Source organism: Lathyrus oleraceus, chromosome 3 (genome assembly GCF_024323335.1).
Source record: "Lathyrus oleraceus cultivar Zhongwan6 chromosome 3, CAAS_Psat_ZW6_1.0, whole genome shotgun sequence".
In the NCBI taxonomy this organism is placed as follows: domain Eukaryota; kingdom Viridiplantae; phylum Streptophyta; class Magnoliopsida; order Fabales; family Fabaceae; genus Lathyrus; species Lathyrus oleraceus.
In genome coordinates this window covers 22571677-22643765 of record NC_066581.1, presented here as the reverse complement: position 1 = coordinate 22643765, position 72089 = coordinate 22571677, and the positions used below count along the sequence as shown (strand labels likewise).

At 38.2% G+C, this 72089-nt stretch overlaps 5 protein-coding genes across 7 annotated transcripts; 3 read left to right on the top strand and 2 right to left on the bottom strand.

Annotated features, from left to right (window-relative positions):
* Nucleotides 1-13243: 13243 nt before the first annotated feature.
* On the top strand, nucleotides 13244-21304 carry LOC127132209 (cell division cycle 5-like protein). Its single transcript, XM_051061111.1, has 4 exons — nucleotides 13244-13465; nucleotides 13600-15568; nucleotides 16323-16604; nucleotides 20058-21304. Exons 2-4 carry the CDS (start codon nucleotides 13676-13678, stop codon nucleotides 20922-20924), a joined length of 3042 nt encoding a protein of 1013 aa, XP_050917068.1. The 5' UTR covers nucleotides 13244-13465; nucleotides 13600-13675; the 3' UTR covers nucleotides 20925-21304.
* A 1380-nt stretch (nucleotides 21305-22684) lies between these two features.
* On the bottom strand, nucleotides 22685-24073 carry LOC127132208 (uncharacterized). The gene is made up of 2 exons (XM_051061110.1): nucleotides 22994-24073; nucleotides 22685-22894 (listed from the first exon to the last, which is right to left on the bottom strand). Exons 1-2 carry the CDS (start codon nucleotides 23939-23941, stop codon nucleotides 22817-22819), a joined length of 1026 nt encoding a protein of 341 aa, XP_050917067.1. The 5' UTR covers nucleotides 23942-24073; the 3' UTR covers nucleotides 22685-22816.
* Nucleotides 24074-41025: 16952 nt separating this feature from the next.
* LOC127129447 (uncharacterized) lies at nucleotides 41026-44691 on the top strand. Its single transcript, XM_051058631.1, has one exon. It carries the CDS (start codon nucleotides 41026-41028, stop codon nucleotides 44689-44691), a length of 3666 nt encoding a protein of 1221 aa, XP_050914588.1.
* Nucleotides 44692-53371: 8680 nt separating this feature from the next.
* LOC127132207 (uncharacterized) lies at nucleotides 53372-57038 on the top strand. 3 transcript variants are annotated; one of them, XM_051061108.1, is made up of 9 exons: nucleotides 53372-53559; nucleotides 53835-54081; nucleotides 54728-55065; nucleotides 55132-55381; nucleotides 55466-55631; nucleotides 55724-55826; nucleotides 55927-56055; nucleotides 56268-56486; nucleotides 56600-57038. In XM_051061108.1, exons 2-9 carry the CDS (start codon nucleotides 53853-53855, stop codon nucleotides 56882-56884), a joined length of 1719 nt encoding a protein of 572 aa, XP_050917065.1. In that variant the 5' UTR covers nucleotides 53372-53559; nucleotides 53835-53852; the 3' UTR covers nucleotides 56885-57038. The 3 variants fall into 3 exon arrangements, with proteins under 3 accessions (XP_050917065.1, XP_050917064.1, XP_050917066.1); XM_051061107.1 differs by having other exon boundaries at nucleotides 53831-54081; XM_051061109.1 differs by having other exon boundaries at nucleotides 53372-53563.
* A 4184-nt stretch (nucleotides 57039-61222) lies between these two features.
* On the bottom strand, nucleotides 61223-65199 carry LOC127132206 (uncharacterized). The gene is made up of 3 exons (XM_051061105.1): nucleotides 64933-65199; nucleotides 62737-64727; nucleotides 61223-61969 (listed from the first exon to the last, which is right to left on the bottom strand). The coding sequence occupies exons 2-3, from the start codon at nucleotides 64405-64407 to the stop codon at nucleotides 61586-61588; spliced, it is 2055 nt and encodes a 684-aa protein (XP_050917062.1). The 5' UTR covers nucleotides 64408-64727; nucleotides 64933-65199; the 3' UTR covers nucleotides 61223-61585.
* Nucleotides 65200-72089: the final 6890 nt, after the last annotated feature.

Here is a 72089-nt window from a genome sequence, read left to right as displayed (position 1 = left end):
ATCCAATTCCTTAACCATTAACATAGACATATGCAATGATTTCCGACTCAATGCATCAGCCACTACGTTTGCTTTACCCGGGTGGTAATTCAAACCAAAGTCATAATCCTTCAGAAATTCTAACCATCTCCTCTGTCTCATATTCAGCTCTTTCTGATCAAACAAATACTTTAAACTTTTATGGTCACTGAAAACCTCAAATCTTGACCCGTACAAGTAATGCCTCCATAACTTCAGAACAAATACCACGGCTGCCAACTCTAAATCGTGTGTCGGATAGTTCCTCTCATGAACCCTCAGTTGTCTCGAAGCATAAGCTATAACCTGCTTATTCTGCATCAACACACCACCCAAACCCAACAATGAAGCATCACAGTAAACCTCAAATGATTCCGACGAACTCGGTAATATCAGAATAGGAGCAGTAGTCAACCTTTTCTTTAACTCTTGGAAACCTTCTTCACATTTTGAGTCCCAAACAAACGCTTGCCCCTTTCTAGTCAACATCGTCAACGGTAACGCCAACTTAGAAAATCCCTCAATAAATTTCCTATAATAACCTGCAAGTCCAAGAAAACTCCTTATCTCAGAAACTGACTTCGGAGCTTCCCACTTAGATACCGCTTCTATCTTAGAAGGATCAACAGCAACACCATCTCTTGAAATCACATGACCAAGAAAACTAACCTCTTCTAACCAAAATTCACACTTAGACAGTTTAGCAAATAACTTCTTTTCTCGTAGAACTCCTAAAACCACTCTCAAATGCTCAGCATGCTCTTCTTCAGATTTCGAATACACCAAAATATCGTCAATAAACACCACAACAAACTGATCTAGGTACGGATGGAAAATCCTATTCATATATTCCATAAACACTCCAGGCGCATTAGTCACACCAAAAGGCATTACAGAATACTCATAATGTCCATACCTCGTTCTGAAAGCAGTCTTCTGAATATCCTCAGTTTTCACACGTATCTGATGATAACCCGATCTCAAATCTATTTTGCTGAACACACTCGCACCAACTAACTGATCCATCAAATCATCAATCCTCGGCAAAGGATACCGATTCTTGATCGTCACTTTATTCAGTTACCTGTAGTCCACGCATAACCTCATAGTACCTTCTTTCTTCTTAACCAATAACACTGGTGCACCCCACGGTGACACACTCGGACGAATAAATTTCTTATCCAACAAATCTTCCAACTGACTCTTCAATTCAGTTAACTCAACAGCAGACATACGGTACGGAGCCATCGACACCGACCTAGTACCAGGTACCAAATCAATCGAGAACTCAACTTCACGCTCTGGCGGTAATTCATTCACTTCTTCCGGAAACACATCAGGAAAATCACACACCACAGCTAGATCGCAAATCACCAGTTTATCTTTAGCCTCCAAAGTCGCTAACAGCATAAACAACTCTGCCACATCTGCTACTTCCTCATTCACCTGCCTTGCAGATAGAAACAAACTCTTCCCTTCCTCAACCTCAGGAAAGATCACAGTCTTATCAAAACAATTGATATAGACTCGGTTAAACACTAACCAGTTCATACCCAGAATAACGTCAACCTGCACTAGTGGAAGACACACTAGGTCCATCCCAAAGTCTCTACCAAAAATACTCAAAGGACAATTCAAACAAACTGAAGTAGTAGTCACTGAACCCTTCGCAGGAGTATCAATCACCATACTTCCATGCATGTTAGATATCTCTAACTTAAGTTTCACAGCACAATCCAAAGATATAAAGGAATGAGTAGCACCGGTGTCAATAATAGCTACAAGAGGAAAGCCATTAATATAACACGTACCTCGGATCAAACGATCATCTGCAAAAGTCTCAGAACCCGATAAAGCAAAGACCTTGCCTCCCGACTGGTTCTCTTTCTTCGGCTTAGGACACTGTGGACTGATATGACCCACCTCTCCACAGTTGAAACAAGTCACAGTCTTCAACCGGCACTCTGCAGCCAAGTGACCACCTTTGCCACACTTAAAACACTTCTTCTCATTACTGGTACACTCATGGATACGATGTCCAGCCTGACCACATCTGTAACACTTAGCAGGGGCACTGGAGTCTCCCCCACTAGGTCTCTTCATCCCACTTTGTCTCTGGAAACCTTTGCCAGCTGCGTACGGTTTCCCACGATCATTCTGATTCTTGCCTTTCCTATCAACCCTCTGCTGATAGCTCTCTGCTCTGGCTTTGGTATCCTGTTCAAAAATCCTGCAACAGTCAACCAAATCAAAAAACACTCTAATCCGTTGATACCCAATAGCCTGCTTGATCTCGGGACGTAGCCCGTTCTCAAACTTCACACATTTTGAAAATTCCCCAGTAGCCTCATCATAGGGAGTGTAATACTTCGACAGCTCTGTGAACTTAGCAGCATACTCAGTAACAGACCGATTGCCCTGCTTCAATTCTAAAAACTCTATCTCTTTCTTTCCTCTGACATCCTCTGGAAAGTACTTCCTCAGGAATCTCTCTCTGAACACAGCCCAAGTGATCTCAGCATTCCCAGCAGATTCCAACTCAGTGCGGGTAGCAACCCACCAATCATCTGCTTCTTCTGACAGCATATGCATACCGAACCTGACCTTCTGGTTATCGGCACACTCAGTCACTCGGAAGATCCTCTCGATCTCCTTCAACCATTTCTGAGCACCATCTGGATCGTATGCTCCCTTGAACATTGGAGGATTGTTCTTCTGGAACTCACTCAGTTGACGAGCAGCTCCCATTCCCACAACATTCGGATTCCCTCAAAGTACTCCAACTAGCATACCCAGAGCCTCAGCAATCGCAGCATCGTCTCTACCTCTTCCAGCCATCTCTATTCTGAAACCCAACAAGCTAAAACAATAAGTACTGATAGGGGTATAAAACACCTATCCCGTACAGGGGAAACAGAATAATTACGACTCGACTCGACCGACTATGCTCTGATACCACTAATGTAACACCCTTCTAAAATACCCCAAATATTTAATTAAAATAGCAATATATCAATCAGAGTAAATATGCAATTAAGGGTGTCACACAATTACTTCACACCATTCACCATAATATTTAGTCATGCTCATTATTTAATTCAAAACATAAAGCATCGCACAATACGCAGCGGATAGAGATCAAATCAATCATTCAAAACATGTAGCATATTACATGTAAACTGGTTCACAACCAACAATAAACATTTAAAACATCCCATCCCGATGTTACATCTACCAGAGCATGACCCACTAAGGAACTACACTAGACTCCAAGCACTAGCTCCTACTCAATCACTGCCCGTTACCTGAAAAACAGTTGTAAGGGTGAGTTCCTCAATCGATATAATAAGCATTATAGAATATCATGCAATGTTAAGTAATTTAACACATTTCATCACCCAAATCAGATTACACATTCAGCAATGACAATATCAACTCAATCATACTCAACATCAACACAACACACAACACACAACACACGTATAATACTGGAATACATCCATTCATATCATACGCCATACATACATTATGCAATGAGACTCCATGCATGCGGTACCGACTATTCGTGAACATATAGTTCAACCTCACCGATCAAATCCAGATACGGCTACCAAGCCCACTAGTCCCACTCATTTGAGACCTAGTGACTCACTCACTAATTCCTCACCATGGGAATTAGCTACCACCCCAAGGGCCATGCTATGCACGCTAATCACCTAGCATGCAAACATCAACAACAATCCACAATGATTTACTCACTAATTCCTCACCATGGGAATTAGCTACCACCATAAAGGCCACAATATGCATGCTAATTCACCTAGCAATACAACATCATTAACAACAATCCACATTGGACATATGCTCACACTCTAAGCCATAAAACAGTCCATTCACCAACACATGCATAATATATACATTCACAACATCATGCATATTTTCACACATCATCAGCATATTTATCACATAATTATATCATGTCATGCCAAATGATTCAATCACAGTATTAACACACTCTACTAATACCTATCCTACTCAAAACAACGGGAAATAATCCCTACTATATCACACACCGATATAGGCCAATCACCAATTATGTTCACGACATTAAAATATCAATTTTTCCAATTTATAACAGTGTTAACCGGTTAACACCCTGGGTTAACCGGTTAACGCAGGACAGAACACGCTTCCTGGCCAATTTTAACAGTGTTAACCGGTTAACGCCCTGGGTTAACCGGTTAACGCAGACAGAACAACAATTTCTCAGAAATCACAACAGTGTTAACCGGTTAACGCCCTGGGTTAACCGGTTAACGCAGACAAAACAACAATTTTTCCCAATTTATAACAGTGTTAACCGGTTAACGCCCTGGGTTAACCGGTTAACGCAAGACAGAAAGCTGTTCCTGCGCTAACACGAAGCAGAATGCAGAATTCTCCGCATTTTCCGCCGTTGGAGGACTTCCGGACCTCCGATTCCGATTCCGTAAACAGCTATACGTTCGGGAATTCACAAATCACACAACTACATATTCAATTACAGCTTTAACACAACTTATCAAACACAATTTCTTGGCATTCAACATCCCAATTAGGGTCAATTCAACGGTTTATCACTACCCATTACATGTTAACCCATAATACTCATTAAACGACGATAAACCCCCCTTACCTGAGTTAATCCGGCGAATCTTTAAGCTTCAAGCTTTTCTCTTCTCCAACCTTCTTCCTCTTGCTCTGCCTCTTTGCCCTTTTTCTCTTTTTGAGTCGCTTCTCTGTTTTCACGTGAAAACTCTTTTTACCAAAAATGGAACTCTTTTTCCTTATTTCCAACTTATATATATTTTCCAATAATTATTATTCCAATAATAATAATAATAATAATAATAATAATAATAATAATAATAATAATCCAATAATTCCAATTATTTAATTAAATTAATAAATATAATATTAACTTAAATTAAATAATTATCTTATTTTTATCGGGGTGTTACACTATAGGCTTGCATTTATGATAAGAGGGGAAATACTCTCTAAGCTTGCTAGAATCAGTGTCTAAATAAGTTAAAGGCCCAGATAATGCATGATTTTTTCCAGAAACAGAAACAAGAATAAGTACCTGAGAAGCATAGATTTTGTATTAGTCCCCCGTTTTGGGTTCTGGGATATATTGTTGATTACCCACCGTTACTAGATTAGACAATGTAGTGAAATGAGGAAGCTCCAAAATCTTCTTGGGAGATTTTGATTTAACAGTTGTGGTCTTGATAGCTACACTAACTTCTTTAGGGGCTTTACTTAAGGTTGCTATTTCTATTGAAAGTTGAAAGAAGGGAAATTTGGGTTTTGGTTGAAGATTGTTTGAAGTTGAATAGCTAGACCGTTTGGAAGTTCAGAAAGCGTAAAGTGTGAAATTGGTGAATTTGTGGTTTTTATAGGCGTGCTTGGAAGAAAAAACGCTTCAAATAACATTAATGGTTGACAAGTTAGTGGGACACGTGTCTTCCTTGGACATTGTGATTGAGAGGTGGTAATGAATGTTTGAACCCACGATTTCCTATAGTCTAGGAAGCGTGATGATTGAAAAGATTCAGTTGTGGGCTGAAGAGACATGATTAGGAAAAATGTAATGATGACTCTGACGTCACCAGACAGCTGGAGAAACTGAAAAGTTTTGCAACATTGGAACATTTGGCAAGATGTCAAAGTTGTTCAAGGCGTCGAAGCATGTTCTCAAAAAATGTATTTTTCTCTTATATGTTGAAAATAACATTTTTGGGGGGCAATTTGTTAGCTCATTATTTCGACGCTCACATTAGAATTACCAAAATGGAAATCCCATGTGACGATGTTTAGACCAATGAAGATGTTTAGACCGAATATGGTATTAGGGAGATCCTGTTGAAAGTCCCTGGGTGACAGGGGCCAGCGTGTAGTCAGGACTTAGAAATGTTTCTTCAAATATTTTGAAGACGGTTTTGATTGGAGATTCAAAATTCAAATAAAGGAGGGAACTTTGCTCTTATCTGAAACTGCTGAAGGTACACGTGGAGCATAATGGATTGTTGCATCCATGCAAAGTGCCATGTGTCTCGACGCGATTGAAGGGCCGTTAGAAATGGTTATTTCGATTGAGTATAAATAGAGAGTCTTAGTGTTAGGATCGAGGTGTGTCAAAGTATGTACAGAGTCTGTAAAATTTACCAAGTACCCGTGTGAAGAGGAACCGTAAAATAAAAAATGTATGTTTGTTTACACCATTATCAGTTATTTTGAAGTAATATAATTTATCTTTACTTCTTCATTTCAAATAGTCTTAATACTTCTTCAGTATAAATAGTCTTAATACTTCTTTATTTCAAACATTTTCCTTTGCTATTTGGTTATCATCAGTTCTTTTACAATCTTTCTATTTAATTCATATCAGTCTTTTACTGTCTAAGTTTTAATCGTCATTGCCTTAAACAATGTCAAAGTGTTCATTTTTACTAGAATTTACTTTAAAACAATTAGCACATGTCATAGGATCAATCTGATCGATCATGTAAGTAACCAAATTTAGTAATTTGGAAGATCAACGGTTGTTTACCAGTTTTCACGCTAACACAGTGATGCAGACATTAACATATTAACAAAATACAAGATCCTTCAAGATCTTGATCCAATAACCTCGATATCCATAATAATTTGTTCTAAGTATTCGGTGTGGCGATCCCCCTGATCCCATGGATTTCTTGTCTTAGCGATTGCCATTAATTGAGCATATATTGGACAACTTCTAACTTTGTTTGCAAACAATCTTTCTCCAACGCCACCAAAGAAGGACAACTTCCTACTCCGCCTTACGAACCGTTGATACTTGATCTTGCCAAAGTCTTCCTTGGAGTATAATGGAAACTATCATCCTGTAGGATAATAACTTAATGCCAAACCGCATTTAAGAAACAATACATGCACTAGTTACAATAAAAAACCAACTACACACAAAAACATTAGATACCCTAAGGTACTATTAGTCTCCCTTGCACTTAATCTTTAGAGGAGGGTCCATAAACAAGGAAAAAAGATTAAGAATGATGTCATACCTCGAAAAATGAGAACACGACTACGTGAGACATAATTGCACGCTCCCGGGATGGACTGAACAGAGTCGCCACCGAAATTTATTTATTCCTAAATAGGAAAAGGGGAAATATCGAACCCCTAAAAGGAAGGATAAAATATGGTCATCGCAATCAATATCAGGGTTCGGGAGTCGGTTACACAGGGGGGAGATATTAGCACCCCTCACGTCCGTTGTACTCAACGAGAACCATTTAGTTAGTTTCATTTTGAATGTTAGCTTATGTTATTTTGTGATCTTCTAGTTAATTGGGATAGATAAAGAGAAAAGAGAAATGTTTTAGAATTTTATTAATGAGAGAGGACCTAAAAAGGTTTTATTATTAGGGGGCCAAGAAGAAGGGAACTAAACCTATTTTTTTATTAATGGGTCTGACAAGATTTCGCAATCCTGCTCCTACGTATCTCGAGGTGCAATAGAGAATTCAAGGCTTACGTAGTTCTGGGTAAAAATATTTGTTTATTAGTCGATTTTAGCAAAAACTATCTTGTATTAATCAATGAGAAACATTGTTTTACCCAAAACAGATGAGGAGCGGACGTATACATCACATCGAATGGATTTACAAATCAACATTAAAAAAAATATCACTTATCTCAACTCAATAGTTGTGGATGAAACATTGTTTTGCATCATCTTAAGACAAAACATCTTTCATTTTGAAAAGGTTTTTTGAGATCGCACAACAAATAGAAAAAAGAGTTTGGTTGGTTGAATGTATTTTAAATGAATGACGAACGCTCGATGAGAACGAGACCTAAGTCTCGAGATTAATCAATCGGGGTTCCACCGGAATGCTAGATTTCAATGGTCCTTTTTCATTGAAGGTTAATTGAGAAAATTGATGGATAATGAACGTTTGATAATAATCAATTGTTCAAAGAGTTACGCTGGGATGCTTGATCCCAACAACCCTTATTTTGTCCAAGCTGATTTAAATAGAAAGAAAAGAATGAACGGTTAACCCAAAACGCGTGGCCCGGGACCGATCATTCGAGGGCTCCCTTCGGATTGTTAGATTCCAACAGTCCTCTTCTTTCGTGTTTATTTAAGAAAATATTTGATATTGCATTTGATTTTAAGAAAAATCACTCGATGTTGTTCGAGGTTTGATATAAATGATTTGAGAAATGGTTTTGAAAATACTTTGAGTTTGTGAGATTTTGAAAACTAACTTGATGTTGATCAAGTGTTTGTTCTTGATTGAAAGGTTGATTTTATTTTTGTGACCGATTATTTATTTAGTTGTTTAACACACCATCTATGGCAAAATAAAAAGCGCAAAAATAAAATACAAATTACAAACAAAAGGGTGAGGGGTACCTTGACATTTGGGGGAATATGAAAAAATACAATAAAGCAAATAATAATAATAATAATAATAATAATAATAATAATAATAATAATAATAATAAAAAAATTAGACAACTAACATAAATAAATATAAACAAAATAAAAAAAGATAAAAAAAATCACAAATATAAAGATAAAATGCTTACTATATATTTTTTTAATTTCTTTGTTATTTTGTTTATTTATTTATATTAAAAATGAATTTTAAAAAATGGTTTGAATCAAAGTTAATGCAGATGATTTATATATTAAAAAAAAAGATTTACTAAAGTGAAAATTCTTTAACAAATACTAGTTACTTCTTAAAAATCAATTATAAAATATGACATATATCAATTCTCATTAAGTAAAAGAAAAAAAAAAGTTTTATTCTACATCATTTTTATTTGAACTATAGTTTAACTTCTATAAAATTAATAAATAAATATAATGATAAAAGAATAAAAGATGACATTAAATATCTAAAGCAAAAGTGTCGTAGCACTTTTGTAACGTTAAATTCTAAAATATATAGTAAATAAGAGATATTAATTAACTAAGTTAAGAAATAGAAGTGTGGTAGATAACTTTCAGTTTTCAAATGTAACTAAAATAAATGAAAGGTTTCCTTCATAGTAGTAATATTAATTAATGTTTTGACTTTTCAAATAACACCATATTCACTTTTCCATTTTTTTAATAATGTGAGAGTTAAACCAACACAACACCAAACTTCAACTTTTCATTTTTTTAAGAAAGAAACAAAACATATAAGAACAACACAAAACAAACTTTCATATTTTAACGAAAACACAAAACAAACTTTCATATTTTAACGAAAACAAACTTTCATATTTTAACGAAAACACAAAACAAAGCTTCACACTTAAAGTATAAAGGTTAGTGTAGTTTATTTTGAAAGAGTGATTTACATGTGGAGGAAGTTAGTGTGTAAACTGTAAATGTGATCTTAATTGCGGCCAAATACTGTGTGTAACATTCAAGAAAGAACAAGGCAACACATGTGAGGAGGGAGGCATTGGATTATGGTGTTGGTGGTGAGTGAAGACTGTTAGAGTGAGTAGCAATGGAGTTTGGATTTTTCTTCAATTTGGTCATTGAGAAGAAAACATGTTTCTTGCTCATGCGTATTTTCTAACCCTTTTTTTTAAATAAAAAAAAATTGGGAGACTTATGATAGGCAAGGGGCGTCGTCGTTTTTAGTGTGGGATTGATCTAGGTTAATTGTTCTTTCAATACACTTGTATGATTATATAGTGGACACATTAGGGTTACTAACTTATCTAATACCAATAATGTCTTTTGGAGTGTTGTTAGTATAAAAATAGTTGTAAACAAATTAGATTAAATAAAAATGATAATAATATATATAAATAAAATTAAATCGGAACCAAAACATAAAATATAATTAATTATTATGAGCTTTTTTGACAAAGAAATAAAAGTAAAATCACTGAAGTTGAATGAAATTTAGGCACGAAAATGTTCGAAAAATTAAACTGATTACACCAAAATGATCAACGCGAAATGAATCTCTCGGAAATATACAACGTTTGAGCCAATTTTGAAATAAAATTTGACCGGTTAAAAGGCTCAGACTGACTGAAATGCGACCGAAAAATTAGTCGAATCGTAGATTAAAAAAATTGACATTTGCAAAATTGATCTTGAAAATTTCCGTCCGCTAATTTTACGTACATTTGAGGATCAGTTCGATCGGTCTATCTGTAAATCCCAAAAATTAATTCTGATTGACGTTTCAGGCATTATGCAATATGAAATGCAATATACAAAGTGTAGATGATGCGAAGCTCATGATGAGTGTATCGATTTACTGAATGAGGGGCAAAATTGGGGTATGACAGATGAATATAGTGAACAATGTAAGATAATCTAAACCACCACCGACATTACGAGTGGTTACTTAAGTAATTCAGTTTTGATGAATGATGAACACACACACAAGATTCAATCAAGTTTCTAGATGTGTGGGTCTTGGTTCTTGATTGTTATCAAGAGCTTGATCAATTTTCAACAAGATTGATCAACTCATTCTCAAATTCACACAAGAACAACAATCAATTACACAAAACAAAATGTAACAAAAAAGATAAAGAATTTACATGTGTTCAATATCAAAAGGTTGGTGTTTGGAGAAGAAGAGAGAAGAATGGTGTAAAGATGAGCACACTAAGAAAAAAAGACAAAAATCATAATTTTTGTCTCTATGGATCACCATAGGTTTCCCACAATTGTTATTTTCACCATAAAAAAGAATAATTTAAATAAGTGATAGGAAATTTGATTTTTTTAATGTTTGATTCAAATCAAGAAGGATTTTTTATTCGAATCAATCTGGACAGTGCCAAAAGGGGCATTTTTTTAAAGCTAATGATTCAAATCATTATTTTCACTTGATTCGAATCAAATGAGGTTATGATTCGAATCATGTTCAATTTTTAATCCAGATCATTTGATCCATAATGGTTCTCCAATTTTCAACAGATGATTGACTCGAATCAAATATAACACTTGATTCAAATCAAATACCAAATCATCAAAATTCAAATGTTTTAACTTGTGATTCAAAGCTACTCATGTGGAAATGACAAAATAATAATTTTCACAAAAATAATAATAAAAAATACTAACAAAGATCAAATAAATATAACATGAAATGTAGATGGTTCTTAGTAGTACAATATAGTAACCGAAGCAATTACAAACAAATGGAAAGAATGGTACAATCACACATATGAATTGAGATATCATACAAAATTACAAATACGCAATGAAATAATAATTTAATTGTAAAACATAAAAACCCAAATTGATACTAAAGCATGTAAGCAATATCAACTAATACTATGTGCTCCTAGTCTCCCCCTTTTTTATGTTTGACGAATTTGTGAGATTATTGTTGATGATTTAATCCAAAGCGATATTTGAAACTTGATGACTATCATACAATATTTCCTTTGAGTCGTAAAAGCTGTAAAGCTCCCTCCTACATTAAATACTTAATGCGCATAAATATAAACAATATCTCAGCTACTTCTCCCCCTTTGTCAAATATAAAAAGGAGAGAATCGGATAAAAAACACACAAGTAAACTTCAAGTTACTGCAAAAGTCAATACTCAATGTCATACTTAGTGAATCATGAACGCAAACCATACAAATCACATATAAGAGATAACAAAAATACGCAATTTGAAAAAGATAACAAGATAAAAATAACAACATAATGAATATCAGAGATATCAAAATAACGTGAATTAAAATCATAACATCCACATGATACTACAAAGTTGTTCAAACCAAAATACGATCAACAAATCACAACATAGTTGTCCAAACCATACAAAACCAAAATAACATAATTATAAGTGAAAATACTAAATGAGATGCATGCAAAATAATATCATGAAAAGCATCAGAAAAGAAATCAGAAGAAGGTGGAGGAGGTACAGTAGCAACGTCTTCCATAACTAGAATGCTTGTTGCAGCAGTGTCGTGATGAAAAATGAAATTATTACTATCGAGATAATCAACTGAGCTCTTTAATGCTTCAATCTGAGTAACCAAACGTCCTTCCGAGCTGAAATCTCTTCCTTTACCTCAACCTTTAACTCAGTCTTCATCCTTAATCTGCTTTCCTCACTAACATGTGCAAGCGCATCAATGCGTGCCATGATTTCATCCTCCATGACTTGATTATCTGCAAGTAATTTCTGAAGCATGTCATCAATGAGAGTTTTCACATCAGGTGATAAAGAAAAGGCAACACCAACACCAACAACAGATGGACCAGCCGCCTCAACAGTTTCTTTCACATGCTCAACAATCTTATCATCATAAACCTGTCTACTCGAGTCCTCAAGATAGTAGTAATAACCATTTAAATCCTTGTAGTATCTCATATTGGCCACAACACCATAATAAAGAATCTTAGGAGATTTAGTGAGATCTTCATCTTTGCACTCAATACCATTCAACCGTAGTATCATTTGAGTAAAAGATGAAAAGAAGACAAGTCTCTTACGATTATCTCTGTAATGGATCATCCTATCAATGATGAATCTAACCCAGTTGTTTTTGGTTTTGTGTGTGAGACTCCACATAAAAAAGAGACCATTATCGTCATTCCTGCTTGAATTTGTCGGTTTCCTAGCAAGAATCTTCACAACAATCCAATGCAACAATCTCATACCAAACTTAATCTCACTAATCCTTAAATTTGACATCTACATGTGCTCATAAACATATTTGGAGATAGACAAAACAAACAAAACAAACAAAACTTTATCATAATCAAACTCCTTTGAATTAGACATGTTAGAACCACCATACGATAAATCAAAATATTTGTCAAAATCAGAGTAATCAAATCTGATGATATTATTCTTGAACCTACTCTCAAGACTTACAGAAGAAAGTTCCAAATTACAGGAGAAAACTTTAATATAATTTGGAATGTATTTCTTTTTCATGTCAATAAACTTCAATAGAGATTATTGTCGATAAATAGTTTAAAATTGTGATTGTAAAAAAACTTTTAAAGTGACCGTGTATATAGATTAAAACAATTTTTGAATATAAAAAATATAAAAGAGTCTCAAGAATTATGTTAAGATGATTGAATGAGAATAATATTGAATTTTTTCAATTTTTTTTTTTACAAATTCCACTTCAACAAAAAAATCTATCAGAATCTATATATTTTAAAATTTTAGAAAAGCAATTATAGATTCAATCAACAAGCCACTCAGAGATTATAGTTTTTTTGGTCTTTTCACTAGTGTTTTCCCTCACTCATCTTTTCCGCTTAATTTCTTCCCAAAACAAACACACGCTTCGCTACTCTCCGAAAGAACCCTAGCTACATCGCTCTCACCTCCTCATTCAGCACCGCACCGCCACCACCGTCGTCTGCAGATCTCTCGCCTCCCTATCCCAACCGCAGGTAAATCTCTCGCTGCTCTCAATTTCCATCTCCATTTTCTATCTTCTCTGCTTTCTACGCATTTCACAATTTTCAGCTGTTAGAATTGATTGCTGTTTATATTTTTCTGCTCCTTTTTTCTTCTTTTGTTGCAGTAATCGAGTCCGCTCTACCGGAGTTCATCCGGTTCAATCAATTTCGTGAGAGGAATTTAAACTAAGTGTTGCGAAAATGAGGATTATGATTAAGGGAGGTGTTTGGAAAAACACCGAGGATGAAATTCTGAAAGCTGCTGTTATGAAATATGGTAAAAATCAGTGGGCTCGTATTTCTTCATTGCTTGTTCGTAAATCTGCCAAACAGTGTAAAGCTCGTTGGTATGAGTGGTTAGATCCTTCCATTAAGAAGACTGAATGGACTAGAGAAGAGGATGAGAAGTTGCTTCATCTTGCTAAGCTTATGCCTACTCAGTGGAGAACTATTGCTCCCATTGTTGGTCGTACTCCTTCGCAGTGTCTTGAACGATATGAGAAGCTTCTTGATGCTGCTTGTGTTAAGGATGATAATTATGAACCTGGGGATGATCCTAGGAAATTGCGTCCGGGGGAGATTGATCCGAATCCTGAGTCGAAGCCTGCACGACCTGATCCTGTTGATATGGATGAGGATGAGAAGGAGATGCTTTCCGAAGCACGTGCTCGGTTGGCTAACACGAAAGGTAAGAAAGCGAAAAGGAAAGCCAGGGAGAAACAGCTTGAGGAAGCGAGGAGGCTTGCTTCTCTGCAGAAGAAAAGAGAATTGAAGGCTGCTGGAATTGATATTAGGCAGAGGAGAAGGAAAAGGAGAGGAATTGACTATAATGCAGAAATTCCCTTTGAGAAGAGGCCTCCTCCGGGTTACTTTGATGTTGCTGATGAGGATAGGCCGGTGGAGCAGCCCGCATTCCCTACTACTATTGAAGAACTTGAGGGGAAAAGAAGGGTCGATGTTGAGGCGCAGTTGAGAAAACAAGATGTTGCGAGGAATAAAATTGCAGAGAGGCAAGATGCCCCAGCTGCTATTCTTCACGCCAACAAGCTGAATGACCCAGAAACAGTTAGAAAGAGATCAAAACTGATGCTTCCACCACCCCAGATTTCTGACCAAGAATTGGATGAAATTGCCAAGTTGGGTTATGCTAGTGACCTTATGAGCAGCGAAGAACTCACCGAAGGCAGCAGTGCTACGCGTGCTCTTCTCTCTAATTATCCACAGACACCCAACCAAGCAATGACTCCTTTAAGAACTCCTCAGAGAACACCAGCTAGTAAAAGAGATGCTATCATGATGGAAGCTGAAAATTTGGCCAGGTTGAGGGAGTCTCAGACACCGTTGTTGGGAGGAGAAAACCCGGAGTTGCATCCTTCAGATTTTTCTGGGGTCACTCCTAAAAAAAAGGAAATTCACACTCCAAACCCACTGCTGACTCCCTCTGCAACCCCTGGAAGTGCAGGCCTTACTCCGAGAAGTGGTATGACACCGGCAAGGGATGGTTTTTCTTTTGGCATGACTCCGAAGGGAACTCCTCTAAGGGACGAGCTGCATATCAATGAAGGTTTGGAGATGCATGACAGTGCTAAACTTGAGCTACGTAGACAAGCTGATATGAAAAGAAGTTTGCGCTCTGGTTTAAGCAGCCTTCCACAACCCAAAAACGAGTACCAAATAGTGATGCAACCAGTTCAAGAAGATGCTGAAGAGCCTGAGGAGAAGATTGAAGAGGATATGTCCGATAGAATGGCTAGAGAGAAGGCGGAAGAAGAGGCACGGCAGCAGGCATTACTTAGGAAACGATCAAAAGTCCTTCAAAGGGAACTTCCTAGGCCTCCTCCAGCATCTCTGGAGCTTATTAGAAACTCCTTGATAAGAGCTGATGGGGACAAGAGTTCATTTGTTCCACCAACTCTGATTGAGCAAGCTGATGAGATGATAAGAAAGGAGCTTCTAACTTTACTGGAGCATGACAATGCCAAGTATCCTCTTGAGGAGATAGCAAATAAGGAGAGAAAGAAAGGAGCCAAACGAGCAGCAAATGGGCCTGCTATCCCTGTCATAGAAGATTTTCAGGAGGATGAGATCAAAGCTGTATGTGTTTTACTACTCTATCTATGCATCTTTTAATTTTATTTTTTATGCCTTTTACACTTTTCTTCGTTTGCTAGTAAGCAGCTTGATCACCTTTTCACCCTTTTATATCCAACTTGATTTTTCATGTAGATGATAGTTGATACACATGTTTTTTTTTCCTGATGATATTGGTCTTAATATTATTGCTAATTCATCCAATTATTACTCAGCATTCTCATTCTTATATTGTACCCCCATTTCACCCTTATAAAACCACTTAAAGAAGCTTATGTAAAAATTCAGTCGAAATATTTTGAGCTTCTTCTTAGTTAAAATCATGATGCTCATCTCCTTTAAGAATTAGTTGAGTGCTGTGGTGGTATGTAATATGGATTGTATCATGCTTGCACTTTTTTTAGTTATAATTTATAAACATTTGATTAATCAGGTCAAAGTTGGCGTTCTGTTTTCCTTAATTGTTCTCCATTAGTTATTATGAGATCAGATGGCTCCTGATTCAATTGTAATTCCCTAAGTTACCTTCCTCTTTCATTTTTGTTTGTTACAAGTGATTCTTGATGAAATATTGCAAAATGTAATGTTAATTTGCCAAGTGATAGAATACAAACGTTTAAACTGGTTGTTAATTATTATTGTTATTATTATTTACACTTTAAGCTTGAGTATATTATAATTGGAGATGAACTTTTAGGTGGATGAATGGTAACATCTATATTGAATGTTATTTATTTATATATGCTGTTCTCAATAGGCTGGTATGTTGATAAAAGATGAAGCCCAGTATCTCCGTGCGGCAATGGGGCATGAAAATGATTCCCTTGATGAATTTGTTGAAGCGCATACCACTTGCATTAATGATTTAATGTACTTTTCAACTCGTAATGCCTATGGTCTATCAAGTGTTGCTGGAAATATGGAGAAGCTAGCAGCTTTGCAGAATGAATTTGAGAATGTGAGAAGTAAGTTGGATGATGGTAAGGAGAAAATGATTCGACTTGAGAAGAAGGTTACAGTACTCACACAAGGGTATGAGGTATGCTATGCTATCTTGTATGCAAATCTCTACATATCTGTTTCTTGCAGTGTTTCTTTCAATTATTGCTAGTGTGAAGTGTCCCTTCTTCTTGGCATCCAGTTCCTTAAATGCCAGCTGGTTATCACTTTCATTTTCTTCTTTTGTGGCTGGCTTGCATTAATTTTACTGAGATTCTTAAGTGTTTACGATGTCTGAATTCCCTTTATAGTTGGTTTTGCAATATAAAATGCTATAAACCTAACATACAACTGAAAACTTATGAAACCCAACTAATGAGTAAGGGAAATTGTTGCAGTCTTTTGGGAAATTCATGGTGTTATTATTGTGGGTGACATATCTATTTATTTTCTTTGTAATTTAGGCATGCACACAATATGGTTTCACTTCATTTTACTTTTGAGATTGTTGTTGACATTGACATTGTAATTTCTTTAGGGCTTGTTTGGCATGCCAAGCCATACTATGGATGGTAGAAGAAGCTAATATAATATATTAGGATTAGGACTTTATCTGATGTTTGGTTTGAGAGCATAGTCTTGTGTAAACCATTCGTGGACACTCACTTGCTTTTATGGGTTTTTTTCTTAATCAATCACCTGCTCTCAAGGTTTTCTTTTTACTTTTTTTTCGTTCATTATTTATTTGTAGTTGAGCTTAAACCTGTTTGTTTTTCTTCATCTTGATTTCGTTCATAGTGAGGCGGGGTATACAGGGTGGTTTAACTCAAAAACTAAAACTCAACTCAGAACTGAAATTAGATTTGGTTTTTGAAATTTTCAAAACATAAAACCTAAACAAACCACTCCGAATGGGGCCTTAAGTTTTAAGGTTGTGGTCAGCTTGATTAAATTTTGATGTGTACTCTTATATGAAACTTTCCAACTATAGACCACCAGCCCCTAGTGCACCACATTTATTTCCCGATATGTGATCTTGCACGAGGTTAGGTCGACAATGGGTCCAGGGCTTAGTATTAGCTAAAATGGGTTTGGTCATTTAAATTAAAACTTTGAAGTGGCAATAAACAAAGTCCTACCTGGTACACTCATTTCACTAGTCAATGCTTTGGTGATTGTAGATGTCGGGAGTTGGTTGAGTTTGCTCCAAGAAAATGATGCAGATAGGAACCGATGTTCTTAAATTTAAATAAATGCCTATATATGATATAAAAATTATAATAAGTAATATTTATATGTTAACAGAAGTATTGTAATTTTTTAAGATCAAGCATGGCCTTTAATTATTATTATTTTTTTCATATTTTTAAAATTTATACTTAGTTATCTTTTAAATCCCCATAATAGACACTTATCCTGACAGATAGGAGCCGAAGTTCTTAAATTGAAATATATGCCTATGTATGATATAAAAATTATAGTAAGTAATATTTATATGTTAACTTAAGTTTTTAAGATCAATCATTGCCTTTTTAATTATTATTTTTTCATATTTTTAAAATTTATACTTAGTTATCTTTTATATCCCCATATAATAGAAGACTCTAATCCTGACTTTACTCCCTATAAAGATTCTTGGCGGTTTGAACCCTCTGAAACACAGAAAAAGTTGTGTTTGGTTCTCGTTTTTGTGTTTAAAGTCCTTGCAAAATTTGTTCATTTTGGTATTAATCTAACTGTAATATGTGGAACATATTGCCCTAGAACAAGTACTATTGAGGGTCTGATTTCATTATGAACAAATATTAAAGTACTAAAAGCAAATAAAATGTCATTTTATCAAAAAGTAAAATGTATCAGAGATTAAACAAATTAACATGAATTTCTTTTGGAACTAAACCAAAAAAGTTTATACCATAGGGACTAAAGTTATTTAAGCCTAAAATTAATTACAATGTATTTCCCGAGAATTGTTGCATGTAGTTATTTTAAAAGAACAAACATATATATAAAAGTTTGGACCATTATGAGGATATAGGACTTAGAAGTTAGAACAGCTCCCCTCCCTAAACCTGTTATTTGCTATTGAATCTCTAGCACTATTTATTATTATACTTTTGTTTCTGTACATACATTATACATGGTTTTTCAGTATATTGTGAATTGTGGCCATGTGGTTTAAGATCTTAATTAGGCTTTTCCCGAAGTTAACAAACCTTTTAGATAGCTTCTGTATATTCTTTATTAAAAGTTAGATAGCTACTATCTGTTAATAAATGGTATTTTTATCAAAGGTTTTAATTTTTAATTTATCCATCGTTAGACTGTGCATCATCACAAGCAGGGCAGCGTTATGCTACACAATAGTATGTTCTGCTAAACAAATACAGAATTGATTTTATTAATTGAGTGTTAATTTTGGTCATGAGTTTTTATTTAAGGGTGGGAGATTTGTCTCAGCTCTTTGCTGTGATCGTTATTTCACTCCTCGGAGTAAGTAAATGAAGGGGCTTGCACTGATTGGCACTTTGTGCTATCTGGGAGTTGAAGAATGATTGTATCCGGATTCATGGAAATTGTGTCTGGCAAAAGGACGAAAGGAGGAGTGTGTTTTGTGATGAATAGTGTGTGGATCCTCTTAGTTATTTATCGAGGTTGTAGTCTCTGTGCGTAAGCTGGTAGGTGTAGTTTAGTTTCTTCCATTTCTGACTCTCTTCATCCTGAGGGTATTTGTGTTGGGGTATCCTCTGTACCCTTCATATATATATAAATATAAAATTTCTTTGCTGCTTCAAAAAATAAAATAAAGTCCTAGGGACTCTCTTTTTCCAAAAATTCGCATTACATTTTGGTAGCTATAGTATATTCTTAAATTAAGGTTTTTTCGTGTGAATTATGATGGTGCTTAATGAAAGTGTTGGGGTATAAGAAAATTGTTTTCAGTTCTTTCTTACATGAGAAAGGAAAGATAAAAGTTTATGCAACAGGGCGAGTGGGCACATTTATGTATTAACAAATACTTTTTGTATAGAAAAACCAACAGGGATTGGGTCTAGACTTCCACAATGTAGCGAACCAAAGTTCGAATCCGGGCTGAGAGGTATCCACGTTATTGATACGCCTCAAATAGGACTACATGATACATCTATTAGAGGGAACTTATGTGAAACGAAAAAAAAAAAAGAACCTGTATAGAAGATATTTTATTTTACTTGAATGCAGCTTGATCTTCATCATATTTATTTTGCATCTTTGCTGTTTTCTTTCTTGATCATATGGGTTTAGGGCTACATGATACATCAAGTAGAGGGAACTTATGGGAAACGAAAAAAAACTTGTATAGAAGATATTTTATTTTATTTGAATGCAGCTTGATCTTCATCATATTTATTTTGCATTTTTGTTGTTTTCTTTCTTGATTATATGGGTTTAATCTGGGAAGTCACCTTTTGGCCCATATGGATTTAGCATATTAAAAAATTGATTCTAGTTTCTTATTTTTATAATTCCATAATCAAGATTGAATAATAAACTTTGGCTGTTGCATTTTCAGATGAGATCAAAAAAAAGTCTTTGGCCGCAGATTGAGGCCACTTTCAAGCAGATGGACGTCGCTGCAACAGAATTTGAGTGCTTTCAGGCTTTAAAAAAGCAGGAGCAGTTAGCAGCATCACATAGGATAAACAATCTTTGGTCTGAAGTTCAGAAGCAAAAGGAACTTGAGAGAACTTTACAGAAGAGATATGGAGATCTTATGGCAGAGCTGGAAAGGACACAAAATGTAATGGAGCAATTCAGGGTACAAGCGCAGCAGAAGGAAGAAATTGAAGCAAAGAATCATGCAATAGAAGAGGTACAAGCACAGCAGAAGGAAGAAATTGAAGCAAAGAATCATGCAATAGAAGAGGTACAAGCACAACAGCAAGAAGAAACTGAAGCAAATAATCATGCAATAGAAGAGGTACAAGCACAACAGCAAGAAGAAACTGAAGCAAAGAAACATGTACTCGAGAGTACTGAAGCCAAAGCTGATGAAATTAATGTAGAGGGCACAGAAAATTGTGAAGCGGCACCCCCCTCAGCTGAGCAGCAAATAGCCACAGTGCAAGATCAGGCTACTTCTAGCTCCAAAGTTGATATGGATGTGGGTACATTGCCAGATGCACCTGCTGCAGAAGATGAGAGTGCACAAGTTGTAGAAGGCAAAAACATTGGAAGTGATATTGATAACAGAGAGACAACCGTTGATATGAGTGCCGCAGTTGAAATAAAAAGTAATGAGGGAAATGGGGAAGGTCAAAATGTTGAGAATCCTGACGAGGTTACAGAAGCTGCAAACCAACCTGATAGTAGCATCAAAGAAACTACCCCGCATGAGGACATGCAAGTTGCTGATGGTAAAGAAGATGAAGCAAATTAGGCTGCAAATTGTAATATTAGAGTTTGTGGTGGTGATATTAGTTTGAAGAGTTGTTGGTCAACCGAGATATCCAAATGATTTGCATGGAAGTGGGTCCTGATTTATTTGGATGATCATAAGTAAAGGTTTGGGACGTTTTTGTTTTACCAAGTTTTGCCCTTGTTACTTTCGTAAGTGGATGTTGGTGATGAGCTCTTTCAGATTTTCACTTAATTAGATTTGATTGCACCATTTCCTCTTAAAAACTCCTTTAAGGTGAGGCAAACTAAACTATCAACAACTCTGAATTTCCTAATGTACTTTTTGGTCCATTGACAGGACGAGCTCTGCAAATGTATTCCTTAGTGTTTAATGCTTCTTAACACTGACATTTCATAATATATTTCTTTCAGAAAAGTTAAAACAAAATATTAATAATAATTATACATGCCAAACTCATAATTTTAGTGGATTGATATTGATTCTGTGTAAAAGTATACAATAATTAAGCTTTGTCGTACTAACTGAGATTGACTACGTCAATCATCTTCCTCCATGGTCTTATATTTAAGATCATGTTTCTATTTTTTAGGTCTTTTAAAATATTTTTTTAGATTTTTCTATATCTCTAGTTGATTGACTTCTTTTTTATATGATGTAGTCTCCTTATCTCAGAATTTACTCGTTTTTTCTTTATATGTTTAAATCAACCGTGTATTTTTCACTAGGGTTGTACATGAGCATATGTATATCCAATAAATCCAGTCAAATTCATCCAAATCAATCCAAAGAACAGTCAAATTCATCCAAATCAATCCAAAGAAATGAGTTGAGTCGGGTCATTGAGTGAACACGTTTTCAAAAGGTTTATTGAGTGACTATTTTTTAATTGATTTTTTTATTTAATTTGATGAGTGACACATTTATGTCTTTAATCTTGGTTATTTAAATTATAATATTTAGAACATATTTTATTTTATAAACAATGATTTTAACTTATTTAGGACCTTGCATTTAAAAAATAGAGGTAATAGGTTAACTATGAAGAAAAAAATTGTGAAATATCATTATATAAAGAAGAAAAAAAAAGGAAAAAAAATTGGGTAACCTCCTATCTAATCCAATCCTTTGATTTTACCCAAATCAACCCAATAATGTTGTGGACGATTATTTTACCTCATCCAAACCGATGAGCAAAACCTGTACACCTCTATTTTTCATAATACTTTATAGTAAAGATATCCTCACAACACAATCTACTAAAATTATTATTTTCAATCTTATCATCTCTAATCTTACTACATATCTAATGCAACATCTACATTTCTATTACACTTTATTTTCACGTTGATTCTTAATCATCCGGTAAAACATAACAGACTTTACTATAGTTTGATAAAATTTCTCTTCAAATTAAAAAATATCATTTGTGTCACATAAAACCCTTCTTCTCCCCTATTTCGGTCATCCATCTTGAATTTGATAATATACCTTATTTATTATTTATACTAAAATGTTTTAGCATACAAATCAAGTTTAAATTAAAAAATTATAAATTCTAATTAAGCATAATCAATTTTGAAAACTAAATCAAATTTTCCTTAAAAAAAAGTAATATATATTAAGATCAATTTTATCTCTCTCTCAAAAATAAAACCAGATACGTGGCAGTTAAAATATAAATAATTTCAATTGTTGATGAAAAAACCAGAGCATTGGAAAAAAGGTGGTGCCCTTTTCGTGGAGTACAAGATAGTCCAAGTTTAGAACACCTTTGAGGATCACATCCTAAACACTCATTTATTTCCCAATGATTGCAAATACAAAAACAAAATAGAACAAATGAAAAAACCAGAGTCTTAATTAATTACATGGTATTTGCACAAAACAAAAACCAGGAAATCTCAATCATCTCAGTTTTCAACACTGCCTTCAAACGCTGGTTCTTGTCTGGTCTTTATCGTTGCTGAACTCCAATCTTGTTTCCCATCCTGCAATATACAAACAATTCTCTATTTACTTTCTTCATCCCAATTCATCAACACAATTACACACATAATAGACATGTATTGGACATGATAAACACTAACCTTTACACATTTGTCGGATTTAGAACATGTTTTAGAGACTGAACTACACTTTCTTATTTCTTCAACTCTCAATGTTCTCAGAATTGGCCTATCCTCAACATCTCCTCTTTTTCCTATATTTTCCTTATTTTCTGATTCAACCAACCAATCCGAGAGGCTCGTATCTACCCCAATTTCCTCCTTCATCTTTCTCTTAGATGATGATGATACCTTCAAACTAGTCTCTTCTTCAATCCTATAGTTATTTTCTTTGTCTTTCTTTATAGGATTCAACGCTTTCACCTTCCCTTGACAACTAACATTCTCAATTGGATTCAGCACTGACAAAACTTCATCATCATCTTCTTGGAGTGCCACCATTTTACTGCTAACTTCGTTATCAACATTTTCAGTTGATGAAAATGAAACTTTTTTTCTGTCACTAAAATCAGTGGATAGAGAAAACAAAGAAGATTCTGAAGACCCATTTTCTGTTTTCTCATTGAGAAAATCATCATCACCATCATCATCATCATCAAGGTTAATATCATCGTTTCCATCATTATCATAACATTCTCGATATCTATACTCCAACAGAGATTGATTCACCTTTCTATCTTCTTCTTTTTCACCCTTGCCTTCGGTGGACTTTTGCTTTGGTTCCGGAACACTTGGATGGAGTTTCATTGGAGTACTGGTAACTTCAGTCTCAGCAGCATTTTCTTGTGCTGACACTGGTTTTCCACGACCAATAGAAACAGAAAAGAGTGAATCTGAACATTCATCTTGTTCATGGTTTTGTTTGGTGGGTGTTACTTTTTCCTTTGATTCTGATGATATCCAGTGGATGGATTCTTCAAGGACAGGATTTGGATGAATGGTATCATTAGCATTATTGAGAGGCTCAGAAGAAGAAAAGTGGTTTTGGCGTTTGGAAGGTGAGAAACAAGGTAGAAAGCAGAACCTCATGATTGATTTGTGTAAAGTGAGTTAGCTTTGTATGTAAAGATGGAAGAAATATTGTTTATCAAAGAATGAAATTGAGAAACGGCCATGAAAGTGATGGATTTTGAATTTTTGACCGTTGAGAGTTTGATGCGGTCGGAGGTAGAGGAATTTGATTCTCCTCATTGGACTTGGGTTAGGCCCACATCAATTGTCCTCATTGGAGTTTGTAAGTCATTTTTTCTTTTGAAATATTTTAACTTAATTGTTCCCTAATCTATTGAAAGAGTAATTATATAATTGTTTTAGAATTTTTTTAATTTTTTTTTCTCTTTTTAAAATATTACTTATGTTATTTTAAAGAAATTTTGGTTATTTATAAGGTAGATAATAATATCATATATGTTAAGTAGTAAAATTGCCTCACAAATATAATTAGAGAGTTGAGGTAGGCACAAGAAGTACCTTATCACATATCCAAAAATAAAAAACGAAAATGTACTACCAAATATAAAAAGTGACAAAGTCTCACAAACGTTGTATCCTTATAGACGAAAGTCCAAAACAAACACCATCGCTAAATCTCACCCGAAAGAGACCATTAACATCATCATCATAAGAGGATTTTCTAGAAAAACCAACAAAAACACTCCCCAAAAGGTCAAGGTTAAAGTCACCTAAGCCACTATAAGCTCATACACATAATATAATTCCTAAGCTTGACAGAGAAAATAAAGAATTACCCGCGGACATACTAAGATACATTTTCCAAACTTGAAAAGTACTCTTGTCAACCATATCCTTCACACTAGAAGAAGAACCTCAGTAAACGACATCATTTCGGAAATACAATAACGAACATACAATCAAATGCCAGATTACAGAGAGGTCACCCCTTAACGTATACCTATCATCCAACTATCTCAATACAAGAAAAAAGTTCCATGATCCCTATGTAGAACAAAAAAATAAGGGGAACAGACTCTAATGACCCTATACAAATATGACACAAAACACCCTAAAGACCCACTCACACCATACACTTAAGAAAATTCTCTCTCGAAGGGACCTTATGTTGGAGTAGCTGCCAAGAAAAATGATCACTTTAGAAGGGGTCCATCTTCCTTAAATAAGTGGGAGAACCAAGCTCACCTGACTAGTCGTAACCTAACTAGGATAGGCACAATAAATAAGAGTAGAATAAGAATATGCCACATAAAACATTTCATCCTTTGAGTGACATCACCACCACCTATCATACTCATGGGAGAGAGCCATATCTCACAAAACAAACAATGATTCACCACCATTTCTTGCAGGTACACTAAAAAAGATATCTTCCACTTCTCCCAAGATAAGAACTCATTCACAGTCACCCTCGCCTGACTCACCGACTAATCCCGTTTATCACAGATATTAAAAATCCTAGAAAACCTAGTGCAAAGAGAAATAGTCCCTATCTAATGTCGCGTCGCAAAAATTATAGAGTTGCCACCAGATTTTATTTATTCTAAAGGAAAGGGAGAATAGCGATGAAATCCCAAGAGAATGGTCTTCGTAACCAAGAGCCTATTCAAAAGTCGGCTATGCAAGGGGAAAATATTAGCATCCTTCACATCCATCGTACTCGATGGGAACCACTATGCTTGTATCATGCGTATGAATGTTGTTATCTGAACGTTACTTGCTATCTCTAAATGAGAAAAGAAAATAAGTTTTAAATTAGTGTGCTCGCCAAGGTTTCGAACCCTTGTGCCTATATATCCTTATTCATGTAATAAGGAAGTCAGAGCTCTGTAGTTTCGATCACAAAATGAAGTATTTGTTTTATTGTTTTTAATGGACAATGTTAACGTCTGTGTTCTAGCAGTTAACTTTGTTTGTATGCTCACGTCATGAGAGACTTAAGTGTTTGTTTGTTTGTGGTAGGATGAACACGCTTGGATCATATTCTATCAGTTAAGCATTACTTATTTGCTCACACATGGGAGGCTTAAGCTTCGTTCACGGTAGAACGAAAGTAACATGCCCTTTCTGAAAAGGAAGATTTTGAAAGCCCTAAGTGTAACACCTCAAAATTTGCCCTCCTCTTCTTGGGACTAGTTTGACACATTGCATTTCATATTTTAGAGCATTAGGCATTGCATTTTTGCATATCATCTGAAAGTGAGAAAGTCATCCTCCAAAGTCTTTTCAGAAGATAGAGAAGGTACTTGATTCAAGCCTGATGGTCTCTATGAATGAATGATCAACCATCTGAGAGTTTGCACTTCAATTAGGGTTTCCTGATCTTTCATAGGTCTTGAGCATTATCTTGTTTTCAAGGATATATTACCATCATCATGGTTCTATCATCTTCAAGGGCTTCGTTGTTCATTCTCAAGTTCCTTTGGATTAGGGTTTTGACCTCTGGTCAACCCTAATCAATGACATTCTTCCAGCTAGGGTTTCTCAAGGAGATGAGGTGTTTTATTGAGATGAGGATCACATGGTTATCATAAGGAGCTTACATGAGCTAGGGTTTCATTTTTGAGCAATTTCCTCAAGTGGTATAGGCTCAAGCTGATCAGGGCATTTCAAGGTCATCTAAGGACCAAAAAGTCAATTGTGCAGTCAACTAAGGGCTATGAGATGGGGAAATGAGTTGAGACACCTCAATCATGTTCAAAAGAGGTCCATTTGTCATTTCAAACACCTATCTTGAAGAATTTGAAGTCATGGCAAAAGTTTCCAAAAATGGAAAGTGACCTGTAATTTCAAGTTTCCAAAAATGGCAAGTTTCTGGTCCACATTCAACTTGACTTATCAACATCAAAGAAGCTTCAAATGGATTTTTTGTGAACATGAAAGTTGAATATCTTTCTCTCCCCTTTTTAAAAAGTCTTATTTCATGATCATATGATGATTGGTTGAGAAGTTATGGCCAAATGATCACAAAGTGTACATGGAAGTTCAAAGTGGCATAACTTTTGATTCAAATCTCCAAATTGGTCCACTCTTTTTGCAAAATGCTTGTCATGACCAATACTTTCCAAATGAATCTTTGCCTTGCATGGAAAAAGCTCATATGATCATCATTTCTCACATATGCATTTTGGAGGGAAAATTGATAATTCAAATTTGGTTGATGCTACAAACAAAATACCACTTCCATTGTTTTTATTGGTTGGTTTTAGGTGAAATTGGACCTTTACATGGGATTCTCACGTGGGACATGGCCATGCAAGTTCATTATTCATTTTTTGCAAGACATTTCAATTCTCACTAATCATGTTTAACAAGGCCTAAATTGGATTAGCATTGTGATTAGTAAACCATATAAAAGCCAAACCCTAACTGTTTTTGCTCATAACTAACTTTTGAGATCTAGAATTTTCCATTTTCCCTCCAATTTTCTCTCTCTTCAATTTTCATTTTTCTTCACATAACTCTTCAATATTCTTGCATAATCATGTTCAGCATGCTCCATTGAGTAAGATTCAACCATTGGATTGGATAATTGAGCTTGATTTTGAGCAGGTCGTGTGCATGAACATCTTGATGGAAGCTTGAAATTAAAGTGGATCTAAGAGGTTTCAGTGGATTCTTTGTACACAAAGCTTCATTAGAGGATAAAGGAAGTAGATCTGGAAGTTCTGGAAGCCTGAGGACACGATTTTGGATCACTGCACTTCAAGTAAGTGAAAATTCGACCTCTCTTTTTTGCCAATTTCTTGTGATAAATGCGTAGATCTCACTTAGGTGATCATGCTGATATGTTTAGATCTTGAAATGGATGAAAAATGAGGAAGATATGTTGAATTAAAGTTTTGATATCATAAATGTTTTGCCTCGATCTGTTTGATTCATGAGTTTTTAGGTTAAATGAACATGATATTTGGATTCCTTGTTGAAAACCGGTTCCAATGGTGTATGGCACGATAAATTCTGGAAAAATATTTGAGGCTCCGCCGTGGACACGGTCGGAGAAGAAGACCGGAACTACTGTTCCGGCGTCTGGTTATGATGTCCTAGGGTTTTAGCTTGCGTGGATCCACGTGTGTGCATGGTGTCTGTTTCATTGGCCAGGAATCCTTGACCGTGCCTGCGTGTTACTTAGACTTGCTGACTGTGCGCCACGCGTTTTAATGAAACGCAACGCTTCATGAGCGCTCTTGAGCTTGCTTGCGCGAGTTCGATCCTTCGTCATGCATGTTTCTGAAATTCCATTTGAACATTCACATTATCCTTCAGCGCATGAGTTCGATACCTGGCTCGCGCATGTTTTAATTTCAATTGATATTCTCATTTGACTGTGGCGTGCGTGGGTTCGATTCTTCGCTTGTGCATCTTCCTGAATTTAATTGTGTGAATTCTCATTTACCTTCAGCGCATGAGTTCGAGTCCTGGCTGGTGCATATGCTGATTTCATTTGAATAATCATTTTCCCTCCTATTTTCATGTTAATCCATTTTATTTTCTTCAACTTTGAAAAATCATTAAAAAGTGAAAAATGTTCAATTTCACTCCAATTTTTTTTCACATGCTTGTTTTAATGTCTAGTATTTTTTTGATATTATTTTCATGATTTGTTGATTGTTGGATTTTTAATTGTGAATTTTTACTTGAACCATATGCCAAATTGATATGTCATGATGAATGCTTTGTGAAATCTCCATTGTTAATCCAATTGATCTGAAATTTTGCATGCTTGATCCTCACATGTGATATGATTTGTTGGAATTGGTTTGGAATTTTTATCATATGCTATCACTGTTTTGGACACATGAAGATATGTTGTGACAATTTGTGTCACATTTTGGATGTAGCATTTGTTCATTTTTATTTAGCTATCATTTGAGCTCTTCTGGATCTAATTTTTTGCATATTGTTTGTTCATGACATGATGAGTTCACATAAAAAATTTCAATGTCATTGCTTGTGTTTCTGTTTTGATGTGGATTTTCTAAGTTGGATGTCCAATTTGTGCACCTTTGCTTGCCTTTGTTTTACATTGATCATTTGATACATTTGCCTTATGAATTGATACTGGTCCTTTTGAGGACATTTAATGACATGTTTGAACTTGCATTAGGCAAAAGATTGACTTCTGTTTTGATCATTTGGTTTGGTTTTGGACCTAGTCTTTGCACTAGTGTTTTTGTACATAACTAACTGTGCTTTGTGTTTCAGGTTTGGACATTAACCTTGATGTTTGGTTTGATCTCACCTTGTGAGATGCAAATACCTTTGAGCACTAACTATTGTTGTTTTGTAGGTCAATGGATGTGATGAACTCATTTGAGTGCTTGCATTTGTGCCTTGCATTGTGTAAAACTGTTGAATGATTCCACTGTTTGTCTGTTGGTTTTCTGATTGAGATATTAACTGGTTGGCTTTTGTACAGGTACATTAGTTTCTTGCTAGCTTTGCTTTTGCTTAAGATTTGGATTATGGTTGATACACCACTGAGGTAGTTTAGCCTTCTTACTCCATGTAGTCTGGAAGTCCTTTCACCTTTTTGGCAGGCATTTTGGCTGAAGTCCTCCTTAAGAGGCACTGTTTGTGTTTGTTTACAGTTGTGCCAAAGACCTCCAAGTGAGGCATGTTACTTGATAAGCCCTCCTAAGTAAAGAGGCAATTGACAGATAGAAGGGATTAGCAATCAATCCCCTGTTATTCAGTGAGTCGTTCTTTATGCTCGCACTACGTGCTGATGCTCTAGAACATGTACCCAAGATCTCTATATAAAGTCAGTCAAGTGGAATAGGGTCCCTCTTTCTGGATCCCCACGCTTTCTTTGATATAATCTCACCCAGGCCAGGGTTAAGAGCATGAGGTCTCATCCTCATTACCTTTTTGATCTGCTCACCCTAACTCTCAATGTTAGTGGTTAAGAGCTTCTGTTTACCCTTACAGTTTGGCTTGTTTGTCGAGGTTGATATGACCCCTCTTGACTAAAGCCTACCCATTGTTTGGGCCTCTTGTGTGGATATAGTGTGTGATACTTGTTCACTGGTGTTGATGTTTTGAGCTGACTTGCTTCCTGTGTGAGTTAGTTTCTGATTAGAGACCTCAACTTAGGGATTGTGGATTGCATGACAACTATTAGGCTCGAGTCTTAGTCTCCCTATTAGTTTGTTGTTTCCCCGGTCTCTGGTTAGGAGAGAGTTTCTCCCCTGTTAAGGGGAACTACGTCGCCCTGATTCTCATACCAGATGAGATACGTAGGTAGGAGATCGAGCGAGATCTCTTCGGGCACCCTTTTGTTTTTTGTGTGTGTTCAACCTTTTTGTTTCTTTTGACGTCTCAGCGTCTCTTTGTGTTTGTGTGACAACTATTAGGCTCGAGTTCCAGACTCCCTATTAGTTTGTCAATCTGATAACCTTTTTCTTTGGTTTGTGTGTGTTTGGAGTCGGATATAAGTCCATGTATTGGCATTTTATTTCCTTGTTTGTTTTGTTTGTCGTTGTCAGGAGTTGGATGTAAGTCCATGGATTGGCATTTCGTTTCCTGTTGAGTGTTTCTTTTGACGTCTCAGCGTCTCTTTTCGGTGTTTTATTTCGGCGTGCGTTAGCCGAGCTACGAGTGCTCTGATTCTTTCTCTGGATAGAGAAGATACGTAGGCATAGGATGCGATATCCTAGCGAGCATGTTCCCATTTCCCCGAACTACGTTGACTCTGATGTTTGTCTCTGACAAACTACGTAGGCCCAGGATGCGACATCCTGCCGAGTCCCCTTCCTCCATCTTCTTCCACTTGTTTTATTATTCCAGTTTGTGCAATTTCTTCGAGCAGTTTATTAGCAACCTTTTCCTATTCTTTTGAGCGTGGATCCCGTCGAGTACGGTGGACGTGAGGGGTGCTAATACCTTCCCCTTGCGTAACCGACTCCCGTATCTTGCAATCTCTGGTCGTAAGACCGTTCCTTTTCTCTTTCTTAGGTTAGTCCTGCGCTCCCTTTCCGTCATAGGATGAATAGCGTCGGTGGCGGCTCTGTAAACTTGTTTTTTTCCGCCGGTTGTTTTTCGCGTTGCGACACTAAGGCAGAAAACTGATTTGATTGGTTTGATTTGATTATAACTCGAAGACAAGTATCTAACCCTTAGCTAAGTACGACCAACAATCTGAATACTTGGGAATTGAGAGGACAATTTCATCCTAACCACTCTTTTTCATCCAAAAGAAGTTTTGATTGTGAAATGGTTTGGCGAGTTTAATCATTGGTAGTAAGAGGAAGACAAGTATCTAACCTTTGGCTAAGTACAACCAACAATTAAAATATTCAAGAGTTGAGAGGAAAGTGGCATCCTAACCACTCTCTCTCTCTCTCTCAGCACCAGATTGAACTCGTTTTATTGTTAGGTATTTTGAATAAAAGTCAAGCAACGGGCCATAAGCTAGGTACGACTGACAACCTAAGTACTTGATTGTTGTGTATAAGTACGTACACCCCAGTTTTGCATTCCAGTTTATTGAGAAAAGATTTTGAAAATGCACTTGATATTGGATTAAGTATTTGGAATTTATTGTGAAAAAGTGTGTGAAGAATGGAGATAAAGATAGATTGAGAAGAGATGCTATAAGATAATGGACAATGATGGTGAGATACTTGACGTTGGATCAAGCACTCGCGTTACTTTGAAGTGAGTTTGATTTGGAAAACACTTAACGTTGGATCAAGTGTGCTTTTTGTCTTTTGAAAACTTTATTTTTATCATTTGACTTTATCTTTTTTAGTTAGCATGCATTGAAAGAAATAAAGGAAAGATAGACATAAGCTATTACACTTTCATGGGAAGAGGGACATGTGACCCATAATGGGGGGATGATACCAAATAATACAAGGAAATGGAATGGAAACCATACAAGTTACAATTCAAGTACCATGCCTAAAACAATCAAGTGGCATGATGTCCTCAAACAATACAAGGCAAATGATGAGAAATGATGATAATAAGAATATAACTTGGATTGAACTTGAAGTCACATGGTCATGGTAATCACACAAGAAAGTGGAGTTAAAATGGATTAAAGCAAATGATAACAATGCATCAAAGGTAAACATGTTTAATGACATTTATCAATTCACATGGAAATGAATCAATATCGACAAATATCAAAGATGAATCACATGATCATGGTGAAAGAAATGACATACACAAGGCATACGTCACACAAATTGAAATGACATTTTCAATTTACAAGATAATCAATCTAATGAATAATTCAAATGGATATTAAATCTAATGATAAAAAATCATCTAAACATGGCACGCATGAATCAATCAAATTGGCAAAGGGAAATCAACATGGATTATGAACTCAAATCACATTTTAAACCTAATTAAAATATGTTCAACATGGATCTATCATGGCAATTTACAAGGAGATTAAACTCATGATCAATCACCACATCAAAATGAATTAAAAACTCACCCAAAATTTCTAATGGAAAAAATATATCAAGATTTTCATGGAGAAAATATATGCCAAAATAAATGGGAAAATAATGGAAAAAATAGTGAAAATATGGCAATAAATTCATGGAAAGAAAACAAATAAAATGGACCAAAATAGGGAGGCCAAAATTGCATAAATGGGGTGCAAACAATGGTCATGCGCTTGGCCCAAAGTGAAAGGTCCACTCACATTAAAACATATAGTCAGGGGTGTGTGAGTAAAAGATGGATAACATCAACAGTAAAATGGCACAAACCCAAACACACAGAGCCCAGTATGAAATAGGCATTGCAATGGAAATGGAAATGGCATTACGAATGAGATTTAGCATGTGCAAAAATGAATTAATGAGTCAACACACACAATACCATGTGATTCACGTGCTAAAACAAGAAAACTTAGAGCAAGAATATTTTGAACGCGTTTCTCCTTCAACCTCGTCCCCCCTCCACCGTGTCGGAGGCACCTCTAAAACCTCAATTAAACATGTCATCTAAACCAATTTTCTACACTGAATCCGAATATCATAACAAAATTCCCTAATTCCTTCTCCCACACTCGAATCAAAATGAACAGTGCAAGAACCCTAGAAGCTAAAATATGAAATTCAATCACGATCTCTTGGAATCAAAGCCCTCGGGGTTAGGGATTTGATTCCCCTAACCTTATACTACATACCGGTAACTTCTACATGGTGAAACAATGAAGAATAAAATGAAGACTTTCCAAAGAAGACACAAAGCACCGAAATCAGGTATGCAATCTTCTTCCTCTTGAAAATCCTTCCTCATATTCGTTCTTCTCTTCTACTTCTTCTTAATTATTCTGAAAATTCTACAAATAGTGAGTCTGAACCGTGGATTCAAGAGAGAGAGAGAGAGAGAGAGAGAGAGAGAGAGAGAGAGTGAGTGAGGTCAAGCTCTACTATATTGAAGCTTCAAGATGAAGTTTCAATGAGTATCTCAAAATAGCTCTAGGTTTAGTGGCTTGATTCTCCTCCATCTCCATTTAATTTCAATTTTTATGCTTAGGGTTCATAGCTTTAGCTCCTCAATTTTCAGAATTGATTAACCATTGAAAAGAATTGATGAGAGATTATGATAGAGGAGATTGAGAGAAGTAGAATAGTGGTGCTATTTCTTGATTCCGGACAACTCCTTAGCCTCCGGTGTGGTGGAGCCGGAGCTCCGATGGTGGTTGTTTTTTGACATAAATTGGAACATGATGTGTAGAGATGAGGATTCACTTTGCTGGTTTTTTTTTATCTCCCTTGCCAAATTCAGTTGGGCTTAGGTCATTAAGCCCATTGTTTTACTTTCCACACCCCTGTTTTGCTTGGTGCACCATGTGTTGAACCCAATACCAATACCTTGTGGTCGGGCCTTTGCTGTTAGGCCCAAGGCCTCTATTTCCAGATTGCACACTCCCTGTTTCATGCACCCCCTGCAGATTTAATTGCTTTCATTTTATTTCTTATTTTTATCTTTCTTTTTGCCAATTTTTGCTATGTTTTCAATTCATGATCATGCATATTTTAATTCATGTTAATTCATAGCAAATTCATATATCATGGTTAATTAGAAAATTTTCTCTTGTAGAATTTAATTGGATTTAATCGTAGGAATTTTTTTAATTATTCATTAATTTCATGTCAATGCCATGTTAACTCATAAGAAATGCACATAAAAGTGGTTAGTTTAATTAGGACTGATTTCTACTTTAGATTTTAATTGAATTGAATTTAGAGTTTTTCTCTTTATTTTCAACCAGAACTCATTAAAATTTATTTCCTTATCCTTTACTCTTGATTGTATGCTTAAATGGTTTACTTTGGTGCACTTGAATGATTCTTATGTGCATGGTTAAATTTTTGCATGGTGTGTGATTATCCCACATTTAGGCAAAATGTACCCCACTCCTATGAAAGTGTAACAATTTTATTACTTTCCATTTTATCGTTTTCCTCACTAGTCCATTAACTTAGAAAATAATCAAAAGTGAACTAAAAAGAACCTTTTCCGAAAGAATAAAAATAAACTTGATCCAACATTAAATGTTTTTACAAATCAAATTCAATTGAATGAAATGCACATGCTTGATCCAACGTCAAGTACCTCTTCCATTTAATTCACACATTTTTGTGTTATTCAATCTCAAACACATGATCCAACATCAAGTTATTTTCAAATTATTTTTACAATAAATCGGATGAAAAAGAATGAGGCGTACATGCTTGTACACACCATTTATTAAGTACTTGGGTTGTCGACTATACTTAGCTTGTGGCCCAATACTTGTCTTCCGTTCAAAAACATTTAACAATAAACGATTTTAATTCGGTCCTCTTATGGCGAAAAAGAGAGGTTGAGATGAATTTTCCTTTCAGCTCCCAAGTATTTCGATTGTCGATTGTACTTAGCCCGTGGTTAGATGTTTGTCTCCCTCTAAGTACCAATAAATAACTTACCTCATAAACTTCATAAACAAAACTTTTGGGATGAAAAATAAAGGTTATGATGCACTTGTCCTCTCAGCTCCCAAGCATTCTGATTGTCGACTGTACTTAGCTTGTGGTCTGATACTTGTCTCCCACTTAAAATCAATCATAACCAATCAAGTACATTTTCCTCCTTAGGGAAACATTCAAACCTTTAACACTTCAACAATCGACACTTCACAATACTTTCTCTTTGGGTTAATAACCACTTCTTGGTTAACATACTCTTTCTTTTGGTTAAACACTGATTCTCGGTTAAAATACCATATTCTCTTTCTTTGGGTTAATTACCACTCCTTAGTTAACATAACCTTTCTTTTGGTTAATCACCAATTCTCGATTAAAATACCATTCTCTTTTTGGGTTAATCACCACTCCTTGGTTAACATACCCTTTCTCTTTGGGCTAATCACAACTTCTTGGTTAACATACCCTTTCTTTTGGTTAAACATTGATTCTCGGTTAAAATACCACATTCTCTCTTTGGTTTAATCATCACTCCTTAGTTAACATACCCTTTCTCTTTGGGTCAATCACTACTTCTTGGTTCACATACCCTTTCTTTTGATTAAACATTGATTCTCGGTTAAAATATCATGTTCACTTACTTTTGGTTAATCACCACTTCGTTGATTCTTGGTTAAAATACCATACTCTCTTTCCCCTTGGGTTAATAACCTTCTTATGGTTAAAATACTCATTTCTGAACTAAACACCTTTGTTTGGGTAGCATACCCTTTTCTTTGGTTAATCATCGATTCTCGATTAAAATACCATACACTTTTTCTTTGGTTAAGAACTGATTCTCGGTTAAAATACCATTTTCCCTCATTCATGGGTAATCACTACTTCTTGGTTAACAAACCCTACAGTTCCTGCATTGGTTAATCATCGATTCTTGGTTGAAACACCACTTTTATTGTCCTTTTGATCTAAACATTTTTACCTCTTGTTTGGTTTAAACACCACTTCTATCACTTTCTTTTTCAATTCCTATCATTGGTTCCGCGAACTATAGAGCTATGATTTCCTCATTGCACTATGAGGATACATAGGCACGAGGGCCCCAATCCTCAGCGAGCACATTAACTATTAAGCCTTTTTTCCCTTTTGCGAGTAATCTTTAGATAATAACACCTATCTGTGCAGAAAACAATCAAAATGGTTCCATTTGAATACAATGGATGTGAGGGGTGCTAATACCTTCCCCTTGCATAACCAACTTCCTTACCTTGTTTCTCTTCTCCTGGGTTTTATCAATATTTTCCCTTTCCTTCAGGAATAAATAAAGTTCCGTGGCGACTATGTTGTTTCTTCGAGCGTGTGATACACTCGGGTATTTTTCACAGGGCGACAATTGACGACTTTGTTAGGAAGTCCATAAGCAAGTCAAGCCTAGTTATATCTGTTTCCTTATTTGTTTGGGTGTTTATCTTTACTGTTTTACTTATTTTATCATTATTTCATTTATCACATTCTCTATTTCTCTAAACATATTATATCCTGGATATAACTATTGTATTCTCTATTGTGGGATGGGTTTCTGATACTATGGAATGACGAGCCAACTACCCAGGCTTGAAGAGAACACCTGAGATAGAATGGTAGTTGTGTAATACTGACTTATCAGACGTAGTTGTCTTGATGGGTTGGTGCGAAGACCCCACTTAGAGTAGGTTCCTTATTAACTATTGTTGGCTTGTAAGTTACTTTGCAATGACGATAATACTTTTAGGGAGGGATTTCTGACTTTAGGGACCTTTAGTAAACATGTGGCTTTTGAAGTCGAAGGTGACCTCACTTAGAGTATATCTCCTTGAGGGTATCATTGGCCCGCAATTTATTTTCCAACAATAACGTTACTCTCATCCAAGGACCCATGACTCTAAAAACCTTCATAAAGCCTTAGAACCTACTTGTGAGAAGATATGGGCTTTTTGCAGAAAACCAAGACCTTACATGCCTCAGCTATCATGGATACGTCAGACCTTTGAACCCAGGATTATATACAGATTATCCAGAATATGTTGAACCCTTAAATCCATGATGTTGGATGTCATTACATCATATCAAAAATTAATTTTAGCATGTACATTTTTCCTGGAAAATACTGGAACGATATTCGCAATCCATTTGATATACCTTGTTATTCTTATGGATTTGCTTCTCATGAGTCTTTCGGTCTCCTCCTTTATTTTGAACATAACCTATGGTGCAAAGCGCCTACGCATCTTCTTGACCGACTTTTTTCCCAATCTTATTGGTAGTTTTAACTCCACCAATTCCCTGCTCAAACCTAACATTTTGTTATAATCCCAAGAAAAGTAATCTTTAAGCTCATGAAGTACATTAATTACCTATAACCTCAATTTTGGATCGATGTTAGCACTGATGTAAGTCGTCCTTTTGGTTTTTCCATCGCCCAAATCAATTTCTTCAAGTGGGTCCTAAGGTTGCATCTTTGTGGTAGACACAACGTGATCTTTTTCAAAACCCAAAGGCTTATCATCATAGATGCAATCTAACCTCTAGTATCCTAACCATCATTTTCTGGACATGCTGACTACGACTCCTCGACTAGTGTCAGTCCAATGCTTATCCTTTGACTCACATCAAACACTTCTATCTCATTGGCGTCAACAACTGTGTATGGTATTTTAGCATCTAAGGCCGCTTATAATTTTTTTTGGCCATGTAAGCCGATATTTGCTTCAATGCATCAAATTCAAACATCATCATCAAATTCGTCGCCTTAGCTAGTTGGCCGAATTATATTATAAGTCCGCTCGCCTATTATTTATCTATCCCATGTAAAGCCATGGGTTAGGTGGACCCTAAAAGAGTAAAATTCATCTTCTAGAGGCATGTAAGCAAACCCTGCTGGTGTGCAAGGTGTTATTTTTCTTTTGGGAATAGTAACTCCAACATCTGTTGCAAGAGGTGTGTATCAGACTGTGACAATGTCCCAGAGATCAGCGTCGTAGTCCAGAAAGAAACTTTCAATTCTATCTTTCCAGTAATCGAATTTCTCTCCATCAAAGACTGGAGGCTTAGCGTTGTAACTATCTCTTTCATTGGTGTTGGCCATAGTTTTTCTCGTTCTGGATCTCTCTACACTGTTAAGTGTTTGATTAGAAAATCAATAACAGAGCCGAAGCTCTGATACCAACTAAAGGTGAGAAAAACAAGAAAGGGGGGTTTTAATTGTTTTAGAAATTAAAAGCTTTTTCAAAAGTAAGAACACACAGAATTTTATACTGGTTCGCTTATAACACAAAGCTACTCCAGTCCACCCGGCCAAGGTGATTTCGCCTTCAAAAAGGACTTAATCCACTAATCTTGAAAGATTAATACAACCAAAAGTCTAAGAGAATGATCTCTTAGTCCTCTCAAGTATACAGACTACGCAGAGTCACTTGAGGAACAAAAGCAATTTAGCAAAATAAATTTGTAATAGAGAGTGCTTCTAAGAGTAAGCAAGTATTACAGTAGAATATTTAAGCAAGAGTTTTCACGTATGAGCAGCAGCTCGTGAAAAACTAAGAGAGAATGTAAAGGATTTTTCTGTGCATTGTTGTGTCTCTCAATGAGGTAGGTTGTCCTTTATATAGTAGTGAGAAGGACCGTTGGAGTGATGACCGAATATTGGTCTTTGATGAGCATTCAATGTCATTACTTTTGTGTTTCTTGCCATAACCAATTTGTCTCCCTGAATAACTTCTTTCCAAAAATACTTCATTTCCATAATGAGAATTTATTTTCGTTACTCTTTCTGGATCTGGTGAATCTTCATCAGAGTTTTTGATGTCTCAGAGTCATACGTCAGAAGGAGATTATGTTGAAGTTACATCAGAGCTTCTCAGAGTACCAGTCTTCTAGATCATCAGAACTAAGACCGATGGATGTTTAGAGCTTCTGGTTCTTTCTACTGTCTTGCTTTGCTCAAATTCAGAACTTCTTGGGCGCACTTCTTCCTCAGATGCTTCTGATCTTATAGTACTTTGTATTTGGTCAAAGTTTGTATCTGATAAAATGATCAGAATCCTTTGTTGTTGTTCAGAGTCCTGCACACTTAGAAAATTTTCGTTAGGGTGCCATTTTTGGTTTCATCCTTTGTTATCATCAAAATCCTGGAATTCTATTGTAGAACTAATTTTGTTCTTACAGTATTGACCATATCATGGTTACTCTCATCCATCTTTTGTTGCATTGCCATTACAAAATTCGATGTAAATGTTGGCATTGCCTGGGAACCAAATCTTATTCCCATCTGAGGTAGGATGGTTTGACTGTGGTTACCTATGACTGGCCCAGATGCCAATATTGGCGAATATGTATTCGCAAAATTATCTATAAAATTTGTAGGATTAGTATACAAGCTTGCCATCACTGATGTTGGCATTCTTTAAGGTTGGCCACACCTCATCATGGGCATTGTAAAGCCTGTGGCAACAGGCCTATATTTTGTCGCCATAATTGGTCTAGGAGTCACTGGGTGACTCTGGGCTATTGAAGGGGAAAAATGTTCCCTTCTTGTACAGTTGATGGCGTAACCATCATCAACGGTATGGTCGTCGTTCTAGAAAAAGGGATTGGCTCAGTCGACGTTGTAGTAACTGTGTCTTCCCCGGTGCTATTCGAGGGTTGTTCTCCATTGTTGTTTCTAGGAATAACCATTGTTATGATGTATTGCCTTGTAGGTTTCCTAATTTCTCTCTTAGTTATCCTACTACTCCTCAATCTCGTGCACACTCACAAATGTGAAGTTAATGAAATGAAGAATTAATAAAAATGATAGTTTGTGAAATGATACCTGAAACTTCACACAAAAAGGGTCCCACCAGGTGTGATAATTAATTTACTGGTGAATTTTATAAACAAAACAAGTTTCTATTAATACGTAAATGATCAAACTCAAAAATATTATGGAACATATTTGTGTGAATTGTGGTTTTTGAAACATGATGTTGTCGAGATCGAAATGTATTATTTGAAAGATACTGATCTGAACTTAAACGAAATAAGAATGTAAAAGCTTTGTGAATAAATGGTTGTAATCGAAATGCAAAGATTTAAAGAAGATAACTTGAATGCAATAATAACTTGAATGTAAAATGCTTTGAGTTCATAAATATGGAATGCATACGTACATATTTCCTCACTCGTTTCTCAGTACGCAAATACTTTGAGTTTACAGGATTTTAAGTACGATTGCGGACCCCTATCACATAAGAAAAGTCTACTTATATACTAGTGTAAAATAACTACTCACAATGGTCGACTAGACACACTGCGCCATATGTCATCCCCATACAAATATCATCTTCGACGGAATTCCACGTGTTTCTGAACAACCACTTGGTCTTATCCATATCTGAATCATTTAACTGACCAAATAACCAACCCAAATCTTGGAAATTTTACTAAGTCCTGATTCCACACATCCTCTGATCTTTGGCTAGCGTTCGACTGGGATTTGTTAAGCTACTGTTCTGGACTGGGCCATGACACTTGGCACGGCACGGCCCAATGCTCGCCAAGCCCACGTCCAAACGACCATGTCCAAACGACCACGAGGACACGTCAGGTGAACGACCGTCCGCCCGAAGAACGTCTCCCCGGCCCCTTAAATACGTGTCGGACAACGAGCGGGTCCTCCCCATACGATCTTCATCCACTCATCGTCAACCCACGCCGCGGACACCTAAGTTGTGTCGGGCAGAGCCATAACGGCATCTCACTCACCACGTCACCCAACTCCCCTATATTGTCTCCTTAGGGATAGGGGCAGTCGGACCAGGGGGCAGACCTTGGTCTAGGTCTTGACGCTTCTTACGCGTCCCCTGGCAGCTCCTCCTTGGGCCTAGCTAATCCAGCCCATTAGGAGCCTTGGCCCAGCGCTGGGGGCTCAATATAAATACCCCTTTCATGGCAAAGGGGCAGGTATTCTAACTCACACTCTGATAACCTCATTCTGTACCTTTTCTGACTTAAGCATTGGAGCACCTTGCAGGTACACCCCCCTCTCATTTCATTCTCCGGCCCATTCACCAAGACCTTGGAAGGCCCTCCTGATCAGGTGAGATCAGTGGCGCCGTCTGTGGGAAATAGCTATCCCCATCTTCATCAAACGAGGATCAAAAGCTCATTTATTTCTGTCCTTCCAACATGGCCGGAGAACAACATAGCGATCACGGCCGTCCCCTCGTCAACTACAATATGGACGACGGCCCGCCATCCCATGAAACGGACGCTCGGGACGGTCATCCATCCACCCCGTCTCCAGAGCCCCAAAACAACGGGGATGCCTCTCACGCCCACAATTTAGGGGCAGAGACATTCCATCCCATTCCCGTTCCCGTTGAAGGAGACGCCGTAATGATTGCCATGGTGAATGCCCTCAATCAGGCCGGTTCTATGCTCCACCAGCAGCACGAACGAATCATGGCCCTCGAAGCCGAACGACAAGAGGCCCGGCCCCAGCCGGTGAGTAGGATACAACAACGTTCGGAGCCAACGAAGAAGCGAGGACGTCGCTCTCCAGAACCCCACGTCAGCAGGGCACGCGCCCGTCGTGACGGTGGTCGAGCGGGAACATCACCAAGGCGCGGACACGGCCCCGACAACAACGAACTGTCTCCCTTAAGGAGCGACGAGGAAGATTTGCATTGCCCCCTATCTCGGGCAATAATGGAAGCCCCGCTCCCCAAAGGCATGGAGAAACCACCAAATCTAGCTGTGTACGACGGGACTACAGATCCCGACGATCACGTCGACAACGTCAACGCGATGCTCGACTACCGCAATGATATAACCGGGCACCTCAAATGCCGACTGTTCTCAACGACCCTCAGGAAAGGGGCCATGGCTTGGTACAAAAGCTTGGCCCCTGAGTCCATTACGTCATGGAGAGTCATGAGGTCCATGTTCACCAGGCACTTTACAGCTTCCCGTCGTCACCCCAAGACTGAGGCGACCCTTGAAGCCATAGTGCAGAAGAAGAATGAAACACTGCGCTCATACATCGAGCGATTCAACCAGGAAGCTGTCGAGGTAGATACCACCGAGCACATGAAGAAGTATCTCCTCGAGAGAGGTCTCTTGCCCGGCAGTGAACTTAGCAGAGCCGTAGGGATCGAGCCTCCCCGCACCTTAAACGAGCTCCTGCATAAAGCCCAGGCCTACATCAGATACGAGGAAAAGCAGGTGGCACACAATGCCAGCAGCGGACGTAACGCTGGGGAGACCGAGCACTCAAAACGCGAGGACACGAGCATTTCCCGTCGCAACGGAGACAAACGAAGAGAAGAAAGACCTCGCGAGCCCCGGGAAGGAAGAGGCCCTGCGGGCAGATATAGCGAGTACACCTTACTGACAGCTCCTCGAGAGCGCATCCTCGCAGAATGTATCAACTCCGAATTTAAGCAGGGCAGGGTCAGGTTCCCAAAACCGTCGGCACCAAAGCCCCACACCGACAAATCAAAGTACTGCCGGTTCCACAGAAGTCACGGGCACGTGACCGAAGACTGCGTCCACCTGAAGGATGCGATAGAAATTTTAATCCAAGAGGGGCACCTGAAGCAGTATACGAGGAAGAACGAAGCTCCCAGACACGACGAGCCGGAGAAGAAGAGACCCCGGGAAGACACACCCCCTGACAACTCTCCCTATCAAGTGGCCCTCTGCGTGTCACGACCGGAAGATTTCTTCCTCCCCGAACCATTGCCCGAGGGCAAGATCACTGCACTCAGCCCCTGGGAAAACTTCCCTACCACACTGGTGATATCAGGAGGAGGAACTAACGGGGAATCCGCGGCCCTCTCCGTCAAACGTAAGTTCGACGAACTCCTACTGACTGCCCCCGAGCAGAAAGCGACATTGACAAAATACCGGGGAAAATCCAACCCAATATCCTTCTTCCTGGAGGAACTCCCGGGCGGATCCCCGAACTCGGGCATCCCACTATTGATAAGGGCAAAGATGGCCCAATTCGACGTACGACGCATCCTGGTCGACCAAGGCAGCTCAGTGGATATCATGTACGTCCACCTCTTCGAGACTCTGAAGCTAGACAAGACCAACTTAGCCCCCTACGTCGGATCAGATCTCCAAGGATTCAACGGAGCAACAACCAGACCGTGGGGATATGTTGAGCTCCTCGTCACCTTCGGCGAACAAGAAACGGCCAGGGAAGTCAAAATCCAATTCCTGGTCGTAGACTGTCCGTCTCTCTACAATTGCATCTTTGGACGCCCGACACTGGCCGAACTCACCGCGGTCCCATCCACCGTCCACCTGAAGATGAAATACTACACCAAATTGGGACGTGTGGTCACCATCCATGGTGACATCGAAGCAGCCCGGCGATGCTACGACGCCGCAGTAAAAGGACAGGCCGTAGTCAGCACGAAGAGCAACTGCAACAATAAAAAACTCAAGACCGAGGATCCTGCCCGAGGAGTCAACGCCATCGACCTCGACTGTCGCATCGGGCTGGACGAGACCGAAGAGGGGAGGTTCCCCAAGGAACGCTCTCTCGAACACCCGGTCCGACCAATCCCCGACGGGGAGTTCGAACTCATTCCTCTTGGGGACGATCCGGAAAGGACGGTGAAGATAGGTAAGGGACTACCCGAGGAAACAAGAGAAGAGCTAGTAGCATGCCTCAAAGAGAATTCCGACCTCTTCGCGTGGAATGCCGCAGAAATGCCCGGGCTGGACCCCGAGATCGCGTGTCATAAGCTAGCTTTAGACCGGGCAGTCAAGCCCATAGCACAGCGTAGACGCAAGCAATCGCCCGAAAAGGCAGAGGCTGCCGAGCGAGCTGTAAAAGACCTCTTAGAGGCAAATTTTATTTCTGAAGCCCAGTACACAACCTGGCTCTCTAATGTAGTCCTCGTTAAGAAAAATAATGGAAAATGGCGTATGTGTGTTGATTATACTGATCTTAATAGGGCTTGCCCGAAAGATGCTTTCCCCCTCCCTAATATAGACTTGCTCGTTGACAACTCTGCAGGTTTTAAACTCTTGTCCTTCACGGACGCATATAGTGGATACAACCAGATCCCTATGTCGCCCACAGACAAGAAACACACAGCGTTCATGACCCCAACGGGCAATTACTATTACAACGTGATGCCGTTCGGGCTCAAGAACGCTGGCGCTACATACCAACGCATGATGAACAAAGTCTTCAAGGACGAAATAGGGGACATGCTCGAAGTGTACATGGACGACATGATCGTCAAATCACACGAGGAGATAACCCATGCTCGACACCTTGCGAAGGTATTCGAGCAGGCGAGACAGTGTAAAATGAGGTTCAACCCCGAAAAATGCACGTTCGGAGTCCGGGCAGGCAAGTTCCTCGGCTTCTACCTCACCGAAAGAGGGATCGAGGCCAACCCCGACAAATGCCGGGCATTCTCGGAGTTTCCGACCCCGAAAACCAAAAAATCGATCCAGTCACTCAATGGAGTGCTCGCCTCACTCTCCCGTTTCATCGCCAAGTCCGCCCAGCACGCATTGCCATTCTTCAGACTCCTTCGCAAAGAGGCTACCTTCGACTGGACCGATGAATGCGAGCAAGCGCTACTCCATCTAAAGAAGGTCCTGTCCCAACCCCCGGTCTTATCACGGCCATCAGAAAAGGAAACCCTATACTTATACCTATCCGTGGCAACCGAGGCCGTCAGCGCCGTTCTAATAAGAGAAACCGACGAAGGGCAAAAGCCCATCTATTTTACGAGTAAAGCACTCCAAGGTCCCGAGCTCCGATATCAGCAAATCGAAAAGGTCGCCCTGGCCCTCATCAACACAGCGAGGAGACTATGATATTACTTCCTCGCACACACGATAAAGGTGAGGACCGACCAGCCAATCAAACAGCTGCTCGGGCGCCCGGATATGGCCGGGAGGATGCTCAAGTGGTCACTAGAACTCTCCGAATTCGACATACAATACGAAAGTAGGAAAGCCTTGAAAGCTCAGGCACTGGCCGACTTCGTCGCGGAGATGACCCACTGCCCGACTCCAGCAGAAAGCGCCCACAAATGGACGATCTTCGTCGATGGCGCCTCTAGCACTTCAGGCAGCGGGGCCGGGATCATCCTCGAAAATGAAGAAGGGATCCTGATAGAGGTATCATTAGCGCTAGCGTTCCCAACATCAAACAACCAAGCCGAATACGAAGCCTTCCTCGCAGGCCTGAGGTTAGCCGAGGACCTGGGAGCAAAAGAGGTAAAAATATCCACCGACTCCCAGCTCGTGGCCTCACAAGTGCGAGGAGAATACCGAACCAAGAACGACAACCTCCTCGAGTACTTGTCCCTCGTCAAAGAAAAACTTGATAGATTTGAAAAATGGGAAGTTCAACACATACCCCGCGAGCACAACACACGGGCAGACGTTCTCTCGAAACTAGCCAGCACGAGGAAAAAGGGTGGGAATAAATCAGTAATCCAAGAAATTCTCCCTCGGCCCAGCATCGACAAACTACCGCCTCCACTCGAGGTCAACGCTATTGGAGATGCCCACTGTTGGATGACACCCATCTACAATTACCTCACACGAGACGAACTCCCGGCTGACCCGAAAGAGGCGACCACTGTCAAACGACGCGCATGCTCGTACGTACTCCTCGAAGGCAAACTCTACCGGAGAGGATTCTCCATCCCACTACTCAAATGCGTCGAGGAAGAGAAAGTCCCCGACATACTTGGAGAGATACACCGGGGAATTAACGCTCAACACCTCGGCGGACGATCGCTCGCACGAAAAGCCCTTCGAGCAGGCTACTACTGGCCGACTATGCAAAACGATTCGAAAGAGCACGTCAAAAGATGTGACAAATGCCAACGACATGCCGACATGCACCTCGCACCCCCGAACGACCTCAAATCACTGTCTTCCCCATGGCCCTTCGCGTGGTGGGGCATGGACATCCTCGGACCCTTCGTCACCGGATCATATCAGAATAAATACCTCATCGTCGGGGTGGATTACTTCACCAAATGGATCGAGGCGGAGGCACTGGCTAAAATAACCGCGCAGAACATTCTCCGGTTCTTCAAACGCAATATCCTCGCTCGGTTCGGTATACCCCAGGCACTTGTCACAGACAACGGGACACAATTCACGGACGGAGGATTCCAGGACTTCGTCGCCAGCCTGGGCACCACACAGCATTTCACGTCTGTCGAGCATCCGCAGACGAACGGCCAAGCAGAGGCGGCCAACAGGGTAATCTTACGTGGCCTCAAACGCAGACTCGGTGAGGCAAAGAGGGCATGGGTCGAGGAGCTACATAGCGTACTATGGGCCTACCGCACGACACCACATTCTACCACCGGGGAAACCCCGTTCCGACTAACTTACGGCACCGAGGCAGTCATCCCGGTGGAGATACGGGCGCCAACGAGGAGGACGGAGGAGCCCCTAGACGAGGAAATGAACGATGAAACCCTTAGAGCCGAGCTCGACCTAGTCGAGGAGATACGTTCCGAAGCAGCTCTCAGGGAAACAACCCTCAAACAAAAAATAGCACTACGCCATGACGCGAAAGTCATAAAAAGAGAGTTCCAGGTCGACACCCTGGTCCTCAGAAGAAACCAGAAAAACCCGAGAGAGGGCAAACTGGCGGCCAACTGGGAAGGCCCTTACCGCGTCCGCGACAAAACGAGCAACGGGGCCTATTACCTAGAAAACCTACAAGGAGAACAACTCGCTCGACCATGGAACGCAGAAAAACTTCGACAATATTACAGCTAAATACACCACGGGGAGACGTGGCAGGTACGACCACGCTCTTCGTCCCCAAAACCCCAGGGAGGAACCACGAGACCCGGGAACGATCCGGGGTCACATAACAAACACAACCCTCCCCGACGGTTGGGATCTTGACCAAGACTCAACGTCGAAGTACCAGGACTGGCAGGGCACCCAGCTCGCGATGGGAGGGCCCAAGCCTCGGGACCAGGGTTCGAACAACGGACCCGGGCTTCGATACCCACGGGCACAAAGCCCGACACTTCGTCGGTTCCCTAAACCGAGGAGATTAACAAAGTCGAGCAGAGTACGAATTCATACAAACAAGTATCAAACACAAACGAGCACAATGAATGATAACGAAAATATTCATACATTAGAAACGATAAGAGCGGCCGAAGCCAAGTACGCCCGAAGGCCATATTACAACGCCCGAAGGCCAAAATACATAAGGCACGCAGGCCATGATAACTAAAATCAAAGAAAAACAAATAAACTTCTAAGACTCCGCTCGGAGCACCTCTTCATCCTCTTCTTCTTCTTCTCCCCCCAGCTCCTCCTCCGCTTCAAACGGGCAGATAATCTCCCCATCCCGGACGCAGCAGTTATAGGCCGACCCTGCTGTCACCAACTCAGGGTTCAGAAGCCCGAGCTGCTCGACAGCATTGTCGAAACCCTCTTTGAAGCAGGCCACGAGATCTTGGTTGAGAGTCCGAATATGCCCTAGCAGCTCACCGCGCGAACCAAGGGCGCGTTCCTCCTCGGTCTCATCTGCCAGAGGACGGACCTTTCCCTCGAGAGACTCAACCTGAGCCCGTAGGCCAGCGTTGTCCTCGGTCAGCTTCTGATGGTCGACCACCTGCTCTTCCAACCTCGCCTTAGCAGCCTTCAACTGGTCCCTCTCCTTTTCCACCTCCTCCAGCTTCTGGCTCAGCCCTCCCTGCAGCTGATGCTCTTCTTTGTAGTCCGACAGATCTTTCGATAGTCTTTCCTTCTCCGCCCGAACCTGCAAAAGGGCATCCTCCAGCGAGGCGGTGGAGACCGAAGTGTCGGTCAAAACCATGGCCGTCTCCATCACCCGGATGACAGCAGCAATATCCCTGGCCAGATCTTTCCTCCGGGCAGCAACATCCTGGTCCAGAATAGCCTTGGCCTCAGGCGCAGGCACAACAATCGACTCCTCGGCCTTGAAGAACGACCGTTCCACATAGCAGGGAGGTAGAAGATAGCTGCCCGGTCCATTCGGACTTCCTGGAGACGACCTGGTAAGGGCCCCAGCCGGACGCTTCCGTTTATGGAGGGGAGAAGCCGCTGGCGACGGACTGCTATCAGGAATGTTGATCGGGTTAGATCGAGGAGGAGAGGAAGGAATCACGCCCGCCGCCTGCGAGGGACTAGCCCCGGCATCGCCAGCAGTCTCCAAGGTACGGGCCACAGTTTTCTTCTTCTTCTTGGGCACCCGGTCAGGAGCGCCGACCTGATTCGCTAGCTTCAGCACCCGATCACGAGCATTGGGCATGGCACCTGCAAATAAATTACACACCAACATTAGCGAGCGAAGTCATAAACAGAAATAAAAAGCCAAACAAAGTCTGCCTACTCAATAACGCCAGAGCTTCCTCCTCGGTATCACACTCGAGCAGAGCCTTCGTATTGATATAACGCGCCTCGGTGATTAGTTCCCCGGCCTCATCCAGGTAAGGCACGCCCTGTCGATTCGCCCAGAACCCCAAGCTGAAGCTCTGCACATAATCGACCAGCTTCTTGTACGCGAGCCTATCCTCCTCGCCGAGCATCGCATACTTGACTCGGTAATGCGCCGTGGAGAGATCGAAATGATCACGCTGCCACCTCAGCGGTATCTTCGACATCAGCGTCTCCTCCCCGTTGGGTTTCCGTTGATAGTAGTATAGAGAGTGAAGGGCAGCCCGGGTAATCGGCATCACCACGTACCACCGGTTTTTGAAATGGCGAACAGAATCCTCGTACGTCTTGAACAGACGCACGGGCTGCTTGAAAGAAACCCAACTGTGGCGACCACGGGAACCGGACCTCTGGAGATGGAAAACGTGGAAGAAGAGAGCCCGGGTGCAACCAATGCCGAGGAACTGGCAAACTAACTCGAATGCCCGCATAAATGCGAGAGCATTAGGATGCAGTTGGGACGGCGCCAGCCGGAGCCACTTGAAGACCGACATCTGGAAGGAGTTGAAGGGCAGTCTAATCCCCGCCTCACGGAAAGCAAATTCATACATGGTGAACTGCTTCCCCGGGAAATGATGACAAATGCGGTCTTCTTCCTTGGGGGCGCAGCAATACCAGTTTGGTGGATCCTCCCGGCTTATGGTCTCGACCATAGCGTAAGCAATGATGGCCTCGTCACAGAAGTCTGATCCCTCCTCCAAGGGCTCGTCCGCAACCCATGAGAAGTCGACCTGCCCGGAAGAGGAGGCGTGTTCGGTACCATCTCGGACACTCCCATCCCCGATAGGGAGGCGAGCGATTGTCGCGTCTTCGGTGGAGGACCCAGAATCTTCCTTCCTCGGTCGTAAGCGCCCGGTAGCACCTGAAACGCAGACAGAAAGAGTGAATTCGACGTCATATCAAATCCACCCTTCCACCGCAGGTCAAGTGAAAGGGCGTAGCGGCGACGGACACTAACCGTGCTCAACTCGGTGGCGCGCGCATTCTATGGAGACCGGGCATAAACTTCATACAGCCTATGCAAGTATTGCCCGGCATATGAAGTTTATGCCCGGTACAGTATGATCCCAACCCTATTTTCTACCATCTAATATACACCTACAGTCCACTACACTGTTCCTAAGTTAAACCTAACCACATTTCTACAAAAATAGCATGCGTTTGACAGGAAACAACAAGGAAAAACAGTGGGTCACAGTGGAAAATCATACCTGACATAGTTAAGTTGAAAGGGGTACGGTGGTGCCCGAGCAGAAGACGGTGGTTCAGATAGGAGGACGGGCGGAGACGGCGGTCCAGACGGTAGAGCGAGCAAACGAGGGAGAATGTGGAGAACTCCGGTGAACGTGTGAGCGAAAAAAGTGGAAATGAAGTTACTCAACCCCTTTTTTATAGGGCTTGGCACGTGGACCAACACGCTAGGTCATCATTGCCTAGCCTGCCTACGCCGTCTTTGCACACGAAACGAAGCGACCCCACTAATTCTGAGACACGTCTATCAAAGATAAGAAACTGAAACGACCCGAGCGCCTATCCGTCTCCTCGACTCACCAAGACGCCACCTCCCCGCGTCATACCCACGTTTACCACGAGGAAGGTGCAGACCAACCGATCACCTCCATCCCCGTCATTACCGGAGAAAGGGTCGGTCATGAACAGGTCTGTTGCGACCTCACCTGTCTAACGATCAAGCTTCCCCATCGTCTCGGGGAACCCTTAGTTGAAACATAAGTCATCTCTCTGGCTCAGAGACTCGACTTGGGGGGCTCCTGTTCTGGACTGGGCCATGACACTTGGCACGGCACGGCCCAATGCTCGCCAAGCCCACGTCCAAACGACCATGTCCAAACGACCACGAGGACACGTCAGGTGAACGACCGTCCGCCCGAAGAACGTCTCCCCGGCCCCTTAAATACGTGTCGGACAACGAGCGGGTCCTCCCCATACGATCTTCATCCACTCATCGTCAACCCACGCCGCGGACACCTAAGTTGTGTCGGGCAGAGCCATAACGGCATCTCACTCACCACGTCACCCAACTCCCCTATATTGTCTCCTTAGGGATAGGGGCAGTCGGACCAGGGGGCAGACCTTGGTCTAGGTCTTGACGCTTCTTACGCGTCCCCTGGCAGCTCCTCCTTGGGCCTAGCTAATCCAGCCCATTAGGAGCCTTGGCCCAGCGCTGGGGGCTCAATATAAATACCCCTTTCATGGCAAAGGGGCAGGTATTCTAACTCACACTCTGATAACCTCATTCTGTACCTTTTCTGACTTAAGCATTGGAGCACCTTGCAGGTACACCCCCCTCTCATTTCATTCTCCGGCCCATTCACCAAGACCTTGGAAGGCCCTCCTGATCAGGTGAGATCAGCTACCCTTCGACTAACCAAAAATCATCAATTCAACTTATGGCCTCAATCGACTATGCCCGACCTCAAACATCACCATGGCATGCCTTCGTGTCTTGCTTACCATTAATATCCATATCAAAAATCTAAGGTAACAGATAGCCAAAGGGTAAGGAAGGCAATGTGTTCATAATTAGAAATCTCCTCAATATCCTCTTGATGGTCTTTTATCTAATTACTAAAGCCTGGACGGGTGAAAGAAAATTAGGTTCAATTTTCTGTTTGAGAGTGAGGTTGAAAGTATCCCCACTTGGTTGAAGACCATTGTAGCAGCCACGTCGAAAAGAGTGAGGGTTATCATTCCACAACAAATTTGAAAATTATTGGTCGAATCCTTCTCAATAAAGAGCTTAAATGAGCATATTGGGATTGTATTTGGGATCAGTTATGGACAACTGAATCAAGTCATGTAAACCTTGGTTTTTCCATATTTGTTCTTTCTTCTTTTCTACTTTATCCAACCAATTAATATAAGTTTCATTGTTGATGGTTGGAGAAGAGCGGAACACACGTAAGAGTGAAATCATAAAACCTAACTCATAGATCGTGTCTTCAAATGCACGAGGTTTGCAACAGTTGTGACAAGGGAAAATTTTCTTTAACTTATCAGGTTTTGTAGAGAATATAGGAAATGGACCCAAGAACGCATGAACTTTGTCTGAAATAGAGAAATCCATTAATACATGGGAATCCCAGATGATGGCTTTTTCCTTCTCCATTTGAGGTTCAGGAACATAACGTCGATTGCTAATGAAGATACGTTCTTGAAGATCAGAAGCAGATGGAACGGGAAGTTGTTTCTTCGTACCAAAGGAGGTCATTGTTGTAAGATTGTTGAAGTTAAGTTACAGAAAAATGAAAAGGCTCTTAGGGTTCAGAAAAGAAGAAGAAGTTGGCGAAAAAGAAGAAAGAACCATATATATAGCTTGTGAAATGAAAATTTTCAGTTTCCCCCTCTGAATTAAGACCCACTAACATTTGCTTTTCTTGATTAAAATTAATTTTAAAAAATCGAAAGTGGTTAGTTCGTGTGGCCCATGATGGCATAGGAAATTGGAATTATGATGACATTTCACACACACGTTCTTGACATGACAGTTTGATAAAAGTGATCATGAAGACGATGACGTATGCATCATCCATGAAGAGTGTCGAGAATTACTAAAAACGCCAACTTTCTTCCATATTACAAATATGATCGAAAGTGGCATGTTTGAAGGGCTTATGTTAGCCTGCGGATTTTAGTTTAGCATTTTTTATATAAAAGTGTGATGCCAAGGCAAGATATTTTTAAGTATAAAACACGAGGCAGTTTCAAAGACTAACACGAGGAAGCAAAATAAATGACAAAAGGTCATGAAATAGTGTATGTGTTGAGTACTAAAGAGTATGTCGTTATCAACAATTATGAAAGTTTAGTATATAAGTAGAATTCATTCTTATAATAATGGTTCACAATTTTTATCAGTAATCTCTATAGAACTAGAGTATCCAAGTCATAAAGCAAAAAGAGTTTGTGAGAGAACATGTATGAATTTATGTTCCTCATTTAATCATTTAATCAGAGCACTTTACGTAGTTGTTTTTATTTTTATTTTTTTCGTTTTACATTAATCCTTAGAACAATTATGCATTGATCTTATTGGAATTTCTATCCAAATTTTTTTACATTCAAACATCAATATCCAAACACAAATATACTTTCTCAATTCTTTTGCACAAAATGTCCAGAAGATTTTTTCGAATTTAGTCTCTTAAGTGTACATAAACTTGTGATTTGATTTACTAAAAATAATGATAAACAAGACAGAAATCATGTTTGCACACTAGGTATTTGATGGGTCGAATCTGATTATTGATGTCAAATGTTAAAACTTAAAACCACAAGGTTGGTGAATGATTGAGAATGGAGAGTGAGAGAGAGTGAGAGACCGTGATTATAGGTGAAAATATGAGCTTGCATTCATTATAAGATACTTAAAAAATATATATATACATTAATATAAAATAAGATATAATTATAAAAACAAATAAATTTTTCAGATGTAATATGTCAATCAATTGCATTTAACTTCTGAATAAATTTTTAATTAAAAAATTTCAGATGCAATCGATTACCATATTATGTCAACTGAATTGCTATCAATTTTGTTTGACAAATATAAAGAAATGTAAACACTAATATATCAACCAATTACATGCTCATGAATGTTTCCTCTTTTTCTCATAACAATGTTTATTTTCACACTTATCTTTGTCTTCTTCAATCAATATTTATAAGATTCAGTTAAACTCAACTCAAATATTAATATTAAAATGATATAAGAGTCTATCAAACCAGATTTTATGCCGACATAGTTTCTATAGCTAAACATATGGAACTTTATAACCATACCCCATTTGATCCTAACAAAATAACAATACCCTATAAGCTAACAATTCCCATTTTCTATATGACACAAAAACAAAAGCAAACGTGTCGTATGGAAAATTCACAACTCTGCCAACACATCATTACCACTTTATATCATTTATCATAAACTCAAAACAATATATGTGTGACACGTTATTGCCTTGCATTCAACCACAATAATGAAATATTTAACTTTTAATTAATACAGAAACAAAAACTGTTGAGAGAAAAAAAGGAATAGAGAGAGTTTAGTTCAAGTTAAGAGACACCTAATCTATCTATAAATAAATAAAACAACATTGGCAACACTTGAGAAACCGCCACTATAAAACAATATACTAGTTTTTTGTGGTTCAAAATCACCCTACTTCACTGCACATTCTTGTCTTCTTCACTCACTCTTTGCTTCTGGTTGGTGTCATTAGCTTCTAATAATCTTGAAGAAAATCAGTGAATTCTTTGTTTATTGTTTTTTCTTTTCTTTCTACCTTACTTTATCCAACAATATCACTCACACTTTTCTTGTTCGATCAACATCTATCTATCTGTATATTCTCATGGAAACTTCACACTTTATGCATTTACTTTATGCAGTTGGAAAAATTATAGCATGAACATGATCCTTATTATATTCATCATGTGAATATGTTTTTTTGAATTATATATATGTTCATTCATGCATATAGAAAAAGGAGATTATTGAAATGGAGGATGCATCATCATCAAATCAGAGGTCACTTGAGAGAGTGGTTTCTCAGAAAGCCATGCAAATGAGCAATTCATTTCCTTGTCAGATATGTGTTGTGGGATTTCTTTCTGGAATTTGTATTGCTTCTTTGACTATGGCTACTCTTACTTCCATTGGTACTTTTAAGTATTCTCATTTTTCAATGCTTCATTTATCATTCAACTCAGATCTCAATTCCACTATCAGTAAGTCTTTTTTCCTTAATTACTTCCATTTTATGCTTTTTTACTGTTTTTACCTTTTCAAAACTTCCTACCACTCATATCTCTCAACAAATATGTGTGTCTGGTTGTTTCTGTTTGTGTCTGACACAAACAAATATGTGTTTGGTGTCTCTATTTGTCTCTAACACAAACAAATATGTGTTTAGTGTCTGACTGGTGTCTGACACGTAGCAATATCCGACACCCGACACAACAGACACCTGTTATGGCGTTCAGTTTATTTATTTTTTCAAATTATTATCATATCAAACATATCAGTGTCGATGTTGTGTCCGGTATCTCTTGATGAAACTTTTAGGACATTTATTCTTGAAGCAAACTTGATGAGTATGAGTTTTAAAGCTGGCTTGTACATGAAGTATCATATAATTATCTTAATCCTTTACTTTACTTTAAGCATACTCTAATTTTTTTTCTTTTTGACTTTGACCACACTTGCTACAAGCATTACATTAGGGAGAGTTAATTACACTATGATCATTAATTTGTTTTGTATAATCAAGTTGTTAACATTTGATAACTTTCTATGATAAGATAAAAAACATGGAAAATGTAGTGATTAAATAAAATTAACACTAGTGCCTTTTTTTTTCCATGGTGACAACAGCACAATGTTCCTTTAAACCTAAAGATATACAAAGATTAACAGATTTGAAGAGCAGGAAAGAGATAGACCAAGATGAAAGAGTGTCTTTGCTTTATTCTGCTTGGAATTGTGTGTTGAATAAGCCTACAACTGATACAAATAAGTGCTTATGGAAACTTGGAATTAATGAATCCAATTTGCTTAATGCTCCACATTTGGAAAACTGCAAGGCGAAATCGCAGCTGCATGACCGTCTCGACAAGCGCATAGGAAATAATTCCTTTCCACCATGGACAAATTGGAAAGGATTGTTGGATATCCGCCCTCTTGCTGTAACCGAGGGTGCTTATCCACCATGGGTATGTATCTTAATCATTTGTATATTACGCGCGATGATAATTCTCTGATTGTAGAATCTTTTGCAGATTGCAGGATCTGATGAAGAAAACTATCCTCTGACACGAAAAGTTCAACGCGACATATGGATCCATCAGCATCCATCGAATTGTAGCGACGCGAATGTCAAGTTCCTTTTAGCTGATTGGGAGAGATTGCCTGGATTTGGCATTGGTGCTCAAATTGCTGGAATGTGTGGACTTCTTGCTATTGCAATCAATGAAGGAAGAGTTCTTGTCACTAATTTCTATAATAGAGCTGATCATGATGGTTGCAAAGGTATAATAAATTTTCTTTGACATTATATTTTCGTCATAACAGTTTCGTACAATGTGAACTTGTACTAGGATGTTGCTCATGCAGGATCGTCCCGGTCTAGCTGGAATTGCTATTTCTTTGCAGAAACTTCACTAGAATGTCGTCAACGTGCATTTGAACTCATGAAAAGTGATGGTTCATTGAGTAGAGGAGTTTTGACAACGAAAGAAAACTATACGTCGAAGCATATATGGACGGGACCAACTCCTAGGCAAGCTCTCAAAGAACTGCTAGCGTTCATACATAAATCTATGATTGATTGATTCATTCATTCCTTAATTAGATCCTGAACATATGATGCAGGATATGGGGAGATCCGTGGAACTATTTGCGACCGACGACTGATATAAATGGCAGTGTGGTGGTTTCTCATAGAAAAATGGATCGACGATGGTGGAGAGCACAGGTACTCCTTATGTCATCGTCTTAACAACCAACTCTCAATAACAACCTTTCCTACCAATGTTGTTCTTTACGAGGTTTAACGATGAAAATTTAATGTTCAGGCCGTACGATACTTAATGAGGTTCCCGACTGAGTACACATGTAATTTATTGAATGAGGCGCGCCATGTTGCCTTTGGAAAAATAGCTGCAAAAATGGTTCTGGAAAGTCTTGTTGGAGAATGGCCAAAGGTTTTAACTTTCAACTATGTTTCCTTTCATAGAACTACACATTTGACGCACTCACCAATCTAAACCACCGGATCAAGGTCGCTCGCATTCTGACACTCAGAATGCAAACGTCCAGGTGGTTCAGATTGCGTGAGTACGAGGAATCAAAATCCTATTATACATTCTTACATGCTTTGATTATGTCAATGTGTTGACTTGTTGAGATGCCTTAGGAGGAGAATGGTGAAAGACCAAAGTCTGATATTGAGAAATATGTATGGTCGAATCACAGGCCATGGATTCCAAGGCCTCTTCTAAGTATGCATGTAAGGATGGGAGATAAAGCATGTGAAATGAGAGTGGTTGAATTTGAAGAGTACATGATGCTTGCTAATAGGATCAGGAATCATTTTCCAAATCTCAATAACATTTGGCTATCAACAGAAATGCAGGTAGTTCAGACACCGGCACATGTCTGACACCAAACACGTCTCAGACACTCAGACACGTGTCTAACACCAAACACATCTTAACTGACATCTGTTGTTGTTGTTGTTGTGATTAGGAAGTGATAGAGAAAACGAACAATTATTCTTCAAGGTGGAAGTTTCATTATACAAAGGTAAGAAGGCAAGATAGGAGCAATGTGTCAATGGGTGAGTATGAAGGAAGCTTGGGAAGGGAGAGAAGCACAAACTATCCACTTGTTAATTTTCTTATGGCTGCTGATTCTGATTATTTCGTTGGAGCATTGGGTTCTACTTGGTGCTTTCTTATAGATGGAATGAGAAATACTGGTGGAAAGGTTATGTCTGGTTACTTGAGTGTCAATAAAGACAGATTTTGGTAATATTTATATATACTTTTTACTAGTTCAATAATAACAGAAAAGATACTGTAAATTATTCTTATCTATTAGTATCAATGTACATGTCAACAATACTACACGTTGAAGAAGAATCTTGTGAAGTAACTTTTTATTTTACATAATTTCTTTTTGTGAAGTAACTTTTTATTTTACCTAATTTCTTTTTGTAATCTATCATTTTCTTAGTCACCATATAAAAATATATAAATGATTTCAGATTTCAAAGATTCATCTTCGGATGCATCAAAAATTTAGTTGACGTTAAAAGATTTCAGAGATGTATCTCCGAAATATTTTGATGGTTAAATCGCGTCAAACCCTTATTCTTCCTCATTTTTCATTTTATTCGAACTCAACTTCAAATTCTCTCAACTTTTTTTCTCTACATCAAGTCAAAATTCAAACAACAAGGCTCAAGAGAACTACAATCTACATCTCTAACATCAGAAACATCAATCTCATCTCTTGTAAGTTTTCTGAGTTTTTGATGAGTTTTTTTGTTTTTGTGTAAATGAGTAGAAATCGATCATTAAAGTTAGAAATTAATAGAAATAGCATTTAACATAGGTTAGACATACTGTATTAGACGTTTTTTGCTTGAAAAGATTGATCAAAGCATGTTTTTTTGGGATTGCATGGGGTACATTCACACCATTGACGTAGCTGCTGAGTTGCAGAAATTTTAGAGATGCATCTCCAAAAAATTTCAGCGTTTTAGTTTTCCAGATTCCAGAGATGCATCTCCGAAATTTTCTCAGTATTTTTTTTTCTTGTTTGTGATGTTGTTTTCCTGAACAAATACTTTGTTTTAATTTAACTTACAGGCATAATGGCTGATAGACACGGTAGACTGAGGCACTAGAGGGTTGCTCATCACACATCAATGTGGGGGGAGAAGAGTAAGCAGGCTCCAGAGGTTCTCGGTCTTTCTGGTCATGCAGAGTAATCTGCTTCTGGGGTTTGTGCCTCTCCGCAGGCCACTCCATCTTCTTCTTCCCGTAGGAGATGAGATTCACCATCTGGTGCATCACTCCCTTCATCTTTCCGAAGGCGTCAGGTTTTCCCTATTCAGGCGCCTAAGATAGGCGATTCACCAGTGTCACCTCTTACTATAGATGCTTCTGAGTCTAAGTCACCTCCTACTGCTGATGTTATTTATCTAGTGCCACTTTCGGAGGATGAGGCTGTTGCGGATGCTGAGCTAGAGGTATTTGGAGGAAGCCCTGTTGATTTATAATTACTGCCTCTGTATCCAGACCATACTTCCAGACATATCTGGGACGGAGAGGTAGCATTAGTTGGATTAATCATTTTTTATTTACGTTAATTTTAATTGATAAATTTTTGACATTGATTATTAATTTTTTCAGGAGCGCGATTCGCAGAAGTTTATTAACCACGAGCGGAAGATGACTGGCTTGCCTCAGCCGAATGAGGATTGGTGTCAAGCAATTTTGTCTTTATCTGGCCTGAAGGACTTGTGTGTGAACGGTTATAGTACGCTCAACCACGGGATGCTTAATGCATTCGTGGAGAGATGACACTCAGAGATCTCGTGATTTCATCTCCCGCTTAGTGAGATGTTTATCACACTCGACGATGTCTCGTTTTTCTACATCTTCCGATCATGAGGAGACTCCTAGATCATGGGAGGATTATCAAAGACGAGGCACTCGAAATGATGGTAGACCATCTATGGGCCGACCCATGGGGGCGAAGGACGAGTTGGATAGGACCAATGGTGCTCATACTAGATTTGAATACCTGAAGAAGATATATACAATTGAGCTATAGAGAGCGCATCAGGCCACAGGTGATGACGAGTAGGTGGGGGTCCATAGAGCGCATGCTATGAGAGCATACCTGTTATACTTGGTTGGCACTTCCATTTTTATGGACAACAGCGTCACTTATACGAATGTCGTCTACCTACGGTACTTCCTGGATTTCGAGTGAATCCATGAGTACAACTTTGGGGGCGCTTGTTTGGCCTACCTTTACTCGAAGTTGAGAAAGGGTTGTATGTGGAAGACGAAGTAGGTCAAAGGAAGCATGACGCTATTGACGGTAATAATTATTAGACTTTTAATGTTTCTTTGTCATTTTCGTTTCATCTTTGAAAAGTAATTACTGATAATTCGTGTGATCCAAACTTTTCATTTCAGATATTGATCCTCCAGTACTTCCTGCGCATCTCCGGTTGGATGAGTGTAAAGACTTACATTAAGGATATGCCGCGTACTATTGATTTTTCCCTGATCAGAGGAATCAGATGACTGGTCCTTTCAGAGAGTATCTTGACCGTTTGGTTGTCGAGGACATGCACTTCAACGATTATGTTGATCACCATCAGACGCGTTCATTTGATGAGATAGTGTTATACTTTGGATGGTTGATCTGCGGATCGCGTCTCACTGCTTCTCATCTGCCCGAGCGCGTCATGCAGTAGTTTGGCTACACTCAAATCATTCTCAGACACCATGTTGTCTCTGCTCCTCCTACTTTTGCACGTAGACAGATAGATGACATGTTTGCAGATTTTGAGAGTCATCTAGTACCGGAGGAGGCACGGAGTATCATAGTTGTTAACGACTATAGCTATGTCGAAGGGTATATCAGATGGCTTTTTAATGTGTCACATATGTACACGGTGCATGGTGCTCCAGGAGATCCACTTATGTCAGCTCATCAGGAGATACTAGAGGAGGATCAGGCACAGTTAGATCATGCTGAGGATGTCGTCGCATTGCGGAGATTGCGCAAGCAGACATTGACAGATGATGTTCTGATGTGAGGCATGTCCTAGATGTCATCATGAAGGAGGCACAAGGACTTTGATGTATCAGAGATAACTTCGGAGGACGGGGGTTTGATGGCCGAGGAGGTATAGGGGAGGTAGTCAGACATACACAATAGTATATTAATATATAGCAGTGGTATTATGGTATGTATTTTATTTTGACATCATGTTACTTTATTGGTCTCGGTTGTATGATATCTTTTACATTTATTGGTCTTTTATATATAATGGCATTTTTGGACCATCTGGTTTTATGTACGTCTATTTTTTATTTTCGATTGTATGATATGGTTTAAATCTGCATTTAAACACTCATGAACATAGCATAACATGAAAAACTATGTTATGATACGTTACAGAGATATATCTCTAGAATATGAATGAAAATACATCTTCAGTCTAATTCACGTGTATAATGACTTTTAAGTGTGATATATAGTATGTTTTAAATTATTACGGAGATGCATCTCCAAAATATTTCAAAATTCATTTAGAATTTGAAGCGTCCAAAGATGTATCTCTAAAATCTGAACGCATTTTAATAATTTTATGTAATGGCTAAGAAACATAAGAGCGCATTAAAGAATTTGGAACGTCCGAAGATGTATCTATAAAATCTGAAGATATTTAAATAATTTTATGTAATGGCTAAGAAACATAAAGATTGCATTAAGAAATTCTCTTATTTTATTTTCTTCAATTATGAACTATTCAACTTTAAATTCTAGACAATTGAAATGTATTAGATTTAATTCCCTTAGATTTTAAGTTTTTTTTTTAGAAAAAGTAATAAAATTATTTATTGTTAAAATTTTAATGCTATTTATAAATTTTGAAAAATAAAATTGAGTCCAAATTAAAAAATGTAGACTTGCTGAATTTTTGGATCTATTTTTAGAAATTAAGACTAATTAGCCATTTTGAAAAAATTTAACGGTAGTTGCAAGAATAATTTTAGTAAATTTATTTTAAAATAAAAAATATATTTAATACTATTAGTGTCAGCTTTTTATTTAATATTATTTAACTGTTTATTCATTTTTTATATTTTATATTAATTTATAAAATATAAAATATTAAAAAATAATTTCAAAAATATATATGCAATTATTTTCAAAAAAGTAATTTTGCCTTTTAAGTATATTACAATTTTACCATATCAATGATAAATATTTTATTATACTCTATTCTGATCAACTTTTTATCATGCACAACAACTAAGCCTAAATATCTTTATCATATTTTATCAATATTTCCTAACAAAAACCAAAGGAACCCTAAATATATATGTCCCGAAGTACTTATCATCTAAAAGAATAAACTTAGATTATTGGTTTCTTCAGAGCTTATAGACAACGTATATGGATGCAATGCAACTTTCCTTTTGACAATAAATCCTTTGAACTCATCTTATAGTTCAATCATTGAATATGACGTTTGAATAAACTTTACTATGACAGGTCCTTTGAAAACAACATACAAAATCTTAATGAAAGGAATGTAACTAAAGAGAACAACACTCAAGAAAATCTAAAATCGATGATCATCGACATAGGCGTAGATACAGATATCGGTATCTAACAGAAATTAGAATGAAGGAATGCAATTGATGAGCAAGACTATAGCTCTTCAATTTCACTTCACATGACAAATACAACCATTTCTAGAAGATTATAGCTTCCTTGGCGAAACAGAAAGAAAAAAAAATGAAGGCACCTTTTTAATTGCTAATAACAATTGGTTTCCCAAGAAGTTTCTAGTAAATTCTTAGAGAACCCCTCCAATGTTGAAATGTAAAGTCAGCTGTGGCACTGTGCATAATAAAGAAAGACTCTGTCGTGTAACAATTATCAGACCCAGAGATGCATACCGTAATATTACTACTATTCTTCTATGTCCTCGGTGCTGCGATGCACTCCATCTCCAGGTTTAGCAACTGGCGGCTTCTTATGTTTCTTACTTTTGGCTTTCTTTGCCTTCATTCGGCGTTTCTTTTCATTGGCGTCTACCCATTTGTAGTCTGCGGGTATGCTGAAAGGATCGGCTTCATCTTTATATCTGTGACTGTCGGAGTCACTGGACTGCCCCCCTCGGCCTCCTTTCATCCATGAAATCCATGATGCAGACCCCTCTGATTCTTTGGATTTGGCATCCTGGAAATGTGCAGGGCTGGAAAGTGGTGTTGAAAACTCCTCTAATGGCTGAAGCTCCTCAAATTTTGTAAAAGTGACAAGCACCCTAATAGTAGGGACTATTGGGATAGCAACCTGTGTAGCACAAAAAATTATTATTACCATTTCAAATCAAAAGTCATCATTATTGTAAACAAGAATGGATGATGAACATGCTACAGCACAGATAAAGAGTGACATGCAGAGATGCAGATATCAAGCTCAATATTATTGCACTAACGCTCAGACATAGTTTGATTTCTCTCAAGTTTATAATGAGATAAGCTAACCAAGTAAACTGAGTCATAACTAGTTAAAGATAAGTCCAATATTAATCATCCAATTTTCTCTGCCAACTCCTTATTAGGAAATTGACAGTGGAGAAGGGGAAAATTGAAAAACCCTCGAGTTTATGTGGTCGTCTGACCAATAGCAGCAAATATTGGCTTATGCATGAATCAGTTTTGTGTCGTCATAGCTTGACATTATTAAAATAACAACAAAAAGAGTGAAGATTATCAGTTAAACAAGACATTCAGAATCTGTTTTATATAAAAATAAAAATAAAAGACATTTAGAATATACTCATGCACATATTTAATGCAATTATGCAAGTATGACTAGAGATGATAGAAACAGACCCTGTGAGTCAGAATCTCGTAACAGTTGTGAAGCCTAAGCAACTTGCTAACTTTGGAGAAAATTCAGATGTTTAGCAGGTGTATATTTATGCCAATAAATAAAGATTATCTCACTCTCTGCCCATAAAAGGTAGCTCAGGTAATATGAGCACTCTTTACCGGCAGATTGCAGAGCAACAGTGCATAAAAAGTTTGGAACTTCAGCTAGAGTATTTGGATTACCTTGACAGGAAAAGTTCCATGAGGAAGCTTAGTTGTCAAGAGCTCTCTAAGTCTTCTAATAGCCTTAACCTTATTAGCCAAGATGTCAAGTAGAGGCAGAAGCTCGTCAGTTTTCAATGGGAAGTCAGGTGTTAACCACAAGACAGGTCTTAAACCCTTTTTATATTCACTCTCATTCTTAGACTCGCTAACTGCTCCTTTCTTCTTCTTTTTAATGTTTTTATCCTTTCCCTTCTTAGTGTCTCCACTATCCTCCTTCAGAAACTCGGATGCTAACTTTTGTTGATCACCTAACCTCTGGCTGCTACCTTCTGGGCCAAGCCTTGAAGTTTTCTTTGATGTTTTTAAATCCTCAGGTTCGTCACCTTTGCTCTTCAAAGTTTTCTTATTCCAACCAAACCAGCTCTTCTTCTCTTTAACCGCACCATTGGCTTCAGAATTCTCAAAGGAAGCTGATGAGCCATTTTCTTGACCATCAAAGGCCCCATGCTCTTCATCTTCACAAGCTGCATCGGAGTTCCCCATTCGTAGGGCAGAATCTAATTGCATTCTTTCCTCAGCAGTCAGTACGTCATCATATTCATCATTGTTTTCCCCATTTAACATACTTTCTCCATCCTCCACGGCAAAAAGCTCTTCATCTGTCATAGCACCTGGAACCCGCCTTGATTTCACACTCACCATCACATTAAGCATGTCATAAACTTTTGCCTTCCAATTCCCAACCATCTCTGTCTTCTCTTGGCGCCTCCAAGATAAATGAGGAATAAGCTCAGCCTGAGTAACATCAATACCTGGTCTGTACATATTTGTCTGAGACATCAAGGACACTTCATGGGCAACTTCAGCTTCTGTTGGTTGTGTACCAGCCCCTTCCAAAGCATTTGTAACTTCCTTCTCCTTGTGTGAAAGAGCAAGCAAAGAACCATGTGGCAGAGTTAAATTACCATCCTCAGAAGTATAACCCTCTCCAAGGAACAAAAATGTTTGGTCTGATCGTTGGATGCGTAAACCATCAAAACCAGCAAGGGTCATATCAGCACGGAGATTAGAACCACGCTTCCATATTCGGTAGGTATCAGAAGGGGCTATACGTCCAATAAACGGAATCACAGAGCTTTCAAAATGAAAAGTTATCTCCATATAAAAATCCCGAATACGAGTTGCCGAAGCAACAATGCGTGGAAGCCTACGACACCATTTAGCCCAAGCCAGAGGCTGATAATGCCGTGCAATAATCATGGCAATAGCTTCCTCTCTAGTACACACCGCCTCTTGCAAGGCACTCCAACCATTCTCATTCTGTAGACTCCAATCCGCACCAACCGCCATCAATATCTCAGCAGAAACGTGATCCCTAAGACGCACTGCAAGGTGAAGTGGTGTCTCCCTACCAGGTACATCACGACGATCAATAGCAGCCGATACCTCATCCGCTCGAACCTCAGCAGCAAGGGACTCAGCTTCATTATTCACCTCACCAGCCTTAGCAAGCCTAGGCAGAGAAGCAACAATCCGCCTCAGGGCAGCATGGTCATGTCTCGCAACTGCCAAATGAGCTGGACTATGCGCATATTTAGTTAAATCCTCCAACGACTTATCTACCACCTCTCTCTTTTCCCTTCTCCCCCCTCCTACACCACTATCATGTACAACTCCATTCACTTCCATAATTTCCTAACTAATCTCCACCTATAAAACAGCCCCTCCCATAACCTTCCCCTACCCTTCCAAATTTCACACACCCCAATCAATTAACCCTCAAAAAACGAATAATCCCTGCAAACTTCTTGTTCAATTTCTAGATCTTCACTGCCACAATTACAACTTACAATGATAACTGTTTTTGCTCAAAAATCACTTCAATATTACAGATTCTTCTCCAAAATTTCGAACATTAACTTGAAAATCCAAGTAAGTAGTTGGATCTTAGTTCTTAAAGCTCATAAATCATCAGTGTTCCAATAAAATCAAATCAAATCAAATCAAATCTGCAAGCAAATATTTACACATAAATCACAAACAGTTATACGTATCAATTACAATGCATTCAATTAAGCTAAATTAAATAAAAAAGCAATAATAAATTTAGAAGTAAAAATTGAAAGTGAAAGTAGAAATTCAAAAAGGGGAAGTGAAGATCCGTGATGAATGATTGATTAAGAAGAAACAAGAATGAAAGAAAGTGGTAGATACCTTGGTGAGAAGAAAGTATATATGTATGAATGAATGAGATTCAGAGTTGTTGTTGTTCTTGATTTTGCTGGTTAGGGTTGAGTTGTTAAACTGTGGTGGGTGATCGGACGGTGGAGATGGAATGGGAAACAAGAGATCTAAAGGTGGTGTGGGGCTCTGGTATGGACCATTAATGCTGACAGATGACTACACAGCGAAAAAGTGGACTCACTCAAGAATCGGTCGTAACTCGGTCCTAGGGTCTTTTGCTTTTCCATTTGGTTCACTTTGGTTCGGCCCTTGGGGTATATTTTTACACTTTAACATCATAGCTTAGGGTCACCATGAAATAGGGGAATACATTTTGAATATATTGAGTCTTGTCCATCAAGTCGTTTTTCTTAACTTGTAATACTCTTTGGATATCTCAACTTGTAATACTCTCTGGACAGTTATTAACTGAGATTGTAGGTTGAGTCGAAGCAGCAGATGATCAATTATTGAAAGAAATATAGGAAATAAACTATAAAGATAAAGAATAAACTGACATTCTCTCACTTGTAATACTCTTTGGACAGTTACTAACTAAGATCGATCGTGGATTGAGTCGAAGTAGGAGGCGATCAATTATTGAAAGAAATAAATTAAAGAGAAAGAATAAACTGACATTCTCCCACTTGCTTCATATAACGCATAATCAATCATAAAAAGAAAGAAATATAAGAATTGTGACCATATGTCTTCTAATAACGACTATTATCTTCTATGTATTATTATATTTCTAAAAATCAATCCCCAAATTTAATAAAGTAATCTTATGTTAATATCTTATCTAAATGAAGTGATATTTCTCAAAATAAATAATAAATATGTGTACATAACAAAATGAGAAAAATCAAATTGAATAAGAGTTTCGTCAAAATAAGAAAGGTTTACAAAATGAAAATCACATCATGGAACCAAGTATTATATGTACTACATGATCCTTAAAATTCTTTGGTGGCATGTCTTTAGTTAAAGGATCAACAATTATCAATTTTGTGCTAACGTGTTTAATGGTCACTTTATTTTCTTTAACACATTCTTTTGCGGCTAAATATTTGTTGTCAATGTGTTTACTTCGACTTCCATATTTTTTGTTCTTAGCCATAAAAATTGTAGCAAAGTTGCCACAATACATCTTCAATGGCCTCAAAATAGAGTCAACAACTCTAAGCCCAAATATGACACTCCTTAACCGCACACCATGTGAGGTAGTCTCAAAATAATAAGCAAGCACAGCTTCTATAGTTGAAGTAGCAGTCAAGGTCTGCTTTGCACTTCTCCAAGATACAACTCCACTAGCTAACATAAAAATATAGCCCGGTATCAACGTAACCAGCTGTTAGCATGTGATTTTCGACACTGCATTGAAATTCACTGAGTCCGATTTGGAAGAGTCTTAAGAACATATCCACAAGATTAGGATCACTATCTCTTTAAAATATGTCAAGAGTCTCGAAAAGGTTCGCAACGAGTTAACATTTTTGACATAAAAGTATGGTGTAAAGGTGGTAGGTTTGACTTGCATGTTAGTTGTTTTGGGACTTAGTATATCCTAAAGTCCAAAGATTAGGTGATGCAAAGGAGCTTCGACACTACACTATAAGATTCGGCAGAGCAGCTCTTCGACAGAGATAGTTAGAGGTTGTAAAGGCGGTTTTAAAGGCAAACAACAGTTTGGAAGCAGTTCAAAGGCCAAAGGCACGTTGAAGCATGTCATAAAATAGAAGTCCACGTAATTGGATATGTGTCAGGTTCTAGGGTAGTAACTGTTATCGACGGTCATTGTTGTATATTGTATATAAGTTGATTTTATTCATGTAATCAAGATTTGCAAATTTTATCATTATTCTCTATAGAACTCGAGTATCCAAATCACAAAGAGAAAAGAGTTTGTAATGAAACATGTATGAATTTGCGTCACTGCCTTTAAGTTTTCAATACAATTGATTACTTTTAAGCTTAATTGCAATTTTGGTCCCCCTATTTTGTATTTTTTTTAGTTTTGGTCCCTCCTTTTTAAAAACCACGATTTTGGTCCCTTTTTTAAGTTTTGTGTTAGATTTTTGGTCCCTTTTAGGGACTAAAATCCAACCTAAAGACTTAAAAGAGAGACCAAACTCGTGGTTTTTAAAATGGGGGGATTAAAAAAACTAAAATAGGGGGATCAAAGTTGCAATTAAGTCTTACTTTTATTGTCCTTCTCTTATTTATTTTACATTGTCGAATAGTTTTGTATTGTTCTTAGTGGGATTTTCACCCAACTTTCTTGACATTTAAACGTCAATACCCAAGAACAAACATATTTTCTAGAATATTTTGCACCATATGTCTTGGGATTTTTTCGAGTTTAACCCTTTAAGTGAACGAAAACTTGTGAATTGATTTACCAAAAACAACTGTAAACACTAGCGTAGTCTGAATCAGAGTAGAAAATTACTTCCAAATTATTTGTTCGTTTGTACATAAACATGAAATTCTCTCTTCCCTGAAGATATTTCATCACCTTATTTGCATATTTCCAGTGGTCAACACATGGATTACTCTGATATCTTCCCAAAACTCCAATAACATATGCAATGTCAGGTCTGATGCAAATCCGAGCATACATAAGACTTTCTACAGCTGAAGCAAGTGGGATATTCTTCATGTGTTCTCGTTTAAAATCATTTTATGGGAATTTACTTAATTCAAATTTATCACCCTTCATGATAGGATCCACACTTGGTGAACAATAATTCATATTAAATCTCTTAAGAACTTTATTGATATAGGCATGTTGGGACAAACCCAAAATACCCCAGTTTCTATCTCTATGGATGTTAATGACAATGAAATAAGATGCCTCTACCATGTCCTCCATATCAAAAATCCTTGGGATGAATTGTTTCACCTCATACATCATACCATTATCATTTGTCGCAAGCAAAATAGCATCCATGTATAACACAAGGAAACGTATATTTATCCCACTTACCTTATAGTATATACATTGATCCATGGCATTCTCTTCAAAACCAAATGAAGTGATTACCTCATGAAATTTTAAATACCATTTGCGGGAGGCTTGTTTCAACCCGTAGGTAGATTTACTATGCTTACAAACTAAGTTTTCACCTTCACTAGTAGAAAAACCTTCAGGTTGTTTCATGTAAACTTTTTTCTCTAGAGAACCATTTAGGAATAATGTTTTCATATTCGTTTGATGTAATGCAGAGTTATGACCTACCAATGCCATAATGACTCAAAAAGAATCTTTCTTAGACATAGGAGAAAATGTACATGTGTAGTTGGTTCCTTCTCTTTAAGTGAATCTCTTTGGCAACAAGTATTTCCTTATATCTCTCAATGTGGCCTTGTTAATCTTGTTTTGTTTTAAATACCCATCTACATCCAAAGGCTTTTACACCATTATGCAACTTGACAAGATCCCAGACTGTGTTTGATGCCATTGAATTCATCTCCTCTTTCATAGCATTGTGCCACAAATTTGATTCATTATAACTCATGGCTTGTGAAAACATTTCAGGGTCATTTTTTGCTCTTATGTTGTAATTTGATTCTTATAGATATACTAAAGATTCACTAGGAATTGTTGACTTTCTAACTCTAGTAGCTCTTCTCAATGTCATCTTGTTATCTTCTTGAGGATCTTATTGTTCAACCGACTTAATAACATGCTCTTCGACATTATCTTGATGTTCCTCATCAATAACTTGATCTACATGATAAGTTTCAACAGCTTGTGGAAGTTTGATTGCATTTTGTCGAACACCTCTTTGTACTTGAGGAGTGTGAACAATAACCAGTCTATCAAATGATCTATAAGGTTCAGCCACATAGTGATCTTTCTTATAAGTTATATCTTCGAGTTAATCACTCCCACTAATCAAGTCATTTCAAGAAACTAGGCATGTCTCGATTCCAAAATCTTAGTTGTAAGTGATGGACAATAAAATATATAGCCTTTGGACTTTTAAGCATATCCGATGAAATTCCCACTAATAGTCCTTGGGTCTAGTTTCTTTTCTTGTGGGTTATGAATTCTCACTTTATACGAACAACCCTAAACATGTATATGTTGAAGACTTGGTTTTCAACCTTTGAATAACTCAAAAGGAGTCTTTCGCACAACCTTAGTTGGAACTTGGTTAAATATATACGCAATCGTCTTTAGTGCTTCAGTCCACAAAAATTGAGGAAGATTAGCATTACTCCTCATACTTCTTACCATGTCCATTAATGTTTGGTTTCTTCTTTCTGCCACACCATTATGGTCAGAAGAATCAGGCATAATGTATTGGACAACAATCCCACGCTCTTAAAGAAACTTTGCAAATGGACTGGTCGCTTGTCCATTTTCTGTGTACCTACCATAATACTCTCCACCTCTATCAAATCTCACGATTTTTATTTGTTTCTTACATTGCTTTTCTAATTCATCCTTGAAAACTTTAAAGGCATCTAAATCTTCGTCTTTAGAATGAAGTAAGTAGAGATACATATATCATGAATAATCGTCTATAAAGGTGATAAAGTTTTCTAGACTATTTGCGTCCATGTCTAGACAACAAGTATATGTATGTATTATTCCTAATAGGTTCGAACTCCTTTACGCACCATTTTAAAACTTGTTAGATTGTTCTCCCTTAATGCAATTCACACAAGTCTTAAAATCAGCAAAATCTAGAGTACTAAGTACTCTCTCATTTACTAGTCTCTTAATTTTATCGATTAAGATGTGTCCCAATCTTTGGTGCCATAACATTAAGGATTTTTCATTCACAACATATCGTTTAAACCAGCAGTAACATGCATTGAATTATAAGCAGCATTATTTTGTAAATTAATAGAATAAAGACCATCGTGTAATTCACCATAATCGAAAACTCCAAATTTATTAGCTAAAGTAAAATCAGAATCCTTGAAATTAAATGATACACCCAATGGCGCTAATCTAGAAACAAAAACTAAATTCTTCAAAAAACTAGGAACATAAAAGGTCTTTTCTAAAACTAAAGTAAAATTGTTGCTTAAAATTAAATTGCACGTTCCAATGGCCTCCACATGTGAACGCATCTGCCCTCCTTAATAGATGTATTGTTCACTTCCCACTGACTTTCCTTAGGTTTTGCATACCCTGCAAGGTATTCGAAATATGGATTGTAGAACCAAAGTCAATCCCCCCATGTGTTATAATTTATATTAACCATATAAGATTCATAACAAATAAATGTAAGTGAAGTACCTATATTATCCATCTAACTTTTAAACTTCAAGCAATCCTTTTTCATGTGCCTTTTCTTTTTGCAAAAGAAACACTTAGACTATTTATTTAAGGTTGACTGAGGAGGAATGTTGCCTTTATTCTTAGCCAATTCCTTCTTTTCTTTACTTGAACAGTGAAGTTAACTTTCTCATCCTCTTCCATCATCAACCTTTCCTCTTCCTACGCACACATAATCAACAATTCATTAATCGACCACTTATCTTTATGTGTGTTTAAGGATATCTTGAAAGGGTCATACTGATGAGGTATAGCACATAAAATATAGTGAACAAGAAAAGAATCAGATGTGGTCACCTTCAAATCTTTAAGTTGATCCGATATATCCCCCATATGCATGATATGGTCACACAACCTCTCACCCCGGTGAACTTCATAGTAGGAAACTTTATGATTATAGTGTTGGAAATAGCCTTATCATATGTGGGAAATTTCTCATCAATGGCCTTAATAAGATATTTAACATTTTCATGATGCTTGATTGAACCACATATGCCAGCAGATATCTTAGTCTTTATAAACACAACAAAGAGACGATTAGATATCTCCCACTTTTCATAAACATCAACTTGATATGGAGTGTTGGTTGCAGTAATACCCATTAGTTCATTCTTCCTAATGGCATAGTCAATGTCCATCCAACCCAAATGAAGAAGAACCATTTCCTTCCGAATCTTGTAATTGTCACCATTTAACTCGGTAATATCACACTTAAAATCAGAGAATTTTTCATATTGATCAACTACATAATTCAATAAACATGCTTATTAACCATAATTGAGACAAAGTAAATAAATTACATGTTTTGTCAGTGCAAACCATACATATAAATCTAGTGACACAACACTTGCTTATAGGCTAAAATTTTACTCAATTAGATTCATATTATAACCTTATCATAAAACTATCAGTTATGTTCGCTTCTTAATTCTTGCAGGTAAATCAAGAAATATAATGTGATATTTTATCCTAATTAAACATACAAATACAACAAAATTCATGTGGGTAGATTTTATTATATCATGTATGATCAATTACAACTAATGTGTTTAATGTGATTTTAAATCATAATTTATAATTTTAATTAATTTAAAGATGATGTGGCTATTCATTAAATAATCAAAATTATAATAATCACTTAAAATTATGAATTTATAGTAAATAGTTAAATGCTTGCATAATAACCTAAATAATGCAAATAAATAACAATATTTCATTTATAATAACATAAAGTATTCATATAAACTCTTAAAAAAATTGAATATGTATAAATTATTTAACATAATATATCATATTTAAAATTATTTTTTTAAAAATACAACATGCTCCAATAAATAAACACATTAAAATTTAACTAAACATAATTCTATTTGATGTCAACATGAAAGTTGTTTGGGATGTCATGAAGAGTAACTTTGATCTTGGAATAATTTTCATATGACAAAAATGGTAGGATAAAAGATCTAGGGGACCCTAGATTTGACCAGTTGACTTTTCTGGTCAACCTCCTTGAACCAACTTGCAAACTTGGAGTTCTTTTGATACTTGGGGATCATGGAGAATCATATATGCTTAAGATGATGTATAATGGAGTATCCTTTGAGATATTTGATCAAATGATGAAGCAACTTGCTGAGGGAGTTACACAAGATCCTCAGATGAATTAGGGTTTCCAAGGCAAACAAGCTTCAAACTCTTGATGAATTCTTGATCAAAATGATAAATAAAGAACATGGGGGATCCATGTATGATACTTAGAACCATTGTGAACCTTTACTTTATTGATCTTTTTCATTGAGTGTCTCAAACCCTAGATATGAACTTGATGAGGCATAGGTGGACACACACA

Coding starts and splice junctions, on each gene's coding strand:
- LOC127132209 (XM_051061111.1), top strand. CDS start 13,676: ATGAGGATTATGATTAAGGGAGGTGTTTGGAAAAACACCGAGGATGAA. Junction 15,569..16,322: donor AGGAGGATGAGATCAAAGCT/GTATGTGTTTTA, acceptor TGTTCTCAATAG/GCTGGTATGTTGATAAAAGA. Junction 16,605..20,057: donor TACTCACACAAGGGTATGAG/GTATGCTATGCT, acceptor TTGCATTTTCAG/ATGAGATCAAAAAAAAGTCT.
- LOC127132208 (XM_051061110.1), bottom strand. CDS start 23,941: ATGAGGTTCTGCTTTCTACCTTGTTTCTCACCTTCCAAACGCCAAAAC. Junction 22,895..22,993: donor AATCCGACAAATGTGTAAAG/GTTAGTGTTTAT, acceptor TGTATATTGCAG/GATGGGAAACAAGATTGGAG.
- LOC127129447 (XM_051058631.1), top strand. CDS start 41,026: ATGGCCGGAGAACAACATAGCGATCACGGCCGTCCCCTCGTCAACTAC.
- LOC127132207 (XM_051061108.1), top strand. CDS start 53,853: ATGGAGGATGCATCATCATCAAATCAGAGGTCACTTGAGAGAGTGGTT. Junction 54,082..54,727: donor AGATCTCAATTCCACTATCA/GTAAGTCTTTTT, acceptor TGGTGACAACAG/CACAATGTTCCTTTAAACCT. Junction 55,066..55,131: donor AGGGTGCTTATCCACCATGG/GTATGTATCTTA, acceptor AATCTTTTGCAG/ATTGCAGGATCTGATGAAGA.
- LOC127132206 (XM_051061105.1), bottom strand. CDS start 64,407: ATGGAAGTGAATGGAGTTGTACATGATAGTGGTGTAGGAGGGGGGAGA. Junction 61,970..62,736: donor ATGGAACTTTTCCTGTCAAG/GTAATCCAAATA, acceptor TGTGCTACACAG/GTTGCTATCCCAATAGTCCC.